Source organism: Silene latifolia, chromosome 4, assembly GCF_048544455.1.
Source record: "Silene latifolia isolate original U9 population chromosome 4, ASM4854445v1, whole genome shotgun sequence".
Classification (NCBI taxonomy): Eukaryota; Viridiplantae; Streptophyta; class Magnoliopsida; order Caryophyllales; family Caryophyllaceae; genus Silene; species Silene latifolia.
In genome coordinates this window covers 112,689,555-112,761,643 of record NC_133529.1, presented here as the reverse complement: position 1 = coordinate 112,761,643, position 72,089 = coordinate 112,689,555, and the positions used below count along the sequence as shown (strand labels likewise).

General features: G+C 39.1%; 2 protein-coding genes across 2 annotated transcripts; both read left to right on the top strand.

Annotated features, from left to right (window-relative positions):
• The first annotated feature begins 41,252 nt into the window (after nucleotides 1–41,252).
• Nucleotides 41,253–43,130, top strand: LOC141651959 (uncharacterized). Its single transcript, XM_074459645.1, has 2 exons — nucleotides 41,253–41,943; nucleotides 42,484–43,130. The coding sequence occupies exons 1-2, from the start codon at nucleotides 41,253–41,255 to the stop codon at nucleotides 43,128–43,130; spliced, it is 1,338 nt and encodes a 445-aa protein (XP_074315746.1).
• Nucleotides 43,131–61,246: 18,116 nt separating this feature from the next.
• LOC141652416 (methylthioribose kinase-like) lies at nucleotides 61,247–63,602 on the top strand. Its single transcript, XM_074459865.1, has 6 exons — nucleotides 61,247–61,529; nucleotides 61,612–61,921; nucleotides 62,062–62,233; nucleotides 62,338–62,539; nucleotides 62,770–62,951; nucleotides 63,143–63,602. The coding sequence occupies exons 1-6, from the start codon at nucleotides 61,344–61,346 to the stop codon at nucleotides 63,342–63,344; spliced, it is 1,254 nt and encodes a 417-aa protein (XP_074315966.1). The 5' UTR covers nucleotides 61,247–61,343; the 3' UTR covers nucleotides 63,345–63,602.
• Nucleotides 63,603–72,089: the final 8,487 nt, after the last annotated feature.

Sequence of the window (72,089 nt, the reverse complement as noted above, 5' to 3'; positions counted from 1 at the left end):
ATAGAACAAAACACAAATTCCAAATATCTGAAAAGGACGGGACATCCCATTGTATTGCCAAGGTACCCGCGCCTCAATTGGTGGCCAGCATGGCCACGTCGCCCAAAATGCACAACACCACACATTCCTCTACAAATACTCCTAAAGCACTACCATTTACAACTATGGGAGAGTCCGCCCCTTCTTTCTCCCTTAAAATTCTAGACCTCGGCTTCTAAAGTAAAAAAAACAGACACGTGTTTTCGACCTACCGATCAACACGAGCCTTATATAACACCCCCATCTACCAAAGTGCTTTACCAAGGCCTAACTTAGCAAATGGATGTGTTACCATCTCGGTTGCCCGAGGTAGTTCATATTTAAGATACCATAATGAAACATTTATAAATATAATAAAGTTTAACAAGTTACAAATTCCAAAACAAAAACTCCAGAACTGTAAAGTGTATACAACCATCGTAAAATAAAGTCTACTAGCTAACAGCAGAAGCTATGATAACAGCTAAACTCAGCGACATCCCATCCGTCCCGCGAGAGCTCAAGGAATCACAACCTGCTAGATATATTCTCACCATCCTTCAATGGATCACCGCAGGTTTTGCAACAACAGAAAAAGGGTATTCAACTGTACAACAACACATGCTCAAACAACATTAAATACCAATAATGACAATCTTGAACAGTACAACTCCAACCTCCAAGTATCACTATCTAAGTCATAGCCCAGATCTGCCAGGTAACCAATCTCAGCAGGTTACGCACACCGCCATTGGGAGACCGCAGCCTTTCTACCTAAGCTCCGCTCATCGCAACGAGCGATCTCAGATCATTAATGTGTACATCCTCTTTATGATGGGAGCCACAAGGGGCGAACATAAGGGTGAAGTCCATCTCCCGACAATGGCTTCACAATCAATATCACAATACCAATAATAACCAATCTCAATCGTAACATAACAACAACAAAGAATCATACAATACATGAACCAACCATACAAAGACTGAGTAGGGAAACCCTACCTTATTCAAAATTCCCCAATCAGTCACACAACAAGGCTAGAATTATTCTTCTACGAAATATCCACGTAACAAACATAAACAAAAATTATAGTATCAAGATCAACCCTAATTAACCCATTTCCCCTTATTACTCAGATTAGGGTTTAATTCCATTTTAAACAAAAGAAATTAAACTGATTAAAGGCAACAAGAACTTACAAATGCGATAGAACACGGAAGTAGAACTCCAAAAGCTCAAGGTTTCACCCACAAGATGCTAGGATGTGATTAAGATGATTAGGGAGGAGATTAGAAACGTTTTAGGATTTAGAAATATGATTAACGACGTGTTTAACAATTATATATAACTCCCTTATCATCTTAATCAAACCATAGAAATTAACTTGTCAGAACGGTTATTCGGTCGAGTACCAGAAGTACTCGGCTGAGTACATCTTACTCAACCGAGTTCCTCACTACTTGGCCTAGTGCACCCAAAACAGCAGCATGTCTAAAAGAACTCGACAACTTACTCGTCCGAGTGCACAGTGACCAGAATTCTGTGGAATTACAGTTTTCCCTCCTTAAAAGCTAACTTTGTCCTCGAAGTTCATACTATACCTGTTGTTAAGCCAGGATAAATCCTTCATGATCAGGAGGTGTTCAGCCTAGCAATGCCTGACAGGGGCAACACTAGCAGCAACCTTGTACCAAGCAAGAACCATCCGAGAGAGGGATACCAGGTCAGGGAAGCAAAAATGACCTGGCCTGAACATTGATCAGGATAAATCAAGCATTGGATACTAAACCTATTAAGCACATGACAAATTGAACTAAGGAGAAGTTGCTCCTATATTCTAGGGAGACCAAGTCTTAAGCGGCTAACATTTAGGAAGAACGAGTAACAACCATGAAGAAATATTTAGAAGATGGTTGTTGAAGTTAGACCAGTCGAAGACTGGCGCCTTAGGCATAACAACTACCTAATCATGGAGAAGGAGTCGTTAATCCCTCAAGGAGCCACTATAAATAAAAGGGAACAAAGTTAGAAAGCCACACAACTTACATACATCTACTCTTGCTCTATTATTCTATTTTCCACTATTATACTCGAAATTATACAAGTGATAGTAAAACTCTCTCATGACTTGGTGCCCGTGGTTTTTTCCCAATTCAAAGGGTTTTTCCTTTTATAAATTATTGTGTCTATTTCATTTTGTTTATCTCGTTATTAGTACAATCAATCCAGGCAATATTTAGAGCTAGATCACCTTGCAAACATATCCCTGGTAGGAATTTCTCTCTTGCGTGAAATCTTGCTAAAATAATTGGCGCCTACCGTGGGGCATCTAGCTCAAAAATAATCAAAATCCATTCACAAAATAAACTCCCAAATATCACAAAAAATGACAGGCAACAGTATTGAACTACAGCTGGTCGTAGCCAAGCAACAACTACTGAAAATGAAGGCTTTGAAGGAGAAAGTGGCTCAGGCCGAAGCAGAGGTCCAAAACCTGAAAGAGTCTAAGTCCAACCTAAAGTAGAAATTGGAAAATAAACCATCAAGTTCCGATTCCAAAATTCAACCAGGAACCCCATTCTCCTCCATTATCAAAACCATTGATTTCTCGAACTTTGGAAGTCCTAGTCCTTCCTAGAAAAAAGTTATGAACCTTGACTCAGATATTGAAGATACCTCTGATGAGACTGGTGGTACTGATAAGACAGGGGTGGCAATAATGATGGCTATGGTGCGAGATCCAGAAACTCCATGACAAATTTGAAAAGATCCCTAGAGTACCCGTGAGCATAATAGAAGTTAACCAAAAAAGTTATGCTGACTCACCCTTTGCAGAAGAAATAGCTACGGTGGACATGCCAAAAAATTTTGTGGTCCCTTCAATAAGAACATATGATGGAACTGCAGATCCACATAATCATGTAGCCTTCTACAAACAAAGAATGTTGGTTGCATCTATACCAAAAGAGCTGAGACAAGTCTGCATGTGTAAAGGTTTTAGGACAACCCTGACTGGTGCAGCCTTGCAGTGGTACATCAACCTACCTAATGGGAGCATCAAATCCTTTGCTGACCTGATCTATACCGGATCAACCTACCTAATGGGAGCAAGAGAGAACTTGAAAGATATCCAGTGATCTATACCGGATCAAGCAAACACCAGAAGAGACTCTCAAAGCATTCTTGTCCAGATTCAACAAGGAGAAGGTGTTTATTCCAAAGTGTGATGTGAGAACGGCTGTGGGAGCATTCAGACAGGGACTGCTGCCAAATAGTGATCTCTATGACACCTTTACCATGCATCCCTGCCATACTTTTGAGGACGTCCAGGAAAAGGCACTAGGATATGTTAGACTAGAAGAAGACAAAACCTTCAATAAAGATTCGTCAACTAATGGAGGAGGGTACGAGAAATCCTGCAGAAAGAGCAATAGCCAAAGACGAGGTAGTTCCAGACCATCTCAATATTCAAGACCTGACAAATCTAAAGTCAACTTTGCTCAAGAACAACGAGGTAACTCCTACATCTTTCCACCTATTCAGGAGTATAACTTCTCTGTTGACATTACAGGACCGATCAAACGACTTGACAACATGGGAAATGTTGTCAAATGTCCCAGAAAGACAGGGACTACACAACTCATGAAAGGATACAACCGGATGGTGTGAATTCCATATGGATATTGGGCATACAACTGAAGAATTCATAGGACTACGCAAGCAAGTGGTATACCTACTAAACAAAGGTTACCTGAAAGACTTGATGCAATCAACAGGTGGGAATGATGGCTCAGCCAGGAAAGATCAAGAGCGGAAACCTGAACGTGACTGCGACCATCAATCTATGAAGTCAAATTCATAAATGGCGGATCAGAGATATGCGGCCTGACAAGCTCATCAACAAAGAAGGTAGTTTGGGAGACAAAGATAAAATCACTATACAAGCCCAAATATCTGCCCCAAATCACCTTTAATGAAAGTGACATGCAAGGAATCCCTAACCTGTACCATGACGGCCTGGTCATCACTATGCAAATTCGCACTACTCGAGTATTAAGTCTTCTTGTTGACGGAGGAAGTTCAGTAAACCTAATCATGCTAGATGTCCTGAAAGTGATGGAAATCAATGAAGACCGGATTACAAAGAAGTCAAACGTTCTGGTGGGATTCAGTGGTGAAACCAGGAATACCCTTGGAGAAATATACCTACCAACATATGCTAAAGGGTAGCATCGTGTGAAATATTCGGAGTTCTAGATTGTATGTCTTCCTACAATGCAATTCTTGGCAGGCCTTGAATCCATAATGTAAAAACCATTCCCTCAACATATCATCAGTGTGTTAAGATTCCAATAGACTGGAGGATAGCAACAATGAAAGGTGAGCATAAATCCGCTCAGGAGTGCTACATTGAGGCTTTAAAACCTTCCAAGACAGGTAAGTCAATTGCCTATCAATTACAGTACCCTATTAGGAGTACCTATGTAGCATAATACACAATGGAAACCGATCAGGTAATCCTAGACCCCGAGTACCCTGACATGTATGTATTGTTACGATTAGATGCCCCTGGCACCGTTAGACCATGTCTGGTAAGATTCCTTAAAAATAAATCTACTTGTTTTGCCTGGTCTCATTTTGACTTGACTGGTATTGATGCTGAAGTTATTACCTATAAACTCAATATTGACACAACCTTCAAGCCTGTGCGGCAAAAAGGGTGCAAATTTGCCCCTGAGCGCAACACAATCATCAATAAAGAGGTGGACAAACTTCTATACATGGGTATGATCAGGGAAGTCATGTACCCTGAATGGTTGGCAAATGTGGTGGTAGTACAGAAAAAGAATGGCAAATGGAGAGTTTGTGTGGACTACACCGACCTAAATAAAGCCAGTTTAAAATATTCATTTCCATTACCACATATTGATGCCATGGTAGACGCAACCACATGACATGAAATACTGACTTTCATGGACGCTTCCAGTGGATTCAACCAAATCAAAATGCATCTAGCTCACGAAGAGAACACTGCATTCATCACTAAAAGAGGCATTATACTGTTACACAACAATGTCATTTGGCCTGAAGAATGCAGTGGCAACGTATCAACGCCTGGTCAACATGATGTTTAAGGATCAAATTGGAGACACCAGGGAAGTTTACATTGACGCCATGATGGTCAAGTCAAAAAATGCAAAGGACCATGTAAGTGACCTGGAAGTAGCATTGAAAATCCTGGAAAAATACAACATGTAACCCAATCCATCCAAATGCCATTTTGGAGTCTCGGTAGACAAATTCTTGGGGTACATGGTCACAAAAAGAGGAATTGAAGCCAGCTCTGAACAGATTAAGGCCATCCTGGAGCTTGAATCGCCAAAATCTGCCAAAGACATCCAGAAGTTGACAGGGAGAGTTGCCACCCTGAACAGATTCATCTCCAGGTCCTCTGAAAGATGCAAGTCATTTTACAATCTACTCAGAAAGAATATGAAATTCCGCTGGAATCCAGAACATGAGGTAGCCTTCTAAGATCTAAAATCATATCTCTCGTCTCCACCTTTACTTGTAACACCCTCTCATACCAAGGTGCCTTACCAGGACCACCCTAGCATGAAAGGATGTTACCATCTCGGTTGCCCGAGGTTAGTATATATCAAAAGCAACTGTCCCAAACACATTTATTAAAAATACTGTAAATATAAAAGATTACAATAATCCAAAATCCAATAAAAGTGAATCCAAATTTTAACATCTACAAAATCATAAGCTAAGACTCGCGACGGTGATACTACAACTGGTGTGACGACTCTCCCATGACCGCCCAAGCTCACCAAATGCAATACCTGTCACAGCCTGCTCACCATCCCCGAATGGATCACAGCAGATTTCATAAAACAACAACGGGGTCAGTACTACTCAATCAAAATAAGACAAATACACAAGGTAACCAACTGATCATCCTCTAACCCCAGTCTCCCTATCTCACACAGTAACCGACTACAGACCGAAGTGTGTAGCCCTGCCAGATTACCCATCGCAACAGGTAATCTTCGCCGCCAGTGGGGGACCGCAGCCAATCTCCACCTAAATCCCGCTCATCAACGAGCGATAACCCTCTCCCTTAATGTGCACATCCCCTCCCGTGACGGGTTCCACGGAGGGCGAACTAGGGCGTGAAGCCACTCCCGCAAGTGACTCCACCACAAACATCACCACGCCACAACAACACAACCACCACCACAACACCAACACTCCGATGATCAGCAGATAACAGTAAACACAATTCAATCATATCTTAATCAATCAATAGAAACTAAGTAGGGAAACCCTACCTTAGCAATAACCAGCAACGATAGAAATAAAGCACTAGAACGGCTCCTCTACGAAGTCCTCGCCTAAACAACAATCACATAACACAATTACACATTGCACAATCCCATTTCCCCCCAATTCATGAATAAAGACAAACCCCTAGAATTAACCGTCAACAACATAGGGATAAAGACTTACCGGCGAAAGAATAAAATATTGAATGCGATAGCTACGGTGTCCACACACACACGGAGACGAGATTTGGGAGTGATTAGAGTGTCGTAGGTTTGATTAGGTTTGCAAATGGCATTTTTAGAAACTGATTATCGAATATATAATCCCTAATTACTCCCGAATCAAACCGCTGAAATATTACTCGCCAGACCGGATACTCGGCCGAGTGTATACTCGGTCGAGTATAGAGTACACTCGGCCGAGTATCCTCTACTCGGTCGAGTATTCATCATACGCGGCCGAGTGTTCCTCGGCAGTAGCCAAACAGACTACACAATCCACACTACTCGACCGAGTAGGCCATACTCGGTCGAGTACTAGCCTATGAAATCTATAATATTACAGTCTTCCCCCCTTAAAAAGAACTTTGTCCCCAAAGTTCACACTCTACCCCAAAACAAACACAACAAAACGACTTCCCGACACACATACCAACACAAAAGAACTAACACAAAGCACTACAAGACCCAACTAACCCGACTCAACTAAGACAAAACACACATGCGACCATCTCCTACCCCCCTAAAAAGACAATGGTTACGTCCCTGTAACCAACCATACCTGATAAAAAAGGTTAGGAAAACGCTCTCGCATGGCCTCCTCTGGTTCCCATGTGGCCCCTTCCACATTGTGATTGGACTAAAGTACCTTGAGTAAGATGGTCTCGCCATTCCGTGTCTTGCGTACTTTGCGGTCTAGGATCTCCTTAGGAACCTCAGCATAAGATAAAGACTCATCAAGCTCGATGTTCTCAACCTCAAGTACATGTGACGGGTCACTCACATACTTCAGGAGCTGTGAAACATGGAAAACATTGTGGACTCTATCCAAAGCTGGTGGTAAAGCTAACTTGTAGGCTATTTTGCCTGTGCGGTCCAAAATCTCATAAGGACCTATAAAATTCTGACTCAGCTTGCCTTTCTTTCCAAATCGCATTATACCTCGCATAGGTGACACTTTCAAAAGGACCCTGTCACCTACTGCGAACTCTATGTCTCTGCGGTGCAAGTCGGCATAACTCTTCTGACGATCTTGAGTTGCTCTCATCTTTTGCCGAATTAACCGAACTTGCTCAACCATATCCTGTACCAGCTGTGGTCCTAAAACCACTGCCTCAGAACTGTCATCCCAACACACTGGACTTCGGCACTTCCGACCATACAAAGCCTCAAAAGGTGTCATCCCGATACTCGTATGATAACTGTTGTTGTATGAAAACTCGATCAGATCTGGCCTGTCCTACCAGCTGCCCCCAAACTCCATGACACATGCTCTCAACATGTCCTCTAAGGTCTTGATAGTCCTCTCCGTATGACCATCGGTTGCAGGATGAAAAGCTGTGCTCATCTTCAAGGTAGTACCCATCAACTCTTGCAGTTCTTGCCAAAACTTGGATATAAACCTTGCATCACGATCAGACACTATATTCTTAGGTATACCATGTGACCGAACCACATGTCTCCTATAACCCTGTTGGGAAATGTGTCCTCAACAATAGTGCGATCATATGATTTAAATATCATTATTAAATCTCATTTTAAAGAATACAATTGGGAAGTAATTTTGTTACTGTCAACTGGTCAACATATATCGGTAATGATTGGCTGACTAGAGTTTGACATTACTGTCGTGTGACGGTGGTGATCAGTTGACCCCCTAGGTCATACCTATAGGGCAACACTCTTAATTGATCATTTAATTAATCGTATAATGTTACGAGTTAATTAAATTACTTGAAAAATTGACGGACGATTTTGGAAGTAAAATTTACGTATCAAATTGAAATGTGATTAAATGAGATGCGGTCTGAGTAATCGAATTGTATCATTACTCGGATGAAATTATTGTTTAAAGAAACAATTGGATTTGAATGAATTATTATAAATACGATTTATAAACGGTAAAATATTTTGGTACAAGTAATTATGAATTACTAAGTCGATTTTGTATATGACGTATTTTTATTAATACGTTGATTTTTAATATGTTAAAAATACATAACAAATTTATGTTACATATGACATGTGACATATTGACAATTGACAAAAATAAAATGGATTTCATATTATCCATTTGGACCGAAATATTGGACTTAATTAACATATTCTTATAATGTTAATTAGTGTAGTGGAAGATGTAATCATTCTTTTTACACTAGGCCTGCATACCTAGTGCTTCTTGTGGAAGAGCACCTAACCCATGCATTGGCCTTCCTCTTCCTCCCAACCGATTTTCATCTAGAAAAGAACAAGGGTTCTCTTTCTTATTTTTATTATCATTTACCATATGTATGTGTGGTGAGATTATTATTCATTCTTACTTCAAAAATATTTTAGAAAGAGAAAAACCTCTAAAAGTCCCTCTCCTCTAACCGGTTTTAGAGAGTAAAAACCAAACAATTTTTGGTTCAATTTTTCACTAGATTAATATTATACTAGCTCAAATAATATTAATTAGATTAAGAGTTAGCTTTGGGTATTATTCCTAAGGAGAGATCCTACACTTGGATCTTGTTCTTCCATTAAAGGAAAGCTCAAGAACAAAAGAAAAGGAGATTTCTTTTGTGCCCTTTTTGAACCGAAATTTCAATGTAAGGATATTATTTCTTCCTTATTTGTTTTAATGTTTGCATGCATAAGTTCCGTATTTAATTTTATGATAAATTAATTTCGACATATATGAGTATGTTAGTATGTATAAAGATCTACATTTCCTTCAATTGGTATCAGAGTCACGGTTGTTTGCATGCAAATCGGTTAAAAGTTTTTCCGAGTTATAAGAATAACAAATAAAACTTGTAAAATTTGTGTTATTATGAGATATCACGAAATTAATCCATGCATGTTAATATTTCTGGTCCTAAAATGTTTTAGGATATTTTGGTTAATTTTTCGGATTTTTATTGTTCATAATTTACAATAATGGCATTTAAATGTGATTTTATGAGTAAAAATGTCATTTTTGGTCTAAAATTAGCTATAATTTGAATTTTCCATTGATTTTTGGATATTTTGTCACATATATTATTTTGAGATAACCTGTAAATTTTCATAATTTTTGGACTTGTTATGCTCGAAAAATGAATTTTTCATTATTAAATTCGGATTTAGGTGAAAAATAGGTTAATATGAGTTAAATTTCGAATCTGGTCATAGAAAATTAATATGTTGTCACATGCAATTTTAAAAGATGTGTGTAAAATAATTGGCTATAAAGAAGTCTTTTGCATGATTTATGGATTTTTTGAAGAAAAATAGCATAAATAGTGACATTATTAGTGAAAAATTAATAAAACATAATCTATGACTTAGGAAAAACGTCTAATGTTGCATTTTATTATATTTTTCAGATCTAAAATTGAAAAGTTAATGAAAATAATTTTTCCATGTTTTTTATGATTATTTTATTAAAAATCGATTAACCGCAACATTGTTTTTCCGGGAAAATTTCGAAATTTTTAACCTAAGATTTTGAACATTATGAGTGTCATGGTATTTTTCCAGAATGTTCATGAATTTAAATTTCAAATTTTGAATTTATTTGAAATTTTGTGATTTATTTGAAGTTTATGGCTTATTTTTGTAATTTTGGTCCATTTATGAACAATTTTATAAAATATGGATTAATTATGGTCAAATTATTAGTGAAGACTAAATTTTGAGTCCTAAGAGGTTAGGGTAATTAACTTATGCATAAATATGAGTTTATGTATTTTTGTGATTATAAAGTGTTGAAATCACGCAAATCCGTAAAAACCGAGTAATATACGATATTGGCTATTTAAAGGCGATTTAGCATAAAATTGAGCATGTTCATACATAATATAATGCTTCATTTTCTTTATGATTGTCATAATTTTAATTTATGTTTTTGAATTATGTAATTTTACTTAGTATGGCCTTAGATTTTAATTGATATTTCCCGAAATGTATGGGAATATCGATTCGGTTGTAATTTTATTGTGATCTCGTATCACCGTTTTGTAATTTAATAGATTTATTTTATTTTAGTTACAAATGTATAATAGGAAATTATGTAATTTATTATGTAATTTTATTCATTCCGGAGTTCCAAAAGACGGATTTCTTCAAGAATGGCGATACATAAAGACGGTGTTACCTCGAGATGCGTGCCACAACCGAAGTTCAAGGGACCAATGGAGTTGGTTTCCGAATATGTAATAGTTAAATAGTTTTTCTATTTAGGAAAGGCCATACTAGGATTTATTTATTTATTTTTATGCTTGCATTTTATTTTATGTCACATGCATCGCTAAATCGCCATAACTAAAACATGCATCCTTATTTTATCGAGTTTATCGACCGTGTCAATTAAAATTATCGTAGTTCACCGCTTTAGTTCACTTAAAACGTGATAGATAATAAATTGACATGACCTCTCGCTAAAACAATTAATTGAGACATAGCCTTACCAAATAGTAGAAACCATGAAAACCTATTTCGCGAGGGAGTGCGCTCGGCCCCACCGGGGTACAAACCTTGTTACGTAGGGGAAGTGGGTGATGAATGTTAATCCACCGAATTCATGTTGATAAGGGATGTATCGGCCACACCGTGCCCAAGTTAATGTGGGTTTGGATCATGGACACATTTATTCGAAATTTAGATTGAACTCAACAAAAGTTTTTGATAAGGGATGTATCGGCCCCACCGTGCCCTTGTCGAATGTGTTTTGGGCTAAAGATAATTGTTAATGTAATATTATCGACCAAGAGTTCTAAAAGTAGAATCGATTAAACGTTAATCCACCGAGTTATATTGATAAAGGATGTATCGGCCCCACCGTGCCTAAGTCGATATGAATTTGGGTCTTGGAATCATTTATTATAGTTGGGTAGAGGTCACTATATAAATGTTCATATCTTGTTAATTTACAAGTATGATTTAAAAAGACAAATGTTAATATTTCCTTTCCTCCATATTTGTAGTGCATTACAATGAATCCATCAAATGCTACCGCACCGATAACTATTGAGTCATATCACAATGTTCTTGACGACGTTTGCTCCAACAACAATTTCGATACTACTAGAGAACTTCATTTTGGGATAGGTTCGGATGGAAACCTTAACTTCATCACTTCTTCTAAACCACCCACTACTACTAGACCTCGTGTGAGTCCGTCTCAGGAAGACTACCTCATGCGATCTATAGTGTCTTTGTCTCTGGAAGATAAAGATGCCAAAGCTAGTGGGAGCTCTAGCAATCAAGTTCTTGCTTCAAAGGGCAAGAGGTTCAAGAGGAAAGGAAAGAAAATCAAAAACTTCAAGCAAGTTAATGATGAGTGCCATTATTACTATGGCATGGGACATTGGCTTAGGAATTGTCCCGTGTATTTGCGAAATATAAGGGAAGGACTCATTACTCCAAAAGGTACAATTCCTAAAGAAATTTATGTTATTGATATAAATTATACTTCCACTACGACATGGGTACTAGATACCGGTTGTGGTTCTCACCTTTGTAATCATTTACAGGGTTTAAGAGATGTGGAGAGGCTTAGCAAGGGAGATGTGGATCTACGCCTTGGAAATGGAGCTCGGGTAGCGGCCGAATCCAAGGGAACTTATGTTTTAGCTTTGCCTAATGGATTTGAGTTGTATTTGCATAATTGTTTTTATGTGCCTACGCTCTCTAAAAACATTATTTCAATCGCCATGCTAGACATGGACGGTTTTTGTTTTGTCATTAAGAACAATCGTTGTACTATTTCTAGGAATGATTTGGTTATTGGCCAAGCTTCTTCCATTAATGGCATTTACATTTTAGAGACCTCAAATCCAACGAATGATATTTATAACATTCAATCAAAGAAACTCAAATCAAGTGACCCAAGTGAAGCGTTCATTTGGCATTGTCGATTAGGTCACATAAACGAGAATCGCATCAAAAGATTAATTTCAACTAATGTGATTACACCATTTGATTATCAATCATTTGGTACATGCGAATTTTTGCTACTTGGCAAAATGACTCGTAATCCTTTTAGTGGTAAAGGGACACGAGCTAGTGAGCTATTGGGACTCATACACACCGATGTATACGGACAATGAGTATCACTCGTGGTAATTATGACTACTTTATAACCTTCACCGATGACTTGAGTAGATATGGGTATATCTATTTAATGAAACACAAGAGTGAAGCGTTTGAGAAATTCAAGGAATTTCAAAACGAAGTAGAGAACCAATTGAACAAAAGGATTAAGGCACTACGATCCGATCGTGGTGGTGAATACCTTAGCCTTGAATTTGATTCACACTTGAAAGGTTGTGGTATTATATCATAACTTACTCCACCCGGAACACCACAACTCAATGGTGTTGCCGAAAGGAGGAATCAAACCCTACTTGATATGGTTCGCTCCATGATGAGTCAAACCGAGTTACCGAACTCGTTTTGGGGATTTGCGATTCAAACCGCAATTCGATCTTTGAATAATAGTCCCACTAAGTCCACCGAAAAGACTCCATATGAGATGTGGACGGGAAAAATTCCCAATATATCCTATATGAAGATTTGGGGATGTGATGCTTACGTCAAAACTAAGAACGACAACAAGCTTGCCCCAAGATCCGAAAAATGCATCTTTGTAGGTTACCCCTCGACCTCTCGAGGATATTACTTCTACAAACCTCAAGATCATAAAGTGTTTGTGTCTTACGATGCTGTCTTCTTAGAAAGAGAATTTATTTCTAAGAGACAGAGTGGGAGAAATTTTGAACTTGATGAAGTTCAAGAGCCACAAACCGAGATAGAGACGCAAGAAGATGTTCCTTCGTCGTCTAACGCGGTTGTACCTCCTCCACTAAGAAGGACGGGCCGAGTAATTCGCCATCCAGATCGATATGTGGGACTTATCGAGGAAGATGGAACACTCGATGTGTTACTTATGGAAAGTGACGAGCCCGCCACCTACAAGGCCGCAATCTCTAGTCCAAATTCCTCCTTATGGCTTGAAGCCATGAAGTCCGAAATGGATTCTATGCATGAAAACCAAGTTTGGGACTTGGTAGATTTGCCTAAAGGGGCAAGACCCCTCCAATGCAAATGGATATTCAAGGTCAAGAATGGCATAGAAGGACATGACGATGTCTACAAAGCTAGGCTAGTGGCAAAAGGATTTACCCAAGTCCAAGGTCTCCATTATGATGAGACCTTCGCCCTCCGTTGCCATGCTAAGATCCATACGGATTTTGTTAGCGATTGCCGCATTTCATGACTATGAAATATGGCAAATGGATGTCAAAACCGCTTTTCTAAATGGGCATTTAGAAGAGGAGGTGTACATGATACAACCCGAAGGTTTTGTTGATTCTAAAAATCCTAACAAAGTGTGCAAGCTTAAGAGATCCATTTATGGTCTTAAGCAAGCATCTAGAAGTTGGAATCATCAATTCGATCATGTTATAAAAGAAAATGGTTTCACTCGAAGTGTTGAGGAACCATGTTTATACATGAAATTCAGTGGGAGCAATGTTGTGTTCCTAATCTTGTATGTCGATGACATACTACTCATTGGAAATGATATTCCAATGTTGTCTTCTATTAAGAAGTGGTTAGGTAACCACTTCCAAATGAAGGATTTAGGAGAGGCACAACGCATATTAGGTATCCGGATCTATAGAGATAGATCCAAGAGGATATTGGCACTAAGTCAAGAGTCTTATGTTGATAAGATTCTTCGACGGTTCAGCATGGACAAATCCAAAAGGGGTTTGGTACCTATGGTAACCGGGACGATATTGAGCAAGACTCAATCTCCCTCCGAACCCCATGATGTTGAACGCATGAAGTTGATCCCCTATGCTTCCGATGTTGGATCAATCATGTATGACATGATATGCACACGTCCTGATGTCTCGTATGCCTTGAGCATGACGAGTAGATATCAAGGAAATGCAGGTGAGAGTCACTGGATTGCAGTCAAGAACATCCTTAAGTACTTGAGAAGAACTAATGATTCTATCCTTGTGTTTGGAGGAGACACTGAGTTGCGTGTTAATGGATACACGGACTCAAGTTTTCAAACAGATAGAGATGACTTGAAATCACAAGCTGGTTTCGTGTTCATGCTCAATGGTGGTGCCGTAAGCTGGAGAAGCTTCAAGGAAGTCAGAATCGCGGATTCTACAACGGAGGATGAGTACATAGTAGCATCAGAAGCTGCCAAGGAAGCTGTGTGGATCAGGCAATTCACGGAAGGTCTAAAAGTAGTACCTACCGCCAATGATCCCATCACTCTCTATTGTGATAATAGTGGGACGATCTTCCAAGCTAAGGAGCCAAAGTCTAGTAATAGATCTAGACATGTACTTAGAAAGTATCATGTAATAAGAGATTTCATTGAAAGAAAGGAAATTGCGATTTGTAAGGTTGGGACGGATGACAACATAGCCGATCCGCTCACCAAGCCTTTATCGCAGGCTAAGCATGATGGACATGTTACGTCCATGGGACTTAAACGTGTACCAAGTTTTTGTTAGATTTTGAAATGAAATAAAAGTGTTGTTTTTTGTTCATGTTCAAAATCACATTTGTCTTTTATCTTTAATTTATACATTGTTACATCCAAACGGGTTGTAGAGACAATTGAACCCCGTTAAAGTGAACACGGGTTAACATAGTATTTGCCCATAGTCACTTGTATGAGGTGATGTCTCGAAGTGACTAGAGTGTGAGGCGATTGATGGCAAGTTCAAGTGCCATAGAGTCATGTGAGATGACTAGTCGATCACATAGGCAGACTGTTAGGAACATTTTGTCGGGCCTTATGACAGCTTATAGAGTTCAGGCAAATTTATATAGCCTGGTCGTGGCGAGAGCTACTATAGTATTCAAATGAGTCGATTCTTTTGACTAAAGACTATTCGCCTAAGATGGCACAGTTTCAGATTAACTTTGATTTGTGTTACTACGACCTTCGTAAATGGGGTCAAATGGGCATATTTTGGGTTATGATGGTTGTGGCTAGTCGAAGGGAATGAGTGCGATAGGAATTTTCCACCCCTAGTCAGGGTTATAACAATATCTCAGGGCCACTCGAGGAGTAATGAACTGGAAATGTGTGGCCACGCTCGGAAAGTATCTATGATAGATAAGTCCGGTCAATCAGTTATTCTCCAGATCGAGGAAACCACTCTCGATATGATCACTTGCAAGTACGACCTGAAAGACACCTTGCATTGAGTGGGAGATAGTAATAGGACAAGAGAATTGGTGACGCACACTTGTCGAGGACAAGTGGGAGATTGTTGGGAAATGTGTCCTCAACAATAGTGCGATCATATGATTTAAATATCATTATTAAATCTCATTTTAAAGAATACAATTGGGAAGTAATTTTGTTATCACAATCGGTCAACATATATCGGTAATGATTGGTGACTAGAGTTTGACATTACTGTCGTGTGACGGTGGTGATCAGTTGACCCCCTAGGTCATACCTATAGGACAACACTCTTAATTGATCATTTAATTAATCGTATAATGTTACGAGTTAATTAAAATACTTGAAAAATTGACGGACGATTTTGGAAGTAAAATTTACGTATCAAATTGAAATGTGATTAAATGAGATGCGGTCTGAGTAATCGAATTGTATCATTACTCGGATGAAATTATTGTTTAAAGAAACAATTGGATTTGAATGAATTATTATAAATACGATTTATAAACGGTAAAATATTTTGGTACAAGTAATTATGAATTACTAAGTCGATTTTGTATATGACGTATTTTTATTAATACGTTGATTTTTAATATGTTAAAAATACATAACAAATTTATGTTACATATGACATGTGACATATTGACAATTGACAAAAATAAAATGGATTTCATATTATCCATTTGGACCGAAATATTGGACTTAATTAACATATTCTTATAATGTTAATTAGTGTAGTGGAAGATGTAATCATTCTTTTTACACTAGGCATGCATACCTAGTGCTTCTTGTGGAAGAGCACCTAGCCCATGCATTGGCCTTCCTCTTCCTCCCAACCGATTTTCATCTAGAAAAGAACAAGGGTTCTCTTTCTTATTTTTATTATCATTTACCATATGTATGTGTGGTGAGATTATTATTCATTCTTACTTCAAAAATATTTTAGAAAGAGAAAAACCTCTAAAATCCTCTCCTCTAACCGGTTTTAGAGAGTAAAAACCAAACAATTTTTGGTTCAATTTTTCACTAGATTAATATTATACTAGCTCAAATAATATTAATTAGATTAAGAGTTAGCTTTGGGTATTATTCCTAAGGAGAGATCCTACACTTGGATTTTGTTCTTCCATTAAAGGAAAGCTCAAGAACAAAAGAAAAGGAGATTTCTTTTGTGCCCTTTTTGAACCGAAATTTCAATGTAAGGATATTATTTCTTCCTTATTTGTTTTAATGTTTGCATGCATAAGTTCCGTATTTAATTTTATGACAAATTAATTTCGACATATATGAGTATGTTAGTATGTAAAAAGATCTACATTTCCTTCAAACCCAAGGCCAGCTGCATCTTAGACCAGGTATATTTCATAGGAACAAAATGAGCTGACTTTGTTAACCGATCAACAATGACCCAGATCATGTTATTACCTTGGTGTGATCTAGGTAACCCCACAATGAAATCCATAGAGATCGACTCCCACTTCCACTCAGGTACCTCCAAAGACTGAATCTTACCCTGTGGTCTCCGCTGCTCACCCTTGACCCTCTGACAGGTCAAACACCTAGCCACGAACTCAGCTACATCCTTCTTCATGTTTGGCCACCAGAAAGTCTTCTTAAGGTCTTTGTAAATCTTATCACCGCCTGGGTGAACCGAATAAGGAGTGCAATGAGCCTCTGTCAGGATCACTCTCCTCAACTCTGCATCCTCAGGAACACACCATCTCCTGTCAAAATGAACACTCCCATCTGAGTGGATAGAAAACTTGGAAACTGTGCCGCTCTCCACTCTTGACTTCCACTCTTGGATCTTAGGATCAAGCTCTTGCTTACTCTTGATGTTCTCATACAAGTCTGGCTCGATCGTCAAATCCCCGATGGTGTCCCCTTTCCTTATCATAAAGATCCCCATCTTTGACATCTCATCCCTCAACTTCAGCAAAGACATGGCCGTACATAGCGAATGAATGCTCTTCCTACTCAAAGCATCTACAACAACATTAGCCTTACCCTCGTGATAGATGATCTCCATATCGTAGTCTCCGATCAGCTCCATCCATCGTCTCTGTCGCATATTGAGGTCCTTCTGAGTGCAGATATACTTTAAAATATTATGATCTGAAAACACCTTAAAGGTTGCCCCATAAAGGTAGTGCCTCTAAATCTTTAGAGCAAAAACAACTGCACCCAGTTCCAGATCATGAGTAGGGTAGTTCTCTTCATATGGCTTCAGCTGCCTCGAAGCATAAGCTATAAGCTTCCCTACTTGCATCAAAACACAACCCGGACCATTCTTTGAAGCATCGGTATATACTTCAAAGTTCTCACATCCCTCTGGCAAAGCTAGAATAAGAGCTATGGTCAAACGTTCCTTTAAGGTCTGGAACGCCGTCTCACAACTCTCATCCCAAACAAATATGGTCTCTTTCCTCATCAAAGCAGTCATAGGCCATGTTATGGTAGAAAAGTCTTTCACGAACCTCCTGTAGTAGCTAGCAAGGCCCAAGAAACTCCGAATCCCAGCAACACTCTTCGGTGATTCCCACTTGGTCACAGCCTCAATCTTGCTAGGATCCACGGACACCCCCTTCTTAGATATCACATGACCCAGAAAAGCCACCTCCTCTAACCAGAACTCGCACTTAGATAGCTTGGCATAAAGTTGATTCTCTCTCAGAGTCTGCAAAACCATCCTCAAGTGCTCCTCATGTTCTTCCTTAGTCTTGGAGTAGACTAAGATGTCGTCGATGAAAACAACCACAAACCTATCCAAGAACGGTGTAAAGATCTGATTCATCAAATCCATGAAAGCTGCTAGTGCATTGGTCAAACCAAAAGGCATCACCACGTACTCATAGTGACCATAACGGGACCGAAAAGGTGTCTTTGGAATATCCTCATGTACTATCCTCAATTGGTGATAACCTGACCTCAGATCGATCTTGGAAAACACACCTGCTCCACTCAGCTGATCAAACAAGTCGTCAATCCTAGGCAAAGGATACTTGTTCTTCACTGTGACATGGTTTAACTCTCTATAGTCGATGCATAGTCTCATACTCCCATCCTCCTTCTTCACAAACAGAACTGGAGCTCCCCAAGGTAACACACTTGGCCGGATATAACCCTTGTCTAATAGCTCATGCAACTATTTCTTCAACTCAGCTAACTCTTTAGGTGCCATAGGGTATGGTGCTTTAGATATAGGACCTGTTCCTGGTTTAAGCTCCACGTTGAAATGAACATCTCTCTTTGGCGGCAACCCCGATATCTCCTCAGGAAAGTCATCATCAAACTCTCCCACCATAGGTATCTCAGCAGCTGTCTGTGGCTCAACTCGGCGATCTCTCACTTGATAAAGAATCAAGGGGCATTTCTTCCTCAAGCATGACTTTAAAGTCATCACAGCTATAAACTTACACTTGGGTCTCACAACAAACCCCTTATAAGACACCCTTATACCCTTAGGACCCTTTAAAGACACTTTCTTTTGCCGACAATCTACCTTGGCATCATACTTACCCAGCCAATCCATCCCGACGATTACCTCAAACCCATCTATAGGAAACTTTAATAGGTCTACCGGTAAATCTACCCCTCCAACTAACATAGACACTCCTCTATAAAACTTGACACATGACACCGACTCCCCGGAAGATATAAACACATCATCTTTTACAGGTTCAAACTCCCCCAAACCCATAGACAAAGCATGACTCCTAGACACAAAAGAATGTGTTGACAAAAGACGGTACATTATAAACAAGAAAGGTACCGGTAACTGTTTAGATGATTTTTACCAAGTTAATTATATTAGGTCAATGTGGTCTTACTCGTTGGATGTTTGATTGGTTATTTACGTTTTATATTTACATGAGGAAATAAAGTACGAAATATAAATTGACACGTAAGACTTGGTGACGCGGAAAACCCAATGTGGGAATAACCGCGGGAGGGACGGTACCCTGCCAAATATTGCACTAGCTTTGAATGAGTGGATGAATATAATTGAGACCGAATGTAAAGTTAACTAGCACGAGGTATTGTGTGTGTGAGATCTTGAATGCCCTTCTTTGATTGCTTCCTTGGCCATTTATAGGGTAAGAACCCTAGATGTTTCCTACGATGTTTATGGAAAGGAATATAACTTCCATAATAACTCTTTCCATAACACGCCATCTCCCTCCGTTCTCCCTGATCTCCCTAACTTCTCCCTGACTTCTCCCTGAACACGGATGATTCTTCATAGCGGGCCTTGCCTTCCTTTGCACGCTTCCTGGCCCATCTGACCTTCCTTCACCCGTGGACTCCCCTTCCATTATGCCTCTTTTCATGGCCCATTTCCCTAACTATTTACCAAGTGGGCTTTACCTATTATGTAAATTTTAACCCAAACAGTTTACCCCCAATTCCTTGCGAGGTACGTTTCGAGGTGTCGAACCAGGAATTTACGTAGTTGATTTTTAAAACCCTAAGCCGTCATTTTGCACACTTCCCTGCGCACTCATCATTACTCGCCGCCCACCACCTCATTTCTCGCGCCCCTCTCTCTCTCTTCCTTTATAATCTCAACTCCCTCCTCACTTCATTTAATCACTTCATCATTTTCCCCCAAAAAACTCTTCTTCTTATTCCTATCATTTTCTTTCGCCTTCCCCGCCGGTTCTCTTGTGCTCCCCCCGCCGTTCATTTCACCAGGTACTTTTCCCTCTTCTCCTTTCTTCTTTCTTTTTCCTTTCCTCTTCAACTATGGGAAAACCCCGACAAGCCTCTTCGTCCTCTACCCCAACTGACCGTAACCCATACCCCGTCTTCCCTTCCCGGAATCTTTTCACTCACCCCCACGACTGCAACTCTGCCCAGACTCCTGCCGACATTCCCTTAATCAAGGGTATGCTCGGTCTTGGTAATGGGGTGGACATAGCCATCCCTGAACCGGGTCAGAAAGCCGATGCCATCCGGCTAGGGTGGGTTTGCCTCTATCTCTACCCATTTAGATATGGTCTACGCTTCCCCTTTCCAAAACTTGTCCAAGACTTCATCTTTACCAACAACTTTTCCATGGCGCAAATATCTGCCGATGTCTGGAGGGTTCTTCTTTAATCTCTAGCTGCATGCCAGAACACTGGCAATTCCATTTCTTTGGGCGATCTGGCCCACATGTATGACATCAGGTCCTTGGGAAGGAGCCAGTTCTCACTCTGGGGTTCTGGCGAGGCTCCCTTCAAACATGTGTCAAACTCTAGAGATGAGAAATGGTTTGAAGACTTCTTCTATGTGAGGAAGGCTTCTATCCAGCCGCCTGCTGACTATATCTTCGAGATATGGGTCATAACTTCGAGTAAGTAGCGTTCCTGCCGCCTGGCTTGTTTATCTCAATGCTTACTAGCTTACTCTATCGTCCTCGTGCAGGTCCCTGCTACCTGACCCGCATTGGTGCCCAGATTCCTGCTCGCAACAAACTGTTCTGCATCTCTCTGCTAGAGAGGAAGTTTCCTGACTTGCTTCCCCGATATTCACCTGCTTCCTCCTCCAACCCTCTTCAATCAGCTCACATCATGTCTTCTGGTAAGTTGCCTAAAGCCATTTTTACTTGCATGCAATCTTGCTGACTGCTTAATTTTTCTGACGCCTGAAATGATGACTGCTCGAAGGTTCAAAGGTTGAGCCTTTGGAAGCTATCCTCCAGAGTGCCAAAAGAAAAAGATCCGCTGCGAGTCCTGATGTGGCGTCTGGCTCCAAGAGGAGTGCTCCTGCTGCCTCCTTCCAGTCACCTCCTACTCATTCCATCTCTACTCCGCCTGAACCTTTAGAGGTTAGCCCGCTGTCTCGTCATCCTCCTACTCCTCCTACCAGCCCCCGTGCTTCTGCCAGTGGTGGCACCATCGCCCACTTTCCAGAGGGCTTTGGAAATATTGATAAGGTGCCATACTAGCCTGAAATTGACCAACTGCTTTTTCATTCCCTGGTTGATGCTTTCTTGGAGTTTGCTCCCGAGGAGATGGCTGAGAACGATGTGCACAATGCTTTCATGGTAAGTGTCCTCCTTCTTCCACCTGTTTCAATTTACTTATCTTCAACTTTTGCTAACTTCAACTTTCCTTACCCCCAGGCCTTCCAGTCTGCCTATACAATAGGAAGATGATCAATATAGTGCAAACCACTAGCCGTGCTACCAGCGCCAGGAACAGGGAGCTGACTGGGTCCATTGCTGATCTGGAAAAGCAGCGTGCTGATTTGAAGGGACGGGTAGCTGAGGTGAAGGCAGATCTAGCTGGCACGAAGAAGAAGCTGAAGGAAGGAGCAGATTAGCTGGCTCGTACCCAAGCGGTCTGCAACACTTTCTCTGACTCCCTCAAGCGCTCTGAGGATAGAATCAGTGAGCTAATCACCCTGGCCACCAACATCGTTTCTTATGCTACCTGGTGGGGAAAGATCAGTGGTTTGCGTGCCGTCGTTGAGGAGCCTCCAACTCTGCAAGCTATTGAAGAAGAAGAGAAGCAGTTGGAGACCATGTACCCGGTTCAGCCTGATCTGAGTATCCTGATGCCTGAAGTTTTTTTTTTTTTTCGGGGAAACCCCCGTAGGGGTTATATCATATTATTAATATCGATGGAAATAGCATCGACAATGTGTTGAGGAGCCTCATCAAACCAGAACCGCCTCCCCACACTCCACAGACTCGAATGAGCTACCAAATGAGCCACGCAATTCGACTCTCGTCTAACAAAAGAGAAAACAACCGAAGTGAAACTATTACATAAAAAGAAAATATCATCATAAATGCAAAAAATATCCGCCCTTCCCTTCTTCTTGTCCTGAAGGTCTAACTGATAAGCAGTTGCTCTCCACAATGATTCGCGTGTGTCCCATACGCCTCGCCTCCTTCATTCCAAGAAAAATGGCCTCTGCTTCCGCCCTCTTCACGTCATGAATTGTGCGCTCCTGCATCGTCACAGCCCAACCAAAAGTACCACTGTGAGTCCTAGCCACCGCACCCAAGCCCGTTCCCACATCCTCCATCACCCCTGCATCCGTGTTAATTTTCACCACTCCCTCCTCCGGTCCTCTCCATCTCCCACTATCAGTACTCCCTCCTTCCCAACTGTCCAACCCACCATCGAGCTCCACATTCCTTCCTTCCCTGTAACAACCCGCAGTCACCCCTATTCCACTCCTCCCTCCCAGCACTTCTTACAACTCCCTCATCATATCTTGTACTCTCCTTATTACCACCTCACAAAACCGTCCACTCCCCTCAAAAATAGCTGCATTTCTTGTCTCCCAAATCGCCCAACAAGTAAGCATAAACACCATCCTCTCCTCCTCACCCCCCTCCCTTAACGCTCCCTCCACCCACTCCCTCACCCTCTCAACCCGAACCTCCACCTGCTCTGTCAACCCAACCCCTTCTCATACCCCTGCCACCCAACCACACCCCTTAAAGATATGGAGACAAGTCTCCAAATTGAAAGAGCAAAACGGGCACTCCTCGTCTCTTAAGTCTAGCCTGCGCGCTATATTATGTCTCGTCGGTAGCGCATCATGGCACATCTGCCACATAAAAATTTTAACACGAGGAATAACCGGTGTCCTCCAAATCACATTCCACAACCATTTGCTCCTCATCCAATCCGACTGCTTAGCTGTTACCTCCCTTCCCGTGAGTAGGCGATAGGCAGTTTTGACGGAATATTGGCCATCCCTTGTATGGTCCCAACATCAGTCATCCACGGCCTGGGCATCGCAAATGCGGATGGCTTTAATACGATCATGTTCAAAAGGCAGGAACATCGTTTGTAAGAGCTCGTTATCCCAACCAGTCCGGTCATTAGTCATCAGGTTCGCTACTTTCATAGATGCGTCGTTGTCTTGTCGGGAAGATAGTACTCTTCGCGATTGGGTATTCGGGATCCAAGGATCCAACCACACATTAGTGCTCCATCCATCCCCAATTCGTATCCTCGCTCCCAACAAAATCACGTACTAGCGGAGCAGGCAGCTGCTGAGGACGCAGGGTTATCTCAGGAGGCTACTGCTGATGGAACTCAGGAGGCTGTGGTAGCTGAGGGCGTGCAAGCTGGTCTGATACCTGAAACAGAAGGTCAGCAGGAGGAGCCAGAGGAAATGCCAGATGTGGAGGTCATTAATGTGACCGAAAATTAAGAAGTTTTTTTTTATCAGTGAACTCTTGGTAGTCTGACCCTTCGTGGCAGACTTGTAATATTTTGAAACATCTTTTCTGGTGGCTCGCCATGGTGGCGATTGAACTTTGGGACCGTAATTTTGGCCGAATTTTGGGAATGCCCCTTGCCCTAGTTTGGCAAGTTTAATTACATCTTTGTGTGTTAGGTTTTAATTTTCTTAGTTTAGAAGGTTGTCGTGTCAGCCTACTGGCTCATTTAGGCGAGTCATGTCATTCTGAGGAGGCTGACTTAGACTCGGCTAGCTGTCGTATCAGTCTGCTGACTGACTTAGGCATGTGCCGCATTGCAAGGAGGGGTGGCCGTGTCAACCTTAGAGGCTGATTTAGACCAGCCGTGTCAGCCTGGAAAGGCTGATTTAGACTCATCTAGGTGCCGTGTCAGTCTGATGACTGATTTAGGCGTATGCCGCAATTTTGACTACTTAACCTTGTTCATACGCAAGGTGTGTTCATCACGTTTTAGAGCCAACAGGGGCGTTATTTAGGCAAGTTTATCATTATTATAGGACCAATGGGACGTTGTAGGATTCTGGTAGGTCAGAGATCCCTACGTTCCATATATGTGTGCATGCATGTTGGGGCCTTGATTAATGGCGATTAGTGCGAGCTACGTCCAGGGGTGGTATCAGGGTAACTGGGTAAGCGTTTCAGCTGTCAACCAGGCTCCATTTTGTATGTTCCACAGTCCGCCTGGTGAGGGTGCTCCTAGTGGAGAAAGTAGATTAGGAATGTTGGAGTGCCATGTCCCTTATCACCCCGCATTGGCAGTTGACAGTCCTGCTAATATACTTTCAATGTACCATAGACATTATGATTCAGAGTGATGCACCTAGAGAAGCCTGAAAACAGAAAATTCTACCAGAGTGATGTGAAGTACCTGACGCCATCTCATGGGGTACCAGAGCAATTGTGGTCTCAAGAAGCTGTCAGACCACACCACTCTAATAGTAGTTTAAAATTTGAAAGAGACAAAGGTATCAGAAAAGGACATGAAATTGGTAGTATGCCTACTACCGACGTTTTCTTTTTTATTTAAAAGTAACTTGGCTTTTCATAGTACATTACTCTATAAGCTAAAATCTACTTATTATTAAAAGTAATATCTCTTCAGGTGAAGTATATTCCATGGGCGTTGTATGATTTGACCGTCCAGTCATTAATCTGTATGCACCATGGCCAACAACTCCTTCTACCTGGTATGGTCCTTCCCATTTGTAGGCAAATTTGCCTGCCTTTCGATTTTTAGTGTTCTGAAACACTTCACGGGGAACCAGCTGATGTTCCATCTGTCACAGTATCCCTCAGCATCGTTGGAGATGAATTGTGAGCCATTGTCACATATTGAAGAGTCGAGGACGAGGGCACCTAAGAGGGGGAGGGGGTGAATTAGGTGTCTATTTAAAATTTAAGCTTAATGAAAACTTCTTTAAAAACTCTTATACACTTTAAACAATGCTTAGATGAAAGGAGGAGTCGATACTTAGAACTAGAGAGTTAGAAGTATTCAACAACAATTCAAAGAAGCGAAGTTACTGATGTACTCAACAGTTGATTCTGTAGAAAAAAACGTGAGTAGAGTGTGCAGCGGAAATAAAACGAAATAGACACGACTAACGATGTTTTTAAAAACTGGTTCGGTCACTACTCCCGACCTACGTCCAGTGCTATTTTATTAAACGTCTCAGAAGTAAACTCATACAAACTAAGACCACCCCGAATAATAAAACAACTCCCTAACCTACTCCGGTTGCTAATGCTTAAAAGCTACTCCGCTTCCAAGACTTTTGCTTTGGGCTACTCCGCCGAAAGACTCCTTGCTTAAAGCTACTCCGCAATAAGACTCTTGATTTGGGCTACTCCGCCGAAAGACTTCATGCTCAAAAGCTACTCCGCTTCGAAGACTTCATGCTTAAGGATAACTCTATCCTAAGACTTTTTGGTTCTACCCGTTTGTTACAAGACCACTTATCTCAATGTTGTTCACTCAATTGAACGGGGGAGATAAAGTTTAAGTACAAAACACGGGATCCTTGAACACGACTAAAATGACTAGGTGCAACAACAAACTCAAGTAAATGACTCAAAAGATAAATAAACAAACTTGCAAAAGATTCAAAGATTTGAAAATGATAAAAACGGTTTTGCAAAGTTAATTTACTCGATTGAAAGCTTAAGTCTTTTTCAGTTTAAAACTCGTTTGTTGCACACTTGTAACAATGAATTAAGCAAGCTATTTATAATGTTCAAGTAGTATACTTTACATTAAAATATCTTACACTCATAAGCACAAGTGATTAAAATAATGTAAGTAGTTTGCTTGGGCAACATGCAAAGCCATCCGAAATGCTCTCCAAGAAACCGAGTATTTTTCCTCAAGAAATCGGTGCCTAAGATTGCAAGAAATCAGGTTGTGCACACATACAAAAATAGGCTGGGTTTTTCAACAAGAAACAAGCATAAATGGTTGTGTTTATGGGAACCATAAACATTTTCATAAATGTAAAAGCAAACAACCCATTTATAGTAAGTGTCTTATTGTGCAAGCAAACTCCTTAGCAAGTCATTGAAAGCTCTATATTCTTTAAAAGACTTCAAAGTATTTCCAGAAAACATTTGTGAAAGTTGAAAGCACTTTAACAAAGATTCAAATATTTTCGAAATATTTCTTTCAAAGACGAGCCTTAATTAATCGTTGACTCAACGTTGTTTTTGCACCTAAACGTAAATTCGTGTTAAACGATCACCTTACAACACATGACATTAGCACTAATGACTATCTTCATCTTTGATCTTCATGATGACATTCTTGATAACCTTGAATTGACAATTGGAGCTTCATGCTACATGGTTAAACTTAAGAGGCACACAATTAAATAACAAATGAGATTAATTTGTCTTAAGGCATCATCAACACTAGCTTAATCAAATTGGGTTTCTTCAATTTCCCCCTTTGATGATGGCAAGACAAATAAAATTCAGTGTGCAATTCCCCCTTAATCCATGGTCAAGGTTAACAAGTCAAAACATGATCAAAATAAGATGCATAAATACATGGTCATTGAAAATTAGTCAAATTTTTCGTTAGCCTAGGTAGAACATATTATCGCCAAGTTAACATAGTTACGGTGTACGCAAGCCTAAGAGTCATTGAATCACCACCTGCAATTTCAAACAACTTCCCCCTCTTGACATCATCAAGTAGGAATAACACAAGTCTAAATAAGGATTAGAGTTATACAAAACAAATTGTTCAACAACTAACAACATAACCAATATTAGTAAAAGAAATCACAAACACAAAGCCAAGGTAAAAAGGGATTAGAAAGGCTTTTGTTTTGATTTGGCAATGGCATGGTTATGGGAAAAGGCTTGGTACCGCATTAGGCATAGGCTAGGCACGTCATAAAGCAAGAGATCAATCATCGGCTTCTTCGGTTTCATCTTCTCCAACCAACCCGTGAACCATCTCCATAAGCTCTTCATTTTGACCCTTAACCTCCTTGAGTTCCTTACGCAAACCCGACACTTCCAAACGAAGACCCGCAATCTCACTCATTTGAGCATGTTGGAGATCCAACAAGGCTTTAACATCCTTAGTGAGACGTGTCATAGAAGACTATTGCATAGAGGAGGAGGCGACATCCGTAGCCTTCATACCCGACCAAATACGAGCAAGTTTATCACCATCAATTTTCAAGTACATTTGTGATAAAACTCCCAAGGTCATAGTGTCACACATGTGATCCACACCGAAACTAGTCGAGTCCACAATATCCAATTTCTCGAAAATGACCGATAACCACATCCCATATGCTAACACGGTGGAACTATCAACCTTACGCTTTTCAACAATCTTAGCAAGATGATCAATGTGAAAGAACATCAAAGCGGGTAGGTTAATTTGAAGGTGTTTAGCAAGATAATAAATCAGCCACATGTCTAGAACACCACACACACCACGGCTCTCATTACATGGAATCAAGGTTCGATAAATGAAATTGAAAAAGAACCGGTGGTTTATTTTGATTTCTCTCGGTTTGAGTGTGATAGGGGACGTAGCTTTGGGACTTAGAAACTTTGTTACGGTCAAGGAACTTATACCATCAATAGTTGGCCAACCACCCTTAGGAAATGAGGACAACCCGGTTGTAGGAATACCGAGCAATTTCCCGACAATTTCAACATTGAGACACAAGGGTTTGTTATTGATAACGGCGGTAAGACTACCCGATTGGACATCGACTTTGACCGTAGTATAAAATTGAACAATCTCCGCTAAATAAACTCGGTTATAGAGATTAAGAAGACTCTCCCACTTTTGTGCATGAATTGCATCTTTAAAGAATTTAAAAGCGGGGGACGAATCATACCATTCGAGTTCATAGCGACGGCCCGATTTAAAGCTCCCTTGGATGACATGCTTGCAAAAATCAAAGATATCCTTTGGAAAGCGATACCCATGAAGAATCTCGAGTGCCTTGGACTTGTTCTCATCAAGAGGTTGCTCAATAGCAATCATAGCACTATTCGATTCATCGACTTCCTTTGCCATTTCCTCCACTTTCCTTTTTCCTTGAGATAACCCGAGTGGACATTCTCCTTGCTTTGCCTTTCGGTTTGGGAACGGTTTCCTCATTGAATAACTCGTCATCATTGAAGACGGCATTCAATTTCTCCGTGTCAAGTTCCGTTTCCACAACCGTTGCCTCACTCACGGTTTTGCCTCTCCTTTTTCTCCTTTTATTTCCAACCATATCTTTCAACATTTCATCACTACCAACACTTCCCTTCGATTTTTATTTTGATTTCGATTTCCCATTACTCTTCTCACCGGATTCCTCAACAACATTCGCAACACTCTTTTCTTTTTCCTCACTTTTTTTAATTGATTTTTCAACACTCTTTTCTTTTTCTTTTTCAATGTTTTCCTCATTCTCCTCTTCACTTTCATTTTTCTTTTCCTCACTGTTTTTCTCTCCTTCCTTCTCGGCATCCTCATCAACAATCTCCTCATCATTGTTACTTTCCTTACCAACACCAACATCAACTCCCTCAACTTCTTGAATGATTGGATTTCCATCATCATCAACTTCACCAACAACCCGTGTGATTCCTTCTTCACCCTCGGTTTCGGTTGCATTTGGCATATTCAAATCGAATTTTTGATTGAACACCCGACTTGAGAATCTCCTAGCCTCGGCAGCTGTTTTAGGACGATTAGCAACTGATTTCTTCCTTGTCATTGGGGTTTTCGGCACAAAGACTCTAGGTTTCTTTGGTGGTTTTTGATTTTTGGCAGTTTTTGATCCAAGACTTTCAATTTGCGGTTCAACCGATGGTATTTTCGGCTTGTAGGAGTCTCGGATTTCCTTCAAGGTTTTCTTTGTTAATTTTGGAGGCATGATTCTTATAGTGAAAGTAAAAGTAACAGTTGGGAGAGGTATGTGTAGGACGGTTTTGGAGAATATTTGGGGAAGGTGTACTTTTTTGAATATTTTGAAAGTGAGTAAAAAGGTCATGATTTAAGAGTTGAAAATTTGGACATGTAGTAAATGAGGTGAATAGTGTTTTAGGTTTTTTTATTTGATTGGTTGAGAGGAAGGTGGGTGCAGCCGGTTTTGGGTGTATAGGCGGCTCTAGGGACATGGGTAATGGGGAAAGGAGATTTGATGGTTAGATGATGGTTGAGTGGCTCCATGTGAACAATATCTTTACCCATTGGATTTACATGAAAATTAATCATCTAATTCATTGAGTAATACTAACACATAATCACTTATAAAAACAAATGTAACATCTACTCTAGTCAATCATCGAGGGCAAGTCGTCATAAAATTTTACGCGGAATCCAACAAACCAATTTCCAACCGAAGTTTTACGAATTGTTCTCTTTCAAGCGATTTTGTAAAAATGTCGGCTATTTGATCTTCCGTTCTACAAAATTTAAGACGAATTTGACCTTTTTCCACATGATCACGTAAAAATGATGTCTTATGTCAATATGCTTAGTCCTTGAGTGTTGTATAGGGTTCTTTGAAATGTTAATGGCACTAGTATTATCACAAAAGATAGGAGTTGAATCAAAGATAATACCATAGTCCCTTAGTTGTTGTCGAACCCAAAGAACTTGCGCGCAACACAATGCAGCACTTACGTACTCGCTTTTAGCGGTGGAAAGAGCAACGGTGTTCTGTTTCTTTGACGCCCATGAGATCAAACACGGACCTAAGAAAGTAGCCATCCCGGATGTACTCTTTCGATCAACAACGCTTCCGGCATAATCTGCATCCGAGTATCCTAAAAGCTCAAAAGGACAATGTGAGGGATACCAAAGATACAAATTAGACGTTCCAACTAAATACCTAAGAATACGTTTTACGACAATGAAATGCGATTCTCTAGGACTAGCTTGGAAACGAGCACATAGACATACACTATATAAAATATCCGGTCGACTAGCGGTCAAATAAAGTAATGAACCGATCATACCTCGATACATCGTTTCATCAACTTTCTTACCATTCTCATCTTTGTCAAGCTTTGTGGACGAAACCATAGGTGTAGAGAAGGGTTTAGAATTAGTCATACCGAACTTACATAGCATCTCCTTTATGTACTTTTGTTGATGAATCATCACACCATCTAGAGTTTGCTTGATTTGAAGCCCAAGGAAGAAACCTAGTTCTCCCATCATACTCATCTCAAACTCAGATTTCATTAGTTCCGAAAAGTACAAATAAAGGAGTTCATTCGTTGCACCAAATATTATGTCATCGACATAAATCTGTACAATCAACAGTTCACCACACTGTGACTTTATGAACAATGTCTTATCAACCGATCCACGCACAAAACCATTTTCCAAAAGAAATTTTGACAAGCGATCATACCAAGCTCTTGGAGCCTGTTTTAAACCATAAAGCGCCTTGTCCAATTTAAAAACATGGTTTGGAAATTCATTGTTCATAAAACCCGGTGGTTGCTCTACAAAGACCTCTTCTTCTAAATAACCATTTAGAAAAGCCGTTTTGACATCCATTTGAAATAGTTTGATGCCTTTGTGAGCTGCAAAAGCTATGAGCATACGTATGGCTTCAAGCCTAGCTACTGGTGCGAAGGTTTCATTATAATCAATGCCTTCTTGTTGTATAAATCCTTGCACCACTAGTCTAGCTTTATTCCTTACGATATTGCCCGAATCATCTAGCTTATTGCGAAAGACCCATTTGGTACCAATCACGGTACAACCAGTAGGTCTAGGGATAAGATGCCATACCTCATTCCTTCTGAATTGATTTAGTTCCTCTTGCATTTCCATCACCCAACTCGGATCTTCAAGTGCCATGGTGATGTTCGTCGGTTCAATTTGTGAGAGGAACGCATGAGATGCAAAGAAATCATTGAGGGATGATCTTGTTTTCCTTCCCAAATTCAAGTCACTGGTCAAGTTAGAAAGGGGGTGAGATTTTTGGTGTTTCCACTTCTTTGGTACGATTAAGAATGGTGAGGCTTCTTGGGGTTCTGACTCAACAGTTCGCTCAACTGTTGGTTCTTGTTCATTTTGTGTTTGAGGGTTTGTTTCTGTTTGTTCATTTTGTTCAAGTGTACCCTCATTCCCCCTGGATGTCGTAGCCTCATTTTGTGGTTGAAGTGGTTCTGTTCCCCCTGTCTCTTGGCCAGTTCCTTCAATCAACAGTTGATCCGACTGTTGATTCGGCTCCTCTTGTTCGTTCTCTTCGTGTACATCATCCATGTCATATCGGATCATTCCAAGCTCATAGTCCTCATCATCCTCATCCTGTGTATTAGAATGAAAAAGACTAGACTCATCAAATATGACATGCACACTTTCTTCCATTTTCATGGTTCGTTTATTATACACTTTATAAGCCTTGCTACGATCCGAATAACAAACAAATACGGCCTCATCACTACAAGCATCGAATTTACCCAAATTATCCTTTCCATTGTTGTGAACAAAACATTTGCTTCCAAAACATTTCAAATAGGATAAATTAGGCTTTCTTCCTTTAAGCAACTCGTAGGGTGTTTTGTTAAGCATTTTTCGGATCATAACACGGTTATAACTGTGACATGATGTGTTGACGGCTTCGGCCCAAAAATTCTTTGGTACCTTACTACTAATGAGCATAGTCCTAGCCATGTTTTCAAGTGTACGGTTCATACGCTCTACAACCCCGTTTTGTTGAGGTGTAGCACGCGCGGAAAAGTTATGGCTAATACCGTGCTCATCACAATAAGTAATAAATGAGGAATTTTCAAATTCGGTTTCATGGTCGGATCTCAAAGATATGAGCTTTTTATCAAACTTGTTTTGGACCTTTTTCAACCAAATTAAAAATTCATCAAATACTTCATCTTTAGAACTCAAGTAGAGAAGCCAAACAAATCGTGAGAAATCGTCAACAATCACACATAAGAAACGACTACCTCCTTTACTTCTAACACGCATAGGATCACATAAATCAATATGAAGTAACTCAAGAGGTTTAGATGTACTAACGTACTTTTTGGATTTAAAGGAGCTTCTTACTTGCTTCCCCTTAGCACAATCATCACACAAACTATTAAAGTCAAATTTCATATTAGGAATGCCGTCGACTAAGTCAAGTCGTTTAAGGGTGTTCAATGTTCTAGCATTTACGTGACCTAATCTCTTATGCCAAAGCCATGGGTCGTTCTTTTTCAAAGCACTCATACAAGACATGGTACGACTAGACAATGCAAAAAGATTAGTTAAGTAAACATCTTTAACACGTTTTCCTTCAAGAACAACTTCCCTTGGATTACCATCTAAGACACGACATTCACTAGCACAAAATTCAACGATATTACCATTATCACACATTTGAGATATGCTAAGGAGATTATGCTTCAAACCTTTGACAAGCAACACTTTGTCGACACATTGTGACGATGACTTACCAACCTTTCCGATTGCAATAATTTCACCTTTCTTATTGTCACCAAACGTCACGGTGCCACCATTGTAGGCTTCTAGTGAGAGAAATTGGTTTCTACTTCCCGTCATATGACGTGAACATCCACTGTCCAAGTACCAATTGCTGCTGCCTCTCACTAATGCCTATAAGAAATCAAGAGGTTAGTTTAGGAATCCAAACGAATTTGGATCCCTTTTTGTGAGTTGCATTGTTAATCAAATCTTTGCGAACCCACTCCTTTTTCCCAACCTTGATATTCTTATTTAAGTCGTTTAGTCGATTAGGACAACCATTAAAGTCATGACCAGTCTTACCACAAAAGTTGCAAACAATATACTCAGGAAGGCCTGCATATTTTCTCCTTCGAAAATCACTCTTGCTTGGTTCCTGGTTTCTGAAGTTACAGTTCACTGAACTGTTACTTTGGAAACCAAGTCCAGCTTTCTCTTCAGATTTTTGGGACTGATTTATGAGGGAGTCTAAAATGTTTTGGCTACCTTCCCATTTTCTGTAAAACTCTTTAGCATCATGCAACTCTTTGGTCAATTTTTCAATTTTAGCAAGATGGTCAAGATTTAGTTTGCCTACTTTATCGAAAGCGGATTTAGCATGACTACATTCATCACTAAGCAACATTGCAATTTCTTCAAGTTGCTTATTATCATGTCGACACGAGGTAAGGTCAGCTAGCAGTGAGTCTCTTTCTTTAATCAAAATATCAACTTGGATAATTAAAGACTCGTTTTCTTTTTCAACATCAGAAACAACAGTTGAGGCAACTGTTGATTTTGACGAGCTAGCAATATTCGTGAGAACAAGGTTTTCTTTCCTCAATTTTTTAATTTCTTTTCTGAGTGATGGAATGATGTTACTTTCTTTTATCTCGTCTAGACACTCTCTAAGACCAACATTTTCTTCAGCAATTTCCTCAATTTGAGTTTGCAAGTCATAGAGTTTATCGTTTTTAGCAAGACTCTTGTCAAGTACATCATTAAACATCAAACAAAGCTTTTATTTAGAAAGAGTTCTCACCTTGTTCTTGAGATTCATTACCTCGGTGTCGGAGTCATCACTAGAGTCGTCGGAGTGCGCCATAAGACAGAGTGCAGATTCTTTCTTTGAAGACTTGGGTCCGTCAAGATCAAGACGAGTTGTCATACAAACTTTGGCATCTAATTCTTCCTCAAGGACTTCATCCTCATCGGAATCAGATACACCCCATATTGCAGACATGACTTTATGCTTAAAATCTTTCTTTGCAAAATCTCGTTTTTCTCTAGATTTGAACTCATTCCACTTGGGGCAATCTTTGATAAGGTGACCTTTCTCACCACATTTGAAACAAGCCACCGTGGAATAAGATCTCTTCTTTTGAAAACGTTTTTTGTTAGTATTGTTGAACTTCTTAAGATTGTGACTATTGATCATATCCGCCATGTTACGTGAGTACATAGCTTGCTCGTCATCTCCATCATCTTCCTCATCACTTGAGGTTAATTTGAGAGCGAAACCTCTAGCTTTGGAACTTTCACCCGAGCGCTTTGAGAGACTTAACTCGTGTGCCATGAGTGAGCCCATTAGCTCATTGAGGGACAATTTGGACAGATCTTTAGCCTCCTCAATAGCCGTCACCTTCGGTTGCCATTTATCACTTAGGCTACGAAGGATCTTTCGGACTATATCCTCGGAATCAAACTCTCTACCTAGACCTTTAAGTTCATTAACAATACTAGAAAAGCGAGAAGAAAGACAATTGATTGACTCATCTTTCATCATATTGAACATCTCATATTGTTGCATGAGAAGGTCAATACGATGCTTCTTGACTTGGGACGTTCCTTCATAAGCAAGATTTAACGTGTCCCAAATCTCTTTAGCCGAGGTACATCCGGAGATGCGATTGATATCTTGTTCACCGATGCCATATTGAAGAATGGACATGGCTTTAGAATTTTTCTCGACTTTACGATAGTCAGCCTCGACATAACTTTCCTCACTTTTCACGGCACTGTTCCCATCAGAGTCAGTAACCGTTATAGCAAGGGGACCCTTTTGAATAATGACCCAACACTCATAATCCGTACTTTTGACGTAGTGTTCCATACGGTGCTTCCACCAGGAGTAGTTATCCCTTTTGAAGATAGGGTACTTAGTATGTTTCCCGTCCATGACTATAGGATCAACTCACTGGTAGTTAACCAGTTATCAAGAGCACAAGGCTCTGATACCAATTGAAGTGTCAAGGACGAGGGCACCTAAGAGGGGGAGGGGGTGAATTCGGTGTCTATTTAAAATTTAAGCTTAATGAAAACTTCTTTAAAAACTCTTATACACTTTAAACAATGCTTAGATGAAAGGAGGAGTCCATACTTAGAACTAGAGAGTTAGAAGTATTCAACAACGATTCAGCAAGCAGAAGTTACAGTGTACTCAACAGTTGATTCTGTAGAAAAAAACGTGAGTAGAGTGTGCAGCGGAAATAAAACGAAATAGACACGACTAACGATGTTTTTAAAAACTGGTTCGGTCACTACTCCACGACCTACGTCCAGTGCTATTTTATTAAACGTCTCAGAAGTAAACTCATACAAACTAAGACCACCCCGAATAATAAAACAACTCCCTAACCTACTCCGGTTGCTAATGCTTAAAAGCTACTCCGCTTCCAAGACTTTTGCTTTGGGCTACTCCGCCGAAAGACTCCTTGCTTAAAGCTACTCCGCAATAAGACTCTTGATTTGGGCTACTCCGCCGAAAGACTTCATGCTCAAAAGCTACTCCGCTTCGAAGACTTCATGCTTAAGGATAACTCTATCCTAAGACTTTTTGGTTCTACCCGTTTGTTACAAGACCACTTATCTCAATGTTGTTCACTCAATTGAACGGAGGAGATAAAGTTTAAGTAAAAAACACGGGATCCTTGAACACGACTAAAACGACTAGGTGCAACAACAAACTCAAGTAAAAGACTCAAAAGATAAATAAACAAACTTGCAAAAGATTCAAAGATTTGAAAATTATAAACGGTTTTGCAAAGTTAATTTACTCGATTGAAAGCTTAAGTCTTTTTCAGTTTAAAACTCGTTTGTTGCACACTTGTAACAATGAATTAAGCAAGTTATTTATAATGTTCAAGTAGTATACTTTACATTAAAATATCTTACACTCATAAGCACAAGTGATTAAAATAATGTAAGTAGTTTGCTTGGGCAACATACAAAGCCATCCGAAATGCTCTCCAAGAAACCGAGTATTCTTCCTCAAGAAATTGGTGCCTAAGATTGCAAGAAATCAGGTTGTGCACACATACAAAAATAGGCTGGGTTTTTCAACAAGAAACAAGCATAAATGGTTGTGTTTATGGGAACCATAAACATTTTCATAAATGTAAAAGCAAACAACCCATTTATAGTAAGTGTCTTATTGTGCAAGCAAACTCCTTAGCAAGTCATTGAAAGCTCTATATTCTTTAAAAGACTTCAAAGTATTTCCAGAAAACATTTGTGAAAGTTGAAAGCACTTTAACAAAGATTCAAATATTTTCGAAATATTTCTTTTAAAGACGAGCCTTAATTAATTGTTGACTCAACTGTTGTTTTTGCACCTAAACGTAAATTCGTGTTAAACGATCACCTTACAACACATGACATTAGCACTAATGACTATCTTCATCTTTGATCTTCATGATGACATTCTTGATAACCTTGAATTGACAATTGGAGCTTCATGCTACATGGTTAAACTTAAGAGGCACACAATTAAATAACAAATGAGATTAATTTGTCTTAAGGCATCATCAACACTAGCTTAATCAAATTGGGTTTCTTCACATATGATTTCTGATGGGATGTCAAACCTGCAGATGATATTTCGTTTTATGAAAGAGATGACTTGTTTGTCCTTTATCTCTGTGAATGCTTCTGCTTCTATCCACTTGGAGAAATAGTCTGTCATCGCCAGCATCCATATTCTGTTCCCTGTGGCTCTAGGTAGGGGGCCTACTATGTCCATACCCCATGTCATGAATGGCCAAGGAGAAATGATAGGGTGCAAAGGCTCTACTGGTTGATGGATCATTGGTGCTGAACGCTGGCAAGCATCACACTTACGGGCATATTCTGCTACATCTGCCTTCATCGTGGGCCAAAAGTAACCTTGCCTGAGGGCTTTGTTAGACATACTCCTGCCCCCTTCATGGTTTCCACATTCGCCACTATGGAGGGCATGCAACACGGTCTGTGCTTCCTGCTTATCCAGGCACCGCAAGTAGGGTCCTGCCAATGATTTCCTGGTCTCTGCTGGCAGCAGAGATTTGCTTACATAATAGACTGGCCTTTATTCCTTCTCTTGCTCTCTGATTAGAACAGCACTTACTGCTACCTCTATGACGGTTAGGTAGAGGAACAACGGTTCTCCTGGTTCTGGCTTTGATAGTAGTGGTGGGTTGCTGAGATAGTGTTTCAGCTCCCTGAATGCTTGCTCGTGGTCTGCAATCCATTCAAACTTTTGGCTCTTTCTTAGTATGTCGGAGAATAGCCTGCACTTGTCCGAGGACCTTGAGATGAATCTGCTCAAAGCTGCTACCTTGCCAGCTAATCTCTGAACGTCCTTGGGTTTTTCAGGTGACCCCAATTGTAACACAGCCTTGATCTGCTCGATGCTAGCTTCTATCCACCTCTGGGTTACAATGTAGCTTAAGAATTTGCCAGAGAATGCTCCAAAGGTGCATTTGGATGGATTTAGCTTCATTTTGTACTCCCTCGGGGTGTTGAATGTCTCTGCCAGGTGTCGCATGTGATCTGTGGCTTTTTCTGACTTCACCACCATATCATCAATATACACTTCCATAGTTCTTCCTATCTGCTCTTTAAACATGCGGTTGACCAGTCTCTGATATGTGGAACCTGCATTCTTTAGGTTGAATGGCATGACATTGTAACAATATATCCCTCTTTCAGATATGAACGATGTCTTCTCTTGATCTGCAGGATCCATTTTGATTTGATTGTAACCACTCCATGCGTCCAAGAATGTCAGCATTTCATGTCCAGTTGTCGCATCCACCATTGCATCGATATGAGGCAGCGGGAAGGGATCTTTAGGGCATTCCTTGTTGAGATCAGTGAAGTCCACGCATACTCTCTACTTTCCATTCATTTTAGGCACCACCACCACGTTGGATAACCACTCTGGATATTTCACCTCTCTTATCTTCTTTGCTGCCAGAAGGCTATCTACCTCTTGATTAATCACTTTATTTCTTTCCGCTGCAAATTTCTTTCGCCTCTGCTGGATGGGTTTACACTTTGGGTCCACACTGAGTTTATGTGTTATGATGGACATGTCTATCCCTATCATGTCATCATATGACCACGCAAAGTTATTGTTCACGTGCGCACGGTACTGTTCATCCGTAAAAAGAAAAAAAAGTTATTTGTCCGATCTAGACCTATAGATCGGTTAATGGTGATTGTATTCAAGACCTATTGAATAGCAATCGTGTTAATGCTCGAACGCGTCAAGCAAGAACAATTTTGGATCAAACGCGTCAATCCGATTCAGCAATTGCACACATCAAATATTAGGGTTTTTCTTATTTCAATTCAACATTCAATGTATTGTGGCCGCAATTACACGCCTTATATAGGCTTAAAAATAACTAATAACGACCTAGTATTTCTGATGAGATCGTTCTTATTCTTGCTAAATAATAAATTACCTAAAAGATATAATAGATAATTAAACTTCCTAAAACTGAGATAAGGAGATAACTAAATTAGAAAATAAACTAATGAATTTTTAAATATGTCATCATGCGGAATCGTATCACCTAGTTTATTAGTTCACGTATTAATCAACTATTACTCGTATTATCACCCTTTAATCTGTTCTTTAATTTATTTTCCTTTTCTTTTCCCAAATTATCCGTTTTAAATGTATTTTCGGCGTAAATCATCAAACCTATGTAATTACTATAATTTCAATTATTGTATTTTCTCGTATTCTTTATTATCATTTGTTTGTATGTCTTCACATGTAATCAATCCTAAATTCCTACTTCGACCCAATTGTATGCTAAATTACATGTTCACCGACTTATTAATTCTAACATGCTAGGATTAATTTATTGGATGTTGAATTGCATGCATATAATTGACAACATATCAAATATAGATGATTTTCCCTAATCATTAGTAGAGGCCGCTATCGAGGCGGGCGGGATTAGGTGTTCGATCAAAAGAGCTTCCTAATACGTGCCCTCACTTGTTACTCCAGATCTCTGTGAACATCCGTGTTCATTGGCACCCACGAGAGTCATTCTAGACATAGAATGCTAAGGATAACGAGTTCTTGGTGTTCATGTCACTACTTTTGTGTCTTGACATGGCACGAAGTATTCGAACGGTTTCCAATTTTCCACAATAAATTGGTGGTGACTCCACAAATGCAAACGCTTGTTCCCAAGCGACCCTGTGGGCCCGCGCCCATAAGTTTCTACACCTGTGGAACCCGCCCTACGTAGATCTGAAAGATCTAATTTTGGTAAGGATCCCGTACGATATGGATTCTTAGTGACTGAGCATCGTGATCTACTTTTGGTAGAGAATGATGAGACAAGGTCATATAAAGAAGCAATGATGGGCTCTGACTCCGAAAAATGGCTTGAGGCCATGAAATCCGAAATGGAATCCATGTATCATAACCAAGTATGGACTTTGGTTGATCCACATGATGGTGTTAAAAACATCGAGTGTAAATGGGTCTTCAAGAAGAAGATTGACATGGATGGAAATGTGGATATGTATAAGGCGCGACTGGTAGCTAAAGGTTTCAAGCAAATTCATGGGATTGACTATGATGAAACCTATTCTCCAGTAGTGATGCTTAAGTCCATTCGGATTCTCCTAGTAGTTCTGCATTTCATGATTATGAAATTTGGCAAATGGATGTGAAAACAGCTTTCCTTAATGGAAATCTGCAAGAGGATGTGTACATGACACAACCTGAAGGTTTCTCAACACATGCTGGGAAGATTTGCAAGCTTCAACGATCCATTTATGAATTGAAGCAAGCATCTCGGAGTTGGAATCTTCGTTTTAATCAGGCAATCAAAGGGTTTATGAAGCAGGAGCTCTGGGTTCGAATCCCACTGCAGACACAATCCTAAACAACCAGGCATATACACCTGCACAAAGGGAATGGGTGCAATTCCTTGGTCAAGGTCTGAAGCCATGGGGCCTGACCATGGTCCATCTAGCCTAAGAGAAGTGTCCACTATGACCTTGCCTAGGAACCTTCCTGCTGCTGACGTCCACATCAACACAAATATCACCCAACAGAAGCACATGAGGAGGAGTACTATTTGTAGCTGTTATTTTGTCCATTTCATGAGTCATTGCATTCCTAGCTGTACTGTTTTAATTTCGTTTGTTCTTTTCTGTTTTAAAACCCTAAAAACACTTGCCATTTGAGGATGATAAATTCTGTAATCATCCCTGGAAGGAGGGCATCTTTTGACAAAAGAAGAACCTTTATTTCTGCAGCTTATTTTCCTGTGTGGAGTATAAGGACCAGTCACCTATGTGGGACTGAATCCTTGGCTGGCCTGTGTTGGCAGCAATTTACCTTAGTCTTTTTATTTTACCCTTGTGTATGTCACTGTCAATTCTTATTTCATTGTGAGCTTGTCACTGCTTCATCTTTCATTGACCTTTGTTCAAACTTTCACCAAAAAAGGAACCTGCTTTAATCTGTTTGTCCATAAAGTTTATGATTTATTTACTACAAATGCGTTTCTGAGTTTAAACCATTTATTATATGCTCCAAATTGGTTATCAGAGCCAAGGCTTATTTCTCCTATAAATACCCTACCTTTTTACTCATTACATAACACCTTTACACACACGAAATTCACAAAATATGGACAATGAGAGATTAAACCTCCTAGAAGACACTGTCAGGAGATTAGCTGGTAGTATGGAAACCATATCAACTGCTGTCAACAGGCTGGTTCAGGATCGAGCCACAGAAAAAACTCTGACTCTGATGAAGCAATACCAGTGAGGCCTAGATCAGGTAAACATGACAACTCCATTAAAATAGATTTTCCTGAGTTTAATGGTAGTCTGAACCCAGATGACTTCCTAGAATGGCTTAGGTCCATGGAGAGAATCTTTGAGTTCAAAGGATACAATGATTTAAAGAAGTTTAAGGTAGTTATCCTAAAACTAAAGGGCTATGCTTCACTTTGGTATGAAGGCATGAAAAACCAGAGATTAAGAGGGGGGAAAAACCTATCAAATCCTGGGATAAACTCAAAAACAAAATGAAAACTAAGTTTATTACTACTGACTACACCCAAGACTTGTTTCTGAAACTTACTCACCTAAAACAAGGGGATGATTTTGTAGAAGCCTATTTCAGGGAATTTGAAAACCTAACCCTACAGTGTGAGTTACAAGAGAAACCAGAACAGAAAATGGCTAGGTTCATAGAGGGGTTAGACCCAAAAATTGCTACCAAGGTTAAACTACAACCCTTATGGTCCTTTGATGAAGTGGTCAGGGTGTCCCAAAAATTGGAAAAACAAGGAAAAGATAAGGCCACTACACCAAAAACGCAATACAAACCCCAAAGTTCCAAACTTTACACCCCTATCAAGTTTAATATGCCAACTAAAGAAGAAAAAGGGAAAGCCAGCATCAGTAGATTCCCTCCTGGTGACCTGAAGAGAAGGTGTTACCAATGTCAGGGTTATGGCCATTTCAGTAGAGAGTGTCCCACCAAAAGAACCCTTACTGCAATGGAAATCCAGCTTATGGAAGAGAATGGGGATATTGAAGTGGAAGGCCCCTCTGAGGAGTCCACAGAAGAAGAAGTCAGGGGACAATCTAATAGAGAGATGGTACTGGCCCCTGATGAAGGACCAGCACTAGTGCTCAGAAGGGTTATGCACACCCAAAGCTTAGAAGAGGGTCAGAGGCAACAGATCTTCCAGTCCAGATGCACTATACAAGGTAGGGTTTGTCACCTAATCATAGATGGAGGCAGTTGTGCTAATGTAGCCTCCACTACATTGGTAGAGAAGCTCAAGCTTCCCACAAGGGAGCATCAGCACCCTTATAAGATTAGGTGGCTTAGATAAGGTTCTGAGATTGCTGTGAACAAGAAGGCCCTCATCTCCTTCTCTATTGGACAAGCATATACAGATGAGGTTATGTGTGATATCATTCTCATGGATGCCTGCCACATCCTATTAGGGAGACCTTGGGAATTTGACAGGAGCATTGTCCACCATGGGAGGAACAATACCTACTCCTTCATCAAAGATGGACAAAGGATCACCCTCACACCTCTAACCCTGGCTACTCCCCCAAAATCTAGTGAGAAAACTCCCACAAATCAGATCAATGGAACCTTATTACTCAGGGAGTATGAGGTACTACAAGAACTCAACCAGGGAACCCTCATTTTTGCTGTCATTCCCAAAGAAATCAAGGTGCATTCTTGTGTTCCCCAACCTGAACCTCTCAGAAAGATTTTGGAATAATTCAAAGATGTCTTTCCCACTGAACTCCCTCCTGGGTTACCCCCTTTGAGAGGGATTGAACACCAAATTGACCTCCTCCCAGGAGCAACCTTACCAAACAAACCTGCTTATAGGTGTGACCCTGGTACTACTAAGGAACTGCAAGAGCAAATATCTGACCTTATGAGTAAGGGTTATGTCAGGGAGTCCCTAAGCCCATGTGCAGTACCAGCTCTGTTGGTCCCAAAAAAAGATGGCACTTGGAGGATGTGTATAGATAGCAGAGCACTAAACAACATCACCATCAAGTATAGGTTCCCAATTCCCAGACTTGATGACCTACTAGATGAACTAATTGGGGCAAAGACCTTCTCCAAAATTGATCTAAGACAGGGATACCATCAGGTCATAATTAAGGAGGGTGATGAGTGGAAGACAGCCTTTAAAACCAAACTGGGATTATATGAGTGGCTTGTCATGCCATTTGGTTTGTCCAACGCACCTAGCACCTTCATGAGGCTCATGACTGAGGTGTTGAGACCTTTTATTGGGATATCCGCAGTTGTATATTTTGATGACATACTAGAGTACAGCTCCAGCACTACTGAACACTTGAAGCACCTGAGGGAAGTGTTCTTAACTCTCAGGAAACACAAGCTCTTTGGGAAGTTATAAAAATGCTCATTCATGGTCCCTGAAGTGTCATTCCTAGGATATATTGTCTCTGGTCAGGGTATCTCAGTGGACCAAGAGAAAGTGGAAGCCATCAGATCCTGGCCTATCCCAACCAATATTACTGAAGCCAGGGGTTTTCATGGTTTAGCCTCCTTTTATAGGAGGTTCATAAAAAATTTCAGCACTCTGGCTGCTCCCATTACTGAGTGCCTCAAGAAGGGAGATTTTAAATGGACCACCACAGCACAGGGCTGCCTTTGAAGCCATCAAGGAAAGGATTTATTCAGCACCCATCCTGGCACTACCTGATTTTGAGAAACTGTTTGAGGTTGAGTGTGATGCAAGTGGGGTAGGCATAGGAGCAGTACTAACACAGGAGAAGAAACCTGTAGCATTCTTCAGTGAGAAGCTCAATGGGGCCAAATTGGGCTACTCAACTTATGACAAAGAATTTTATGCCATGATTAGGGCCCTAACTCACTGGGGACATTACCTGAAACCCAAACCCTTTGTCCTGCACTCTGACTATGAAGCCCTCAAGTTCATCAATGGCCAGCATAATCTGAACCATAGGCATGCCAAATGGGTGGAGTTTCTACAGGCTTTCTCTTTCACCAGCAGCTACAAGGAGGGCAAACATAACATTGTAGCAGATGCCCTCTCTAGAAGAAACCATGTGTTGGCCCTGCTGGAAGGGAGGATCCTTGGTTTTGAAATGATCAAAGAGCAAAGTATCTTTGGGGACCCCGATTTCTCAAGAGACTACCACAACTGCAAGGAAGGCAAACCCAGTAAACTAATATTGCAACAGGGTTTCTTGTTCAACGGAAACAGGCTGTGCATCCCAGGGAGCTCAACAAGGGATCTCCTCATCGGGGAGGTCCACTCTAATGGACTAGCTGGATACTTTGGGATTAACAAAACTCTCGAAATCCTGCAAGATCAGTTTTACTGGCCAAAGATGCTAGCTGATGTACAAGCCATTATTCAGAGGTGTGGTCATTGCCAGAGGTCCAAGAGTCAATTCAGGCCTGGTCCATTCATTCCCCTACCTATTCCTAGCAAACCATGGGATAATGTGAGCCTTGACTTCATTGTGGCCTTGCCTAGGACACACGAGAAGTTCGAGTTTAGCAAGATGGTGCAAAAACACAGAGAATGCCATGAGTGTAGCGACTTATACTTCAGGGGATATTGTAAGGCTACATGGTGTCCTAGGTCCATGGTCTCGACAGGTCCAAGAAGTCAAAAATTGACCTACCAGGATGGATGGGACAGATTGAAGTGGTCCATACATTCCCCTACCTATTCCTAGCAAACCATGGGATGATGTGAGCCTTGACTTCATTGTGGCCTTGCATGTGAAGGAAATATAGACACATATAGAACTCAAGGATTCCATCATTAATGGAAATCATGTCCTTACATAGTAGACAGGTTTAGCAAAGATGGCACACTTTGTTCTTGAGCTTTTCAATGGAAAACAGTGTAAGAATGCCATGAGTGTAGGCTTGACTTAATCTAATTAATATTATTTGATCTAGTATAATATTAAGAAAATTGAACCAAAAACTTTATAAAACATGGTGTCCTAGGTCCATGGTCTTGTGGATGAGTAAAAATTAGGATGAAAATAAAATTCCTAAGTTACTTTTAAAGAAAAAAAGCACTCTTGAAGATGCTCAAAAACAAAGGCTTGCATGCCTAGACTTGCTTTTCCATCATTATGTTTTATCAACTAAATAAAACAATTAACTAGCTTAACCACCAATTTTCCAGCACTTTACATATTATGGTGTCCATATTATTTTTTGTCAATTGTCTATATGTTACATGTCACATGTCACCATGTAATTTTTATCATATTAAAAATCCTAATAAAAACTCATACAAAAATCCTTGTGCCAAAAAGGAGCATTTATAAATGAGCAAATCAATTCATTCAATTTAAGTTACATTAAACAATTATTTCATCCGGGATCTCAATTACTCGGATCGTATCTTATTTAATCACATTTTAATATGATACGTAAATTTTACTTCCAAAATCGTCCGTCAATTTTCAAGTAATTTAATTAACTCGCAATGACCTAGGGGTCAGCTGATCACCAAAGTCAAACTCTAGTCACCAATGTCCCAATATTATTTCCCAATTGTATTCTTTAGAATGAGTGATGATATTAAAATCATGGTATGAACACATTTCCCAACAACATGCCCCTTGATCTGGCCAAGATACCCACTGAAGAATATAATTTTGATGCCCAAGCTAGGGTAGAATCCATCACCAAACTCCACAAACTAGTACAGCAACAAATTCAAAAAAACAAATGAAAGGTATCAGAAGAGAGCACTGTAAGCCAGACCAAGAAAACCATTTCAGGTTGGTGACCTGGTATGGCTCCATCTGAGGAAGGACAGTGCAACAGGAGTTAAAATATGGGCATCCCATTTTTGTGATCAATTAAAGGGAAAATGCTAATGACAATCCAAGGAAGAAATTACTTGAGCAAAGAACATTAAAACATAGCATTTCTGTTTTGATTGCAGAATTATGGTCATTTTGTTTGCTCCATATCTTGAGTTTTACTTGGTCAAAAATTATGTTTTTTATATGTATAAAATCTTGAGAATGTCATCTTTCTCATGGACTTGGAATGGTCAAGTTTCACCGTGTGAATTTTCCTCAGTAATCCCTCAAAGACTGGCATGATTACATATTCCAGTTACAACATTTCTGACCTGAACTTACTAACAGTTTAATAACTCAATATCCAGGCCATGTTCTTGCGTGAGTACAGTTGGATATGATAGCCAACTCATTTAGCTTCGATTTGGTATATGGGTCATCACGTGGTTCATCTTGAGTCAAGAGTTATGCCCTCTGAAAACTGTCACTGCTTGCTAAAATGTACAACACAGGTTCAGCTTGACCTGTCAGTACTAAAATGATCATACCTCTCAAACCAGGCAACACCTTGGCATGATTCCAATTGTATATGGAAGGTAACGCATTTAGATTTCGTTTGGTATATGTGGGGCATGCTAGTTCATTTTGAGGAGCAAGTTATGGCGTCTGCAAGTTGGGACTGATTTCAACAAAGTTATGCGATGGTCTGTTTGGGCACTTGTGTGTAACAAGGGCTTTGAGACATTCTTACATGCCTTAAGCTGCTCGTCCAAGGCTGGGTAGTGATTCTAATAGAGTCCTTATGAAATGTAGTGATGAAAGATAAGCTTAGAATTCAGATTGAGGAGACTTTTGACATTAGAAAAAGCAGCCAACATGATCTGGCCACTGAAAGCGACTTCATGGTGGTTTTATTTTGGATTGTTTCTCCTTTTGCTCCACAAATGCAGTGCATTAATGTTTAGCCACGACAAGGGTTGAGTACTACATGTTAGACTCCTTTGAGCTGCCAAGAACCTCACCAACTATCCTACACTTGAAGACAAAGGAGGAGCCTTGAAGCAACCAATAACAATTCACCTTGCTCTCCAAGATTTATCTTTATTGTTAGTTTATTAACACATTGTACTAGTTAGTTCTCAACCCTTGGATGGTTCTTATCTTGCTTAGGATTTCGGTTTTATTTGCCTATATAAAGGCTTCATCCTCGATTGTAAAGGATAGACTTTGAATACATAAAAAAACACTTTGCTTGTGCAAACTTTCATTCCTTCGTGGATTGCTTCCATCCTACGTGGAGTCCCTTAATTCTCGACCTTTGTGGCGTGATTAAGCAAACGAGTTAAGCTTACCTCTGTGGATGCTTATACTCCTTACTATCTTTATATTTATCGCATTTTATTTTGTTCATTAAAATCAGAAAATCGTCTCACAAAAACAGAAACTTCCTCCTTGTTTGTCATTGTTTTATTGCTTAAACTTCCACTTTATTTGTTCATATTTGTCCTGTTTACAAACTACTCAAGTTAGTCATAAGTTGCAAATTATATGCTCCAAATTGGTAATCAGAGACTAGGTTACTTAGTTGAGTGGTTTTAAACACAAAAACATCGTTACTTTATTCAAATACCATTCCTGAGATCCTTATTTTGGAAACTTGAATTTCTGAAATTTGTTTTCCTTTATTTACTCACAACAAAGTATAGACTTCATTTTCTTGGAGTAACATCAAGTCAGCATCTTTACACCTACAAAGGCCCTTCCTTTCCTTGTTGAAATGGTGTCTTCATTGTTTACTGATTATGTTCATGAAAAGGGTGATGTTTGCTTCGATCCCGAGCTTCCCCCTGTTTTTGATGATGCTTTGAATGTGGTGATTAAAGGCCACGATGAAGTACAATCATTCACAACAATGTTTCCTATTGACACTCACATGGAGGTGCACTCTAAGCCTTCTCCCGTCCTTAGAGATAGAGGTAAAAGGTTCCATCTTCCCCTTTGTTGTTATTTCATGGTTATATGGGGTTGAGTGCTCCTTTGAGAGCATCCATATTTATGTAAAAAGGAAAAGTGAACTGGTTGTTTCATGCTTGAGAAATAATGCCCTACTTTGGTCCAATGATATTACTCCTCCAAATAAGAATAGTGTGATGAGTAAAATGAAACATGAGCAAAGATTGAGATCTGTTGTGAAGAACAATTTTATTACGAAATCATCCATGCTTGATTTAAAAACTAAGTTGGAAAAAGTGAACCAAGATGGCATTCTGAAAAGAATCAATCTTTACAGTAGCTTATATTCAGAAATTGCTTGTTGGATAAATATTGAGGCAAATGAGTCGTCTAATATGATGTGTGTTCTAGCTATGTATGCTGAAAAATTGATTAATGGGGTTAAGGTCTATGTTAAGTCCTTCAGCAAGACTAGTGACCTACTTGTTGCAATAACATGTGGCCTTAAGGGCAAGTTGGGGGTGTTTTGATGGAGTCTATAAGTGCTACCTCCATGAAACCCGAAGAGAGAATAGTTTCTGGAACGTCCCTCATGATTGAACTGTCATTTGGTATTTGTGAAACTGTCCAGAGGCGTGAGTCAGGCCATTGGGCTCAAGATTATATTCCGGAATTGCATTCAAAATTTAAGGACTATAGTGAAGAGGGTGAGTCAAAGGAAATGCTTTCTAAATATGGCATTGGAGCTATCCCAAGCACATACTTCAGTAATAATGAAGTGATAAGTGATATTCTTTCCTTGAGTGTTGGGCTTAATTCTGAAATAACAAATCAAAAACCCATTTGTGATAGGCCCTTATCATGGCTCACTCATTTCAATAATCCCATTGTGCCACAAAATCTAAAATCATTCTCGTTTGAACTTGTGTATCACCAAATGGAACTGTTGCGTGGACCACTTGAGTATTTTGAATGCAATGCATCATATATTCATGTACTTGATGTAAGGAAGGAGCCCAAGCGTGTAAGAAGCAAAGGAGTTGAGCTGATATATCTTAAGGTGTGTTGCAGCCTTGGGTTTGGGTATGGTGTACTGGTTGTTGCTGTAATTACCCCTAGGTACATCATGTTGGTGTTTGATCCGGGTGGAATTGACAATGAACCACCTTTGAAGTTGCAGCTGAGTAAGGGAGCCAAATTTTATGTATACAATCTCCTATGGCTGGGCACTAATGAGCTTAAAGCAAAGATGATGGTTCATAGGTCCTTTATATTGATTTCATTTATCAAATTTGAGGTCAAATTCTTTCAAGTTGGAGGGTTTGCAGCGGGAGCAAAAAGATAGGGTCGTTCATTTTCATACCCTAATGAGAATTTTTCTGGATGGCTTCAAGGAGATACATCATACTCTCATAGAAAAATTAGGATTTACATGCTTTCAATAATTAAAGGAGTTGATGTTGGTTATGGTTTTTTATCAAACGGAATTTGAGGCAAATTCTTTTGAAGAAAGGGGATTTGCAACAGGAGTTAAAATATGGGCATGCCATTTTTGTGATCAATTAAAGGGAAAATGCTAATGACAATCCAAGGAAGAAATTACTTGAGCAAAGAACATTAAAACATAGCATTTCTGTTTTGATTGCAGAATTATGGTCATTTTGTTTGCTCCATATCTTGAGTTTTACTTGGTCAAAAATTATGTTCTTTATATGTATAAAATCTTGAGAATGTCATATTTCTCATGGATTTGGAATGGTCAAGTTTCACCGTGTGGATTTTCCTCAGTAATCCCTCAAAGACTGGCATGATTACATATTCCAGTTACAACATTTCTGACCTGAACTTACTAACAGTTTAATAACTCAAGATCCAGGCCATGTTCTTGCGTTAGTAAAGTTGTATATGATAGCCAACTCATTTAGCTTCGATTTAGTATATGGGTCATCATGTGGTTCATCTTGAGTCAAGAGTTATGCCCTCTGAAAAATGTCACTGCTTGCTGAAATGTACAGCACAGGTTCAGCCTGACCTGTCAGTACTAAAATGATCATACCTCTCAAACCAGGCAACACCTTGGCATGATTCTAATTGGATATGGAAGGTAACTCATTTAGCTTTCGTTTGGTATATGTGGGGCATGCTAGTTCATTTTTAGGAGCAAGTTATGGCGTATGCAAGATGGGACTGATTTCAACAAAGTTATGCGATGGTCTGTTTGGGCACTTGTGTGTAACAAGGGCTTTGAGACATTCTTACATGCCTTAAGCTGCTCGTCCAAGGCTGGGTAGTGATTCTAATAGAGTCCTTATGAAATGTAGTGATAAAAGATAAGCTTAGATTTCAGATTGAGGAGACTTTTGACATTGACGACAACATGATCGGCCAGAAACGACTTCATGGTGGTCCTATTTTGGATTGTTTCTCCTTTTGCCCCAGAAATGCAGTGCATTAATGTTTAGCCACAACAAGGGCTGAGTACTACATGTTAGACTCCTTTGAGCTGCCAAGAACCTCACCAACTATCCTACACTTGAAGACAAAGGAGGAGCCTTGAAGCAACCAATAACAACTCACCTTGCTCTCCAAGATTTATCTTTATTGTTAGTTTATTAACACATTGTACTAGTTAGTTCTCAACCCTTGGATGGTTCTTATCTTGCTTAGGATTTCGGTTTTATTTGCCTATATGAAGGCTTCACCCTCGATTGTAAAGGATAGACTTTGAATACATAAAAAAACACTTTGCTTGTGCAAACTTTCATTCCTTCGTGGATTGCTTCCATCCTTCGTGGAGTCCCTTAATTCTCGACCTTTGTGGCGTGATTAAGCAAACGAGTTAAGCTTACCTCTGTGGATGCATATACTCTTTACTATCTTTACATTTATCGCATTTTATTTTGTTCATTAAAATCAGAAAATCGTCTCACAAAAACAAAAACTTCCTCCTTGTTTGTCATTGTTTTATTGCTTAAACTTCCACTTTATCTGTTCATATTTGTCCTGTTTACAAACTACTCAAGTTAGTCATAAGTTGCAAATTATATGCTCCAGACAGATTTCCAGCCAAGAGGAAAAACAAGCTCATGCCTAGGGCAGAAGGACCCTTTGAGATCAGTCAAAAACTGGGAGATAATGCTTATAAGTTGTTTCTACCTAGGAGTGAGGTGGTAGAGGGAACATTCAACATTGGGGATCTATCTCCCTACTATGGAGATGAGGTTCATGGGGAAGGTCCAATAGATGAAGCACACTTTCAAGGAGAGGGGATTGGAGCAGGAGCTCTGGGTTCGAATCCCACTGCAGACACAATCCTAAACAACCAGGCACATACACCTGCACAAAGGGAATGGGTGCAATTCCTTGGTCAAGGTCTGAAGCCATGGGGCCTGACCATGGTCCATCTAGCCTAAGAGAAGTGTCCACTATGACCTTGCCTAGGAACCTTCCTGCTGCTGGCGTTCACATCAACACAAATATCACCCAACAGAAGCACATGAGGAGGAGTACTGTTTGTAGCTGTTATTTTGTCCATTTCATGAGTCATTGCATTCCTAGTTGTACTGTTTTAATTTCATTTGTTCTTTTCTGTTTTAAAACCCTACAAACACTTGCCATTTGAGGACGATAAATTCTGTAATCATCCCTGGAAGGAGGGCAGCTTTTGACAAAAGAAGAACCTGCATTTCTGCAGCTTATTTTCCTATGTGGAGTATAAGGACCAGTCACCTGTGTGGGATTGAATCCTTGGCTGACCTGTGTTGGCAGCAATTTACCTTAGTCTTTTTATTTTACCCTTGTGTATGTCACTGTCAATTCTTGTTTCATTGTGAGCCTGTCACTGCTGCATCTTTCATTGACCTTTGTTCAAACTTTCACCAAAAAAGGAACCTGCTAGAATCTGTTTGTCCATAAAGTATATGATTTATTTACTGCAAATGCGTTTCTGAGTTTAAACCATTTATTATATGCTCCAGTTTGGTTTCCTTAGAAACAAAGAAGAACCATATGTGTACAAGAAGAATAGTGGGAGTGCAGTTGCATTTCTGGTTCTTTATGTCGATGACATTCTCCTAATGGGAAATGACATTCCAATGCTACAGTCCGTTAAAGACTGGCTTGGAAGTTGTTTTTCCATGAAGGATATGTGTGATGCAGCTTACATCTTGGGTATTAGGATCTATAGAGATAGACCTAACAGACTTATTGGTCTGAGTCAAAGCACTTATGTAGATAAGGTGATTCGACGTTTCAATATGATTAATTCTAAGAAAGGTTTCTTGCCTATGTCTCATGGCATTACTCTTTGCAAGACTTAGTGTCCTTCGACACCTGATGAGCAAGAGCGCATGAGAAAGATTTCCTATGCTTCAGCCATAGGTTCTATCATGTATGCCATGTTATGCACTCGTCCTGATGTAGCTTGGGCATTGAGTATAATGAGTAGATACCAAAATAATCCCGGTGAAGGTCACTGGACAGCTGCTAAGAATATCCTAAAGTATCTTAAGAGAACTAAGGATATGTTCTTGGTATTTGGTGGGGATGAAGAGCTTGTTGTAAGTGGTTACACCGATTCTAGTTTTCAGACTGATAGAGTTGATTCTCGATCTCAATTCTGGATATGTATTCCTGCTAAATGGTGGAGCTGTTAACTGGAAGAGTTCTAAACAGGATACTGTGGCTGATTTTACAACAGAGGCTGAGTATATTGCTGCTTCAGAAGCAACAAAGGAAGTTGTTTGGATTCAGAAATTTGTTTGTGAACTTGGAGTGATTCCTAGCATTTCTAGCCCCATAGATATTTATTGTGATAATTATGGTGCTATTGCACAAGCTAAGGAACCGAGGTCACATCAAAAATCCAAACACATAGAGAGAAGATATCACCTTATCAGAGAGATCATTGATAGAGGTGATGTTAAGATATGCAGAGTACCGACTGATGCAAATGTTGCAGATCCCTTAACAAAGCCTCTCCTGCAGTCTAAGCATGAGCGTCATAGAGCAGCCATTAGTCTAAGATGCATTAGCGAGTGGTCTTAGTCCTATTAAGAGATCTTTGTTTTAGTGGAGTTTATTTGAAATGTTTAATTAGTTATATGTAACATTTACTTCATTTATTCAATAAAATTGTTATTTGATTTTATTCATTTTATTATTTAAATTGAATGTTTGTTCCACAATAGTCAACATTGATTAAATAGATCACTAGGTACGTGACTAAGTTTTGGAACTCTATTTGGTTGATGTTTTCTATTATAGTCTCTAATCAGGGCATTAAATTGGAACACTTGAATGCCTAAAAATGATTAGTATATGAGCTGGTTGATGACTAAATTCCTTAAGTCATGATATTGGGATATCAAATCAGGCATATGGGTACATGTTAGAGAACATGTATTAGACAGACCCGTTAAGAACTTTACTAAGGATTCGCTTAGTGTCAGTAAAGTTTCTTATCACTAGTTAGTAATGAATATACAGTCTTTAGACCTGAGTTTTTCACTATTCTATACATGCTAAGTAGTTTGTTTTGACATTGTTAAACGTCAGCCGTGACTGGTGACTATAACGGCAATGCTTGGACTTACTATGGATCATGTGATAGAATGTGGTTAAACAACATGGGATTTGTTCCTTCCTTACTAAAGGAAGTTTATTATTTCTGGCCTCTCGAAGAGTGTGAATTGTAAAATGTGTGGCCGTGCTCAGATGAGGTGATTGTCAATCGTCTACTTCAACAATTTAACTCACAGATTCGAGAAAAATGATTAAGACATATAAGGTTGACACTTTTACTACCTTAGTCTTGATTGGAACAATAAAAGCAAAGAGACATGTTTAATTGGACACAATACAAGTGGGAGACTGTTGGATTTATGTCAGGAGTCCAATTAAGGTAACCCGGTTTATATTCTATTTAACCGTAATGTTTTGCTAGAAGCCGCTTACGAACCGAGTCTTAAATGAGTTTAAGGACTCGTGTAGAATTAAACGGGCCCATTGGGTCACACACAAGATGAATACGGTATTTCCTTTTTTTCCAGTCGGACTGAAATATGGAAATAGGGCTCTAATTAGATTAGGCTCAGCTGCGATTAAAGTTAGAGTTTGATTAGAAAACTGAGTCTTTACTTTCCTATATATATAGAGATATATGGGAGTCAGTTTCATCCATCCTATTTCCTCTGTGAGAAACAACAAAACCCTACCTTGTGTAGTACTAGCATACAAATCGCATCTCCTATTCATACGTGTGGATACTAGTGGAGGCACTACAATTGGAGTGCTCTTGGTTTTTGTAGCAGTTGGGTTATTCGGATCCGGTTCTTATTTTCTTATTTGCTGGATATTATTTGGTCACGGATTAATTCCGCTGCGAGGTAATTCGATTACTCTTTTTATTTATGTTTAATTCTGATTTCTAACATGCATATGGTCCTGGAGATTTGTCCATTAAAATTATTTTAAAGACCGACAAATCCCTACAGTTTCGTTTTCAGGCAGCGTGGATGTGCCATAATAAATTTTCGGATTTCACTAATGAGAATTGGAATAACGAGAAGTCATTGTTTCCGTTTATTCATCAATTTGCGTCTAAGTTGCAACAATGGAATAAAGATATTTTCCACAACATCTTTGCGAAAAAATGGAATCTGGAAAGGCGTCTTCTTGGTGTTCAGATGAAAATTTCTCGTGGTGGTTATAATTATTTTTTCAATTCGAAATGAAACTGAAGAAACAATTAAATTATGTCCTTCGTGAGGAAGAGCCTTTATGGTTCCAGAAATCACGCATGGGGGCAATTTGTGATGGGGATCGTAATACACGATTGTTTAATTTGAGTACCATCATTCGAAGGAAGCATAATCGCATTGAAAGTTTGCAAGATGACCAGGGTAACTGGGTTTGAGATGCGGATATGGTTAAACATATGGTTTTGACCTACTTTAAAAACTTATTTGCCGGCTCGGTAGCTTCGTACAATTTACAAGGACTCCTCCTTAATCGATTTCCTTCTTTGACTTTGGAGGAATTGAACAAACTTGATCGTAATTATACGGTAGCTGAGGTTCAAGGTGCACTTAATCAAATATAACCTTACAAGGCCCCTGGACCAGACGGATTTCAAACGTTTTTTTATCAATCACAATGGGATGTTATTTCGCCCAGTTTGTGCCGACCGATTTTTCATGCTTTACATGACGGGATTTTTCCTGAAGGATTAGGGGATACTTTTATTACTTTGATACCAAAGGTCGACAACCCCCAATTTATTACTCAGTTTCGTCCTATTGGATTGTGTAATGTCGTGTATAAAATCATTACCAAGATGATTGTAAATCGACTGAAACCGGTGCTTCCCATCCTCTTTAACCCGGTGCAAACCAGTTTTGTGCCAAAAAGGCAAATTGCAGATAATGTCATTCTTGTGAAAAGAAGTACTTCATTCGATGCGAATTAAGAAAGGTATAAAAGGTTTTATAGCGCTCAAATTGGACCTAGAAAAAGTCTATGATAAACTGGAATGGCGATTCATTCGACATACTCTACTTGATATGAAGCTACCAGAGAGGTTGTTGAATACAATAATGGATTGCCTTAAGTTATCTTCGCTGAGTGTGCTCTGGAATGGTGAAAAAACGGAAGCATTTGTACCAACTAGAGGCATTCGTCAAGGTGACCCGTTGTCTCCATATTTATTTACAATTTGTATGGAGAAAATGAGCCAAATCATTGAGAATGAAAGGCTAGATAATAATTTGAAAGGTTTCCCGTCTTGTAAAGAAGGTCTGATTTTAACGCATCTCTTCTTCCCGGATGATATTATCCATTTTGGTGAAGCCTCGTGATAGAGTCAAATATGTCGTATCAATTTCTGTCAATTAAGATGTTTATTCGAGTTGTGAGGCCAATTTTGTGCATTTATCTTTGACATACACCGGCCTATTCCATTTGCTTGTAGTTTGGTCACATTGAGCTTTCTCTTGGTTGACTCATCTTACAAGACAAATTCAAGCTTCTATGTCAATGAGTCGAGATGGATATTTCATTTTGCACTAATCGAGACATGAAGCTCAAACTAACCAAGCATGGTCAAGTGAAGACGGGGAAGAAAATGATCAAGGTTATGATCGGATTTTGGAGAAGGACTCCCGTGTCGGCGCAGCCTGTGCCAAATTGCGCAGCTTTGCGCAAATTGCGCAGCTTGCGCCTTTCCTCAGATCCTGAGCATTCTTAATTAAACACGGGCCTAAATTTCTGCAATTGGGCTTTTGTGAGACGGTTTAACCTAGGTTCTTGTGCAGCAATATAAATACCCCAAGCTTTTGAAGAACATTTTATCTTGGTTGTTATCTTTAATCTTGTAATAATTAGAACAAATCCTCTTTTAATTTATGCTAAGCATTCTTCATTTCTCGGGTTGTAAGACAATTATGAGGAGCTAATCTTCTCATTACTTGGTGTAATTTCATTCAAAGTTTCCAACTTTGGTATTGTAAGACCTTCTAATCTCTCTTAATTTATCTAATACTCTTTCCCTATGCTTAATTTTCTATGTTGAATGAGTTTATGTTTGGGTTGGCCATCTATGCTTATTGTTTGTCAACTATTGCAAATCCTAGAGAAATGGTTTAATCTATCTTGGATTGTTTGAAGCAAATTTGTTGTATGTTGATTTGGTTTAAAGGATTCATATAACAAATAGGAAAGTTTGTGTCTTTTTCTCATTTGTATGGTTTAATCTTGTGAGGAATTGATCCTAGCTTCGTCTTTTGGTTAAATCTTAATGTTCATGCGTAGTCTCTTTTCATGGTTTAATGACTTGTTGTCTAAGCTTGAAGGGTGTATGTAAATGGTTTAATTTACATGTATCAACATCTTAAGATGGTTGTGTTGGGTGGATAATTTTAAGAGAGTAAAAAGGGTCAAGCTTTGCTAATTGTTGGAGAGAAAGTTACACCAAGTTCTCTTTAATATTGAATTTTCTTGCATACTACTTGTTTGTTGAATTGTCTCAATAGCAAAATCTTCATTGTTACTCTTTTTCATGTTGTTTCCAAACCAATGCTTTCTCCTTTTATGTTTCCTACAAGTTGAACACTGTGATACCGTTGTCAGGTACCAAAAATAAAATACCTAGTTACACTAACAGAAGCTAGCAGTAAGTAGGGTCGATCTCCACAGGGAGGCAGTCACTATCTACTTGTCTATTCGGTCTGTCTACGTCACAGTTGGGGGTTTTGAATTGAATAAACTAAACTAAACAAGATTAAGGGAAGAGAATTAATGAGAAGAGAAATTAATAAGAAAGAGAGAAAACTAGGATGTCGGGTTATCAACGAACGTCGGTTAATTGCAGCTAAGGTCACAGATCAGTCGATGTGTCGGTCTAAGGGGCAACGAATATCTCCTTCCGGTCTTAATTCGCCCTAAATTACTATTAGCTTAGCTTCCGCCCTCACTAAAGCATTCTATTGTTCACTGCAGGTCTCACCCCTTCCAACCTTCCGGTCTAGGTCAAGGCTTACCAAGGTTAAAAAGGCTAATTGCATCGATTCAATCAGCAAGATACAATTAAAGCAGCGATTAACAACATAGACATAATAACAACGACAAATCAGTAAACCTAATTAGCAATTAACATCGGTCCATCGAATCCCCTAATCCTAGCAGAAGAAATTAGTTAGACATAATAAAGGGAAGAACATAAATAAAGAGAGAAATAAACATAAAAATAAATAAAGGAGAAAAGGGAAAGAGAGAAGTTACAGTAAATCCGGGAAATGGAAAGAAGTATTCAACAGTAGAAAAGGGAAAAGAAAAATATTGAAAATTAATGTATCAGATGATGGGGAGAGCCGAGAGAGCTTACAAATGACGTTTATCCTCCCTATTTATAAGAAATAGGGTTATTTATTTGACCTAATGCGAAAAGGATTAAGAAAAGCCCGAGCCCATAGCAATTCCACTCGATCGAGTGGGTTAAAACAACTCGATCGAGCAAAATTAAGCTCAAACCACTCGATAATTGAAACTACTCGATCGAGTAGAAAAAGGACTCGATCGAACATAATTGTACTCGATCGAGTACTTTCCAGCGCACATTTCCTGCTTCGCGCACTGAACTTCAAATGGCTGCCATTTCTTCGTTACTTGGGCAAACAGGGCGATTCTGGTGGTGTTGGAAAGCTAAGAGGACAAGATTTCATCTCCAATTAGAATCGCCTGAAAATAAGTTGTAGAACTCGAGATATGGCTCTTCAAAGTAGGCACTAGTAATTTGAAGTTCTTTCTTTGCTCGCCTAGCTATCTTACTTCTTTGCGCATCTCAAGACAGCTACATTCCCGCTCCAAATTCACTCTTCCTCCAAATGCATGCTAAACGGATGGTAAAAGGCTCGATTTCACTATTTTCTGGTTCATTCCTGCAAATAAGACAAAACAAACCAAAGTAGCATATTCGGGGCATTTCGTAGCATAAAACTACGATAATAGCATAGAAATACGTGCATAAAAAGGCCTAAAAGGACTATTTAAAATGCACGTATCACATTGTTAATACTCATTGTTTGTGATTAGTTCCAATTGTTGAGTTTAAATTGTCATTAGTATCTTAATTAGTAGTTAGAGTCTTAAACAGTGGTTAATAGTTTACAATTCAAGTCCTTAGCTTAAAAGTCCTTCTCTTGGGTTCGACCCTTACTTGCACTATATTACTTTATCAATTAGAGTAGTCTAGAGTTAGTTTGGCTTATAAATTGTTAATTTGGTAGTTTAATTCTAGTATTTACGACCCTAGCCTTTTTCCTATCAAATTTTGGCGCCGTTGCCGGGAAGGGCGACATAGCTAAGACTAGAATTTGGTTAGTTTACATTGTTTAAGAATTGTCATAGAAAATCTTATTACTTGTTGTAGTTGGACAATCGGGGAAGTGGCAAATAAACCCCAAACGTTTGCCACGTGCAAATTAGCCTCATAACATTTTATACGTGCAAATTAACCCCATTAGTTATATCTGATATGCAATTCGCCCCAATTAGAGAATTCCGAATAAATTTCTCGCCGGAAAATATCAACGTGTCACCGGAAAGATGACTAGGATAGATTAAATTAAATAATAAATTTTTAAAAAAAAAAAAACATGATTTTAAATATTGGCAGATTTCAAATTATTGCTTCCTATCTTCTTCATCGCCATTGTTAATTTTTAGTTCTTATTTATTGCTTCTTATCTTCTTTCGCCTTTAGATTATAAATTAACCCTATTATTTTTATTTCTTACGTCTGTCTATTGCTTCCTATCTTCTTCATCGTCATTGTTAATTTTCGAGCTCAAACCGTGTAAAAATGGCGGTATATAAGTGTACTGTGCATAAACTCAATTTTCCCCAAATTTCAATTTTTTTTTTCAGTTTTTGTGATACTTGCTAAACTTTAATTACAAAAATGGTGGATGATATATGAGAATTAGTGTAGGCTACAACAAACAACAAAATTGTGATGAAAAAAATAAAAAAAATGGATCGGATGGAAGGAGCTTAAAATATATGAGTGGGAGAGAAGAGGGAGGAAGTAACGAGTGATAAAAGTGACGGTGATAATTCTTGTTTTTTTTTAATTTATTATTTATTTATTCTATCCTAGACGTCTTTCCGGTGCCATGTCAATATTTTCCGGCGAGAAATTTACTCGGATATCTCTAATTGGGGCAAATTGCACATCGGGTATAACTAATGGGGTTAATTTGCACGTATAAAATGTTATGGGGCTAATTTGCACGTAGTGGCAAACGTTTGGGGCTTATTTGTCACTTCCCCAGTTGGCCCCAATTGGTATTCCTCACTTTGCTTGCTTATTACAAAGTGTGTAGGATTGTTATATGCCTAGGTCTTAAAACCAAGATAGTGATTTCAATTTAGAAAAGGAAGACTTTAGAACCTATTCTTGGTTATTCTCAAATGTTCTATAATTTACCTAAAGGGAAGAACAAAGTGAACAAGGAATCTTCCACGCCTATAAATCAAAAGAAGTTCAAATTTGTTTTAGAAAAATTTAAGGGTTTTTCTCAATCTTGGGTAGCGACTTGAATTATGGCCTTTTCTCGATCGAACCAAACCTTCCACGTCTTTCAATAATCCTCAATTATACCCCTAAACTCTCTCAAGATTACTAGAAAGGAAACCGTGACCATATTCTCTTTTCAGGAGATAAATCTCATATTTATTCCGTTAGAGATAAGAAATTAGAGTGATGAAAGGAGAAAAAAGACTTTGACTCCAAAAAGATGAATGATTCCTCCCCAAATCAAACTCCCAACATACATACCGATAACTCCCAAAATACATCATTCTATTTATTAAATGAATAAACCAAATTTTAACAAATAACTTATCTTCACTCACCTAAAAATAGGAAAAAAAATTGTAATTTTTATAATCATTAAGAAAGATGAAAACTAAAGATGATAGAAGAAAATCTCATTTGAATATGATACTAATTGATAATGATAATACAAAATGTATCCCTCCCCTACCAGGGACATAAAAATTGAATATATGAATAATATCATATTATCAACAATCTCACGACACTTGAAATAAAACATGGATAATATCATATCTTCAACAAAATAAGATTAGAAATTTGCCAAGCGAAGTAAAATATTGATAATATTTAATTGAGACGACAAAAGACCGAGTGACTTGATGATGAGTGGTTCAATTGTTGGGATTCAATTCAATTCAACGACTTGATGTGAAATCTTACAATTGAAACGGATCCAATCACTCCCAATAAAAACTCAATTAATTCATCATTCTCTACAAAACTAGAAGTGGGAAGGCGATGAGAAGCCATGCGGAAAAGATCGAGCTTGGGATTTTAATAATCTTTGCTTTGGTTGTCTTTTTTTGGATTTTAGCTTCTTTCCAATTGTCACCCTAAAAACGTTCAAACTTCTCTTTGCGCTAAATGGGATGGCACTTCTCTTGTTCTCGAGGAAACGGAGGGTATCTTCTTAATCACTCTCCGAGTAGTCTCCTCTCTCATTCTTCATTAGTATTTTAGTATGCAAATAATGGTTCATGTAGTTTCATTCGTCTAATACAAGTTTAGGAACAAAACATAGTGAAATATTTACTTGAGATGGAGGATTAGCAACTAATAAAATGAATAAAGGTGTTAGGTTGAAATTATGGTGCGTGTTGATGGATTTGATGAAGAAATTGGAAAAGAAGAATGGGGGAGGTTGAATAGAGCATGGAAGAATAACAGGTGGTATGAATTTTGATTTGGATTTTGAGAAAGAGAGATAGACTTTTAGAGAGAGTTTCTAAAGAAATAATTTTGTCTTAAAAAAGATAAGATGGCCAATTTAGAAAAGTAAATAAGAAAGTTTTAGGGGTATAATCGAATTATGAAAAGGGAAGAACAAAGTGAAGAAAATCTTAACTCTAGCGGGGATCAAAAGAAGTTCAAATTTGTTTTAGAAAAATTTAATCTTGGGATTAATTTTGAGTTTTTGACGGATCACCCAAACTTCGGATTACTATGGTCTGCAACTTGAATCGGAGTGATGCTCTATGTTACTACACAAATTACTTAAATAGGACAAGAGTAGCACATGAAGAAGACTAGCGAATAGATCTATAGCATTGCAAGTTGCTTTATTAAATAGATGTAAATTGATTAAACAAGACTTAATGATCTACAGAACAATATTATAATGCATAGCTAATTGCAATAATTAAGTAAACTAACCCACCTTTGATATCTAAAGTCATTTCTGATCTAAAAATCCTACATTATCCCTCTTTGAGCTCCAAGGCTGTCAAGTATTTTCATGGCGGTCAACGATTTCCGGCAGCTAGATAAAGTGTCGCTGGGGGAATACATAAAGGCCACGCCATGCCTGTCCTCCAAGTTAAGCAACAAAGTTGATGATATGCAGATTCAAGCCGTGGACGAAGGCTTAATGAATTTCGTCTACATTGTCAAGAGTTCCGGGGGATCTATGGTCATCAAACAGGTAACATCTTGGTAATCCACGCTCAAATGTATTAACCAACCAGTTAAGGCTACATGTCAAATTATCTGTCGTCACATTGTAGGCTCTTCCATACATCCGTTCCATGGGGGAATCAATGCCACAAAGTAAGGAGCGTGCCAAATACGAAGCAAAGGCATTGCAAGTTTATGCTTCCCTATGCCCTTCTCATGTTCCACAGCTTTACCACTTTGATCCTTGGCTTAGTTTGATTGCCATCAAGTATTTGGAGCCACCACACATTCTCCTGACCAAGGGTTTAATTGCTGGAATTCAGTATCCTCTGCTTGCCGAGAGTATATCAGAATTCTTCACCCGTGTGTTTTTCCATTCTTCCCTTCTTTATACAAGCCAACATGATCACGAACGTGCTGGTAAGTCTCTCAGAATACAACTAGGAATGTATTGATTTTCTTGCTCGCTTCACTGATCACCATAGTTTCTTCTTGCATTGGGTGTACAATTGTCTGAATCCCAACATTTATTAGTTATGAATTTCTTGTGATGAATGCAGTTGCTGAATTCTATGGGAATGTGGAAATGATTAAGCTAATGGAACAGCTTACTTTCTGCCCATTTGAAGAGTCGGAATATAATAGTTGGACATCTCCTCAACTTGATCTTGATGTCAAAGCGGTTCAGGAAGATGATGCCATTAAACTTCAAGTTGCTCAACTGAAATCCATGTAATTCTACTAAATTCTACCACCATTTTACAAATTTGTTGTATAGGACGATCTTACAAAATTATGGAGTATGTAGCTAATCAAAATTGTTCTCGGTTTTGTAGATTTTGTGAAAAGACTCAAGCACTGATTCATGGAGATTTTCATGCTGGTTCCGTAATGGTTACCCAAAATTCAGTTCAGGTGATAGACCCTGAATTTGCATTTTATGGGCCGATGGGGTATGATATAGGAACCTTTTTCAGAAATCTTATTGTATCTTTCTTTGCACAAGATGGACTTGCTACTCATCAGAATGATCGTCAGGTAATCGTCATCAAACTTTTGTAATAGAACATTCAGGTGTAGATCCAATTGCAACTTTAAGTTTTACTGAAACAAAATACAGGTACTATAACTTGCATATGTCTGTTAGCTTATCTTACAGTCATTGAGTGGTGGTACCAATGACTTGAGCTAATGAGCTTGAAACGTGTCACTTTTGATTCTCGCTATTTACAATGATTCTCTTACACAGAATGCTATATAATGTGCAGAACTACAAGACATGGTTGCTGGAAACCTTGGAAAAAACCTGGACACTTTTCGAGCTAAAGTTTATTAAACTCTGGGTTGAACACAATGATTGTTCCGCTGCTGCTGAAGTTATACTTCAAAAAAAATATATGGAAGATGTATTTCAAGACGCCCTTGGCTTTTGCGCAGCTTATTTGATAGCGTAAGATGATACTTAACCCTTGAAAATGTTTTTCTTAAAACTTCTTTTGGTGTCGAGGGAGTTAATTATAAAGGACAGTTTTAATCTTGACGAATTTTGGTCTCAGCGTAAAAATCATCTCCCTAGTCGCAGTTTCTTGTCTTACATGACTAAAAACGCATCTCGAAATTCCTAATCAAATTGTTGTACAGGTCGGTTATTCGTGTATGTACAATGGAGGAGTTTGAATGCATCGATAATGTAAGCAAGAAGGCGGAGTGCGAGAGGAACACACTCAACTTTGGAAGGATGCTTCTAACAGAGAGGAGCAAATTTAAATCCATTGGTCAAGTAGTTTCATCCCTTAAGCAATACATGCTTCAGTATCCCTCATCATTCCGGTCTCGATGTTAACATTACTCCATTGGTCAAGTAGTTTCATCCCTTCAGCAATACAAAGTCCTAATTGTACCAAAGTAACCCAATGCACCAAATGAAGCGTTCAAGCAAAATATGATTCCCATTGAACAACTGGCCTATTTTGCGTTATAAGTTAAGCCGGATAGGCCCATTGTAGTATCGTAATTACGTTATATTCTGTATTGGGATTGGTTTTATATCCAACCCTAGTTGGTGCCCTAGATGTTGTATAAGGATCCGTTTGACAAGGCATTTCAGGTATTTAATTTGGTCAAAGTAGCTTATTTGATCAAAATTTCAAGATACCGTATTTTTTTTTTGTAAGCGTTTAGCAAGTAGCTTATTTAACCAAATAAGCTACCTGAAATGAAATGTTACCTAGAGTAGCATTTGAGATTTCAGGTACCTCATTTGATTTGATTTTCCGTTTTTACCTCTTAAATCTATACTATTAGATAAGGAAAAATTACAAATAACCACCACGTATTTGCGTATTTTTACAAATAACCACCATGTATTTGCATTTTTACAAATAGAAAAAATTACAAATAATCACCACGTATTCGCGTATTTTTACAAATTATCACCATGTATTTGAATTTTTACAAATAACCCTCGGATTTCAATGTATATTCCCTAATCATCACCGTATTTTTATCTCGAGCATCGTTTTTCTTATTTTCCGACTTGTTAAGTGACGATTTAGGTGAAATACCGAGATTACCCTTATTGAATCACTCCCATTCAACATTTCCTTCTTTCATATAATCCCCTAATTTCTGAGATCCCTAAATTAATTAATCACCTAAATCTCCATCTCTTTCCTTCCAAAAGAAATACCGATCAAAGTTAATACACACAAATTTTGTGGTCAATAAAGTAGTCTTAGGAACAAAGTGGTCACAAGTTCAGAACGTATGGTCATGGGCACGCAAATCTTGTAGTAAATGTAGTAATTTGTTATTGATACACACACAAATCTTCTAGCTTCATTCAGTGAAAGAAAGTTGGCAAACACCAATCCAACAAGAGGTAGATAGAATATACGGGGTATTACTCATGGTGGAAGGACAATTCAGAAGGCCGGAAAGCCAAAGTACTGGTAGGATATGGAAAAAATCTCAGATAGATCATAACATTATTGAGTCTAACATTATCCCATAAACCCCCTTTGTAGGACATTGCCATCCTTGTTGGGAAAATGAGACAGAGACAGAGACATGGGGAGATATAAGGGATTAATTGATTACTTAGGGATTTGGAGATTTCAGAAATTGGTGATTTGGGGATTATATGAAAGAAAGAAAAGTTGAATGAGAGTGACTTAATGAGGGTAATCATGGTATTTCATCTAAATCGTCACTTAACAAGTCGGAAAATAAAAAAAAATTATGTTCGGGTATAAATACGGTGGTGATTGGGGAATATACGTTGAAGTCCGGGAGTTATTTGTAAAAAAACAAATACATAGTGGTAATTTATAAAAATACGCAAATACGCGGTGGTTATTTGTAATTTTTCCTTACAAATAACCCCTAAACTTTCATCTAAACTCCCCAATCACCACCGTATATCTACCCGACACTTTTTTTCTTATTTCCCGACTCATTAAGTAACATTTTACGTAAAATGCCCATAATACCCTTCCTTCTATTACTCCCAAGTCCCGAACATACCAAAGATTTAAACCCCACTCAATCAACTCATTTGGATTTTGGATTTTCCAATTTCTTTTAACCGAGATTTGAAATTTTTACCTTTCACCTTGAAAAATGCATCAATGGCTTACCATCCATTAAAGACAAACCTACCTCAACTAGATTTCTATATTTATACCTCTCTGACGAAACCCAAAATTGAAAATTTAACAAACCCCCAAAATAGTAACCAATTCATCAATGCATAGCCTCAATTTTACGACCATAATGATATCTAACATCAAAATTGAAACCTTCAACCATCCTACAAATTATGGATATTAATCACTTATAAACTGAGCAAATGAAAGCAATTAGCTAAAATGAACCGAATTAGCAAAACCATATATAGATGAATTTAACCCGAAAAAAGAAGCTACAGTAAAACCATAATTAGAAGCTACGTCTAGGCGAAAATGAGTTCAGAGACATGAATCACCTCAGAACAGGCGCAGCATCTGCTGCGTCCTCTGGAAGAGGCGCAGCTCTGTCTCTGAAGTTATAACCGCAGTCCGTTAATGTTCATTAGTAAATTTAAGATCAATTATCGATTGGGAACTCGAGTAAAAGTGATTTAGCAAGTTATATACTTCTAGAACCGTCATAAAAGCGATAAAAACAGATTAAAACGAGTTAGATTTTATTTACGGTGTCTGAATTGATTTATTACTAATCTTGGATTTAAGACGGTTGGAAAACGAAACAAAACCGAATATGAAAAGTAGGTACAAAATACGAATCCCAGAAACTTGATGTGGACAAATCGAGTTCCTAAAATCCGGGTTTGATATAGTGACGAAAATCCGCAAATATCGAATTATAGGGGATTTAAGTCTAAACAAAGCGTCATGATTAAGGGAATTATTGAAAGATGCTTATGTACTGAAATATGAAAGAAAATAAGACGAAAAGGATAGAACAATGGAAACTCGAGGAAGAAGAAGAAGAAGAGCAAGAGCAGCAAGCGGCCTCTGGAAGAGGTGCAACATATGTTGCGACTCTTCGAAGAAGCGCAGCTGCTGCTGCGTTCTTCTTAATGTCTAATCTCCGCTGTTTTGTAAAAACGGTTTTACAAAAGGGTTTTTAAAATTGGTTTTGAGTATACCTTTGACGTAAACCTTACATTAATTGGTATAAAAATAAAATCATAAAATAAAAGTGGGATTTACACCCTCAGACTTACATGTTTGACGGAACGAGATTAACTAAGTTAACGTTAGTGACTCCTCGACTCGAATGTATGTAGAAAGTGCCTCGTTAGAGGATTTTAGATTAATTGATTGATGTGTAGTAGTCAAATTGGTCGGTCATGCAACGTGACGGTACTCAGAATAATCTGAGCTTACGTGGTCGAATGATCAAGCACGTAGGCGTCAAAAGCTTAGAGCAAGGTCTAGAATGCAAAGAGAAAAGATAAGGGCGGATACTCACATGAAAAATATGGAGACCGGAGGTCTCTATTTATACCAAAAAATGTGGAAGAGTTTTGGAATGACACAAACTTTGGAAAGAAATCACGGAAATATTCTATAAACAGCCAAAAAGGGCAGGGGAAGAGGCGCAGCAGCTGCTGCGGTCCTTCCAAGAGGCGCAGCATCTGCTGCGTCATTTCCCCAGAGGTTTGCTCCTCCGGAAGAAAGATTTCCGCGTTTCTGTTATGGAATTGCGGTAAATCTATACTTCCTTATTCCGATATACGGAAGATATTTTACCAAAAGATATAAAATTTGATTGGGAATAAATATCTAGAATATTCTAGAACATTCCGACTCGGTATTTTAAATGGTTTCTTAGAAAATGAAGCGGTTTTTGGCCCGGACTCCAAATGAACTCTAATTACTGTCAAAACGACCATATCGATGCGTAGATGACGACCAAGGGGTAGACTCGAGTGTTTGAGCTATCACCTGACGATAAACTTACGAACTGCCATAAATCGTTCCGCGTACCAAACATGCGACCCAATCATCACTGGGTGGTTGGCGAAAAGTGTAAAAATGAGGTATCTACAATATGGTCTTTGTGTAAAATCAAAGGCAAACGAGTGATCAGGGACGAAGGGAGTAGAAGATAATTATAAAAACGGATGGGCTACTATTGATACGGTCGTTATGTACCAAAAATAAATACCTAAATATAACTAACAGAAGCTAGTGATAAGTAGGGTCGATCTCCACAGGGAGGCAAGGTATCTATCTGTAACTTAGTTTATCTAAGTCACAAATGGGGGTTTTGAATTTGGTTTTCTAAACTACTAAAGGTTAAAGGGTAAGAGAAATAAAGCAAGAGCAATAAGGCAAGAAAATGCTAGATAAGTGATCAGATAAAAGAGAGTATGTTAGGACTTCGGTTCACCATGGCAGTTTATCGACTCAGTTGTAAATAGCCTAGATAATCTACTATGAGAAGGGCAAGGGAAAGGTCCTTCCAGTCCGCTATCCACCCTAGATTTCCACTAACTTAACTTCCGTCCTCATTAGGGTAGTCTACTGTTCATAGCAGGTCTGTTTATTCCAATCTTCCGATCTAGGATCAAAGTTAACCAAATTAATATTATTTAGAAGCGTGCACTCAACTAAATATGTTACAGTTATATTGCTACGGTCACATATTCTCACATGTAAATCGTCTAGTCTATTTACTACATCGTCTCAATACTACCACGGAACCCCTAATCCTAACATAAGGGGATTAGCTACTCATATTCTTAAGGCAGTCAACAATAACAACAAGAAGCGTGCTAATAAGAGACATGATAAAGGAATGATAATCAAGCATAAACTAAACAAAAATAAAAATAATGACAAGTGAACGAGAAATTAAGAATAAGTAAATTCTTAGAAAAAGATTAAGAGAAAAGAAAGATTACAATCCAATTGAATCCGGCGTAAAGAACAATCCATCGTAGTTAAGAGCAAAAGTATGTGATAAAGAGAAGTAGAGAAGTGATTAAAAGTATGAAGAGAGATTAAGCAGAAGTAAGTAGTAGCTAAGAGATGTTTTATAACCTAATGACGACTCCCTTATATAGGGGAGCGAAAATTAACATAATTAAACCTATCACGGATTACTAAAAACCGTGTAACACAGTAAACTACTCAATCGAGTACTTTCAGACTACTCGATTGAGGTCTTTGTAACACCCCCATACTCCAAGTGCCTTACCAGGACCACTTAAGGCATGGAAGTACTACCATCTCGGTTCCCCGAGACAATGATAATCATAAGACAATAGAGAAACGTACTTTAAAAGTAAATATAGTTTAAGTGATTACATGATCAAAACCAAAACGGCTAAACTGAAATACAGCATTCTCAGACGGTCTCTTCATGCTAAAACTATCAAAGCTATGAAACACCGTCGACACAATGGAAGACTTCTAAGCGCCACGTGATGACTCATCCGGCCTATCCCATACGCATCATATCATACCGCTCAATAATCGCTCACCACCCCGAATGGATCACCACAGTTTTTAAAACATTTAAACGGGGTCAGTACTAATCACACAATTTATATAAACCAACAACACAGTAAACAAGCAGCTCACACGGTCACACACACAATCACACCCACTCCAATCAATCTCCGTCACCGACTGTCCACTGGACCAGACCGCCAGCTGGGGGACCATGGCCGTTCCCACCTAAGCCCCGCTCATCATACCGAGCGATAACCCTGTCCCATTAATGTGCACATCCCCTTCCGTGGCGGGTTCCACGAAGGGCAAAACTAGGGCGTGAAGCCACTCCCGCAAGTGACTCCACTCAGCCGAGAACGCATCTCGAGAACTAGAGACAAACAATCAGCAATCACAATACAACATCAACAACCGTCTGAATCAATCAACAATATACAATCACAACCGTCTGAATCAATCAACAATATACAATCACAACCGTCTGAATCAATCAACAATCACTAACTACAGCACAATCACCACACATTATGTAATTAATACTGAGTAGGGAAACCCTACCTGGAAAGCAACACAAACATCAGACGATCTAGCAGCTGTCTCAAAACCTTTCCTCTACGAACCCTTCTCCTATACACATAATCATACAATTATCACCTAATCAACATAACCCTCCCAAAACCCCCAAATCTACCCAATTAGGGTTTTAAACAAACTCAAAGAAACAGTATAAAATTGGTATGTAGATCTTACCCTTGACGCAAGGAACACTATGATGCAAAGAACAAGATGATCCGACACTCCTAGCCTTGGGGATTTGCCAACAACGCGACGAGAGAGAACTACGTAACTCCTTTTTCTTTTGAAGGGTTTAGAAAGGTTAAAAGTGATTAAATAAACTGACGGAAACCTTTTATATCAAACTCGCGTTATTAGCAAAACCCGTCAAAACATTCCCCGTAAACCGACTACTCGATCGAGTAGCTAAGATACTCGATCGAGTGCCCCCTTACTCGATCGAGTATCTACGTTACTCGATCGAGTACCCAACAGTCGAAACTATTTTAAACGCAACACACCCTTACTCGACAGAGTAAGGCCTACTCGATAGAGTACCCAGAGACTCATAAAACCGTAGTATTACAGTCTTCCCTCCTTAAAAAGAACTTCGTCCCCGAAGTTCAACCCATACATAAAAACAACCATACTCACTCGACCAAGACACAACAACATAACTAAGAACTCAAGAACTCGACCAAACATAAAACATGAACTCTTAACACCCATTCCACCAACTATGTTTACTTCCTTAACATGACTCACGATATCGTATCCACCACATATATATCTCTCACAACACCAACTCCATACATAACCAACTACCATCCTCTAACGCTGCTAGCTCCATAATATCATCCACTATCAAATCCAAAAATCAAGACACTCATAGACATCAAACGGAATGTTACATTCTACCACCCTTAAAAGGAACTTCGTCCTCGAAGTTTACTAACACTCATAAACATCATCATCCAATTGTCAACATTGGTGAAATATTCTCACACTCCTAAACATCGAACTACTACAAGCACGGTCATGACCTTTAACAAAATTAACCACAACACGAATCAACCTTTTATTCGACATCAAGGCTCAAACTTCCAAATATATTACCATATGCACACCCATCAAAATCTCTTTTATCGCATCCTACTCCTCTTAAGATAAATGTTACGTCCTCGTAACTCACTAATACTAAATCCTAGATATATCTTTTCATTATCCTCATCACCACCGCATGTCAAAGATAACCCCCTATAATCTAAACACTCGCCAAGCACATATCCAAGGCTCTCTTACTTAAACAACTCTCATACTTCACTTCACTCGTCACACCACCTAACCTATACCGCAAAATCCTTAGCTTAACCCAAAACTTCACTTGTTCCCTATTACCGCAACATGACACAGCTCTCTATATAAACTATATAAAACTCTTATCGCCAAAAGCATAACTCACGATCCACACTTGTTACGTACACTCACGCTAGATCCTCAAGTTCCTTTCTTTCATTACCGCAAGACTCATACATAACTTAACACGACACTAATTACTCAACACCCTACACTCACTGTCTCAACAAAGGATTATGAACCACCTGCATATATCAGATCATGACTATGACTACTGATGCCTCAACTTAAAACAAGATCAAAATTATCAGTATCAACTTCTCACAATCGTGTCCCATCAATGAATCTCACTATACCATGACAACAACGAAAACATGTACAACTCTCTTTCATATCATACTCTACCCTCATTCTCAAACTTAACCTGGTAAAGAAAACATCAATAAACAAAACAACTGTCTATCCGTACAAACTGAAACTCACGGGAGGCAACAACATACAAAACAACAATCTATGTATGACTGGTATGTACTTTTGAAAACTCGTATCATAATCATCCCGCCTACTCCACTACAACCGGTGACGGCATCGCAACACCGCCACCAACAGTCACACCGCAGTGCGAAAATACCCGTATCACAACACTATGTACCGTGCCCGAATCACCACCCGAGGCACAATAACCACATCGATAGACATCACAACTGCATACAACTCCCATAAACACTGACTCAGAATAGCTTCTCAGACAAGAAAAACTTACTCAAATCCACTTTACTAAATCATAACACAACATATTTTATGAATTAAACAGATAATAACCTCGTGAATATCATCCCCGTACCATATCACAGATTGACATGTATCATGAATACATACAAGTATAACCAATCATGCCAGATCACTCAAATTATTACCTTTTTAATCATCATTCAATTAGATTAGCGTACCAACATGCATTCTGTAACGTTCAAATAACAACTTTATGATAATCACACCATACCACGTCTTGTGAGGTCAAAACCTCACACAAACATTTATATATCACGGACTGTAATCACATCCAACCAAGTCAATCCCGATCACGTAAGTTACCACGGATAAAAGTTACCTCTCACCCGAGCTTAATTCGTATGCCCCTCATAACACATTCTCTCATTCGCATAACCATCACCTCATGCCAAATATAACCATACCATTAATACTCAACTACTAACAACCGCCTCATATAACCACATCTTATGCTCTCTCACAACCATACATATCAATCTGGTCTCTACAAAATCAACCTCTTTAGGATTGCTAACTTTCTAATATACCATCACCCTTAACCACTAGTCACAAATCATATCACTACCACTTTGTCCAGGACATCAAACCTCTTACACCCATCTCTAAACATCACGATTTCTTTCCTATCTTTGGTTAACATCCCAAACAACGAACATCAAATCCATCAACAAAATTACCTCAACATTCTTTCCAATACTATCCTTAATTGTATCATCATCTAACTCTCCACCAAAAATCTCGTATCGTGCAAATACTCCACCAACTTCATACTCCCTTAATTCCTCTAAACTCATGATTAATCATGTTGTCGACACTTCGTATAACCATTAACTTACTTACTCTTGACAAGATTATCATACATCTCGACGATTCCTTACTTTTATGTCACATAACTCCGGTGAACATTTTTCTCAACT

Bases quoted from the DNA above. Each gene is read 5' to 3' on its own strand.
- LOC141651959 (XM_074459645.1), top strand. From the start codon at position 41,253: ATGAAAACTAAGTTTATTACTACTGACTACACCCAAGACTTGTTTCTG. The intron at 41,944-42,483 runs GTAGGGTTTGTC...AATAATTCAAAG, and splicing joins GTCCAGATGCACTATACAAG to ATGTCTTTCCCACTGAACTC.
- LOC141652416 (XM_074459865.1), top strand. From the start codon at position 61,344: ATGGCGGTCAACGATTTCCGGCAGCTAGATAAAGTGTCGCTGGGGGAA. The intron at 61,922-62,061 runs GTAAGTCTCTCA...TGATGAATGCAG, and splicing joins ACATGATCACGAACGTGCTG to TTGCTGAATTCTATGGGAAT. The intron at 62,234-62,337 runs GTAATTCTACTA...TCGGTTTTGTAG, and splicing joins GTTGCTCAACTGAAATCCAT to ATTTTGTGAAAAGACTCAAG.